The sequence below is a fragment of the Azolla caroliniana genome, unplaced genomic scaffold (genome assembly GCF_043228905.1).
Source record: "Azolla caroliniana isolate FFs.n. ecotype wild unplaced genomic scaffold, voAzoCaro1.0.p SCAF_2, whole genome shotgun sequence".
Taxonomy (NCBI): Eukaryota; Viridiplantae; Streptophyta; class Polypodiopsida; order Salviniales; family Salviniaceae; genus Azolla; species Azolla caroliniana.
Window position 1 is genome coordinate 4,837,706 of NW_028230437.1, and position 72,089 is coordinate 4,909,794.

General features: G+C 41.1%; 4 protein-coding genes across 8 annotated transcripts in view; 2 read left to right on the forward strand and 2 right to left on the reverse strand.

Annotated features, from left to right (window-relative positions):
* Positions 1 to 22,657: 22,657 nt before the first annotated feature.
* Positions 22,658 to 26,440, reverse strand: LOC147867177 (transport inhibitor response 1-like protein Os04g0395600). 3 transcript variants are annotated; one of them, XM_087314962.1, is made up of 3 exons: positions 25,839 to 26,440; positions 24,723 to 25,215; positions 22,658 to 23,719 (listed from the first exon to the last, which is right to left on the reverse strand). In XM_087314962.1, exons 1-3 carry the CDS (start codon positions 26,330 to 26,332, stop codon positions 22,982 to 22,984), a joined length of 1,725 nt encoding a protein of 574 aa, XP_087171088.1. In that variant the 5' UTR covers positions 26,333 to 26,440; the 3' UTR covers positions 22,658 to 22,981. The 3 variants fall into 3 exon arrangements, with proteins under 3 accessions (XP_087171088.1, XP_087171090.1, XP_087171089.1); XM_087314964.1 differs by having other exon boundaries at positions 25,871 to 26,017; XM_087314963.1 differs by having other exon boundaries at positions 24,723 to 25,189; positions 25,839 to 26,017.
* Positions 26,441 to 49,053: 22,613 nt separating this feature from the next.
* LOC147867178 (uncharacterized) lies at positions 49,054 to 53,938 on the forward strand. Of its 2 annotated transcripts, XM_087314965.1 has the most exons (5): positions 49,054 to 49,172; positions 49,260 to 49,292; positions 49,421 to 49,500; positions 51,211 to 51,476; positions 52,755 to 53,938. In XM_087314965.1, exons 2-5 carry the CDS (start codon positions 49,275 to 49,277, stop codon positions 53,573 to 53,575), a joined length of 1,185 nt encoding a protein of 394 aa, XP_087171091.1. In that variant the 5' UTR covers positions 49,054 to 49,172; positions 49,260 to 49,274; the 3' UTR covers positions 53,576 to 53,938. The 2 variants fall into 2 exon arrangements, with proteins under 2 accessions (XP_087171091.1, XP_087171092.1); XM_087314966.1 differs by lacking the exon at positions 49,054 to 49,172 and having other exon boundaries at positions 49,250 to 49,292; positions 51,185 to 51,476.
* Positions 53,939 to 62,784: 8,846 nt separating this feature from the next.
* On the forward strand, positions 62,785 to 64,159 carry LOC147867179 (uncharacterized). The gene is made up of 2 exons (XM_087314967.1): positions 62,785 to 63,696; positions 63,727 to 64,159. The coding sequence occupies exons 1-2, from the start codon at positions 62,832 to 62,834 to the stop codon at positions 63,930 to 63,932; spliced, it is 1,071 nt and encodes a 356-aa protein (XP_087171093.1). The 5' UTR covers positions 62,785 to 62,831; the 3' UTR covers positions 63,933 to 64,159.
* Positions 64,160 to 71,707: 7,548 nt separating this feature from the next.
* Positions 71,708 to 72,089, reverse strand: part of LOC147867180 (pentatricopeptide repeat-containing protein At5g16860-like) — a 3,337-nt gene continuing 2,955 nt past the window's right edge. For both annotated transcript variants that reach the window (XM_087314969.1, XM_087314968.1), the window contains 2 exons: positions 71,976 to 72,089; positions 71,708 to 71,892 (listed from right to left, as the gene is read on the reverse strand). The exon at positions 71,976 to 72,089 is cut by the window's right edge. The gene's annotated coding sequence lies outside the window, so the exon portion shown is untranslated. The remainder of the gene's footprint in view (positions 71,893 to 71,975) is intronic.

The window sequence follows — 72,089 nt, forward strand, 5'->3', positions numbered from 1 at the left end:
AGTAGATGAAGAACGGTTCTCACTAGCAGGCGATTAGTGGTGAAGTGAAAATCAGGCGATTAGAGTACATGGTAGTCCTATATTCAAAAATCTATTCTAGGCAGGGTTATTCAAACTAGAAAATATATCTCGTAATAAGTAAACAGGGTTATATATTCTTTTAAAGAGGAGGTATGACTTATATTGATTCCAGACCTATATTGAGGAGAATTTGCTATCATAAAGGTAATTTGTGGGTTATTTTCTACTCTTTTAAGCTATAGTAGGTCATAAAACACCTATAATTAGGGCATGTTTTTTTAAAAAAGTAAGGCAAGTCAACATAAAAAAGACTTATTTTGACAGACAATTTGATATCTTTTCCACACAATAATTAATTGTTGCCCTAAAAACACAATTTTTCTCTTTCAGGGCCTTCTTTTATACAGGAACTCGATACGGCACTTTAAACGGGAACTCGATACACTGTATCGAGTTCCTGTGTTTTCTTTGCTTTTTAAACAGGAACTCAATACGCCGTACAGAGTTCCTGTTTAAAACCTAAACTTTAAACAAGAACTTGATACTATTGAGTTCCTGTGTTTTCTTTGCCTTTTAAACAGGAACTCGATACACCATATTGAGTTCCTGTGTTTTCTTTGCTTTTTAAACAAGAACTCGATACGCCGTATCGAGTTCCTGTGTTTTCTTTGCTTTTTAAACAGGAACTCGATACGCCGTATCCAGTTCCTGTATAAAACCTACACTTTAAACAGGAACTCGATACGTCGTATCGAGTTCCTGTTTAAAAAGCAAAAAAAAAAATAGGAACTCGATACGCCGTATCGAGTTCTTGAGCGACAAAACATATTTACAAAAATGTCCACAATGTCAGAGGCCTACCTGGAGTCCTCGCGCTCGATTCTCTTTGAAGACATGGTTGATTGTGTGGCAGTGGAGGCGGAGATCGCGCTTTTGTGCTTCGTGCTCTGTGTGCTCTGTACGCTCTGTGTGCTCTGTACGCTCTGTGTGCTCTATGTGCTCTGTACATTCTGTACGCTCTTGTGTGCTCTTGTGAGTGAAATATGACGAGGTCTTCCTATTTATAGGGATTGACCACATTGGTTAAAGTAACCATAGTCACCTTAACCAAGGTTGGTAAGTTTGAGGATAGTTAGTTGGTAACCACAGTCACATTAACTAGAGTAACTTATGATTGCATTAATGATTACAAAGTCAAACTAACATATTGATCAATCTTTTATAGTCATAACAACATGCAATAACTTCAAAGGTCATGAAGGAGACAATGATAGAGGTTCATGAATGTACCAATGATTGATTACTAAAAGCAACAATTTTTATGACTCTCAAATGTTGTGTATTAAAGATGTGGGCATGAATTAACCAATGATTGATAAGTCTAATATTTAAAATGGTGAGCATTAAAGAACCAATGAGTGAGAGGTTCTATATCAAATATGGGTGTCATTAATTAGCCAATGATTTTAACATTAATCCAACATATTTATGGCTTGGTAATGATTAGATTTATATTATACTTGATTTAACTTCATATAGATGTAGTTTAAATAATAATTGATATTTTAAATACAATTATTATATTAAAAATATTTTTTTTATGTATTGTATTAATATAATATTACATAATATAGACATTCTATTGATTTGGCTTTTGTTTAGAGAGAAGTTTATGTTTAGAGAGGAGCTTATTAGTTTTTTTCCTTACCCTAAGCACAAACTTACAAAGCCCTATCTAGACCTTAAGCCATGAGTGAAGATTCATCGTTCTCGATTGAAGAATATTGTTTGTCATCAGACTCATCGTTTTCTACTGAAGAGTATTGTTTGTCGACAAACTCACCATAATCTATTGAAGAATATTGTCTGTCGACAGACTCACCATATTCTATCAAAGAATATTGTCTCAGCTCATCTACAGGGAATGTAAATAATCACACATGTGAAGCGTTCTCTTTTGAAGAATATGATATTAATAAAGATACAGAGAATGAAGGTAATGCCAAGGAAACATTGAATAACATTGGCGATGGTCACAACAAAGAATTAGATTGTAACAAGGTTACACCAACCTCTATGCAGGAAGAGAAATCTGGGAGCCCTATGCATATTAGAAGAATCCCACGAAGAATTCATCTGGCTAGATTTAGCTTGGTGACATCAGATAAACAGATTGGATTTGATGTCAAAAAAATATGTTGTGCCCGTGGTTGTATGTCTATGATTGGAAAATCAAAGTTGCGAGAATTAAGGCGATACTATTTTTCGATGACCGGTGATGAGCAAGACACTTACCTCGGGTCACATATGCAACTAGTATCTAACAAATGTACGGAGATCAAACTATCATTCGAGTATTATAACTTCCATGCGCAACAGATATGTAGAGTTGCATTCAAAATTGCGTTATGTGTTAGTAACATGCGGCTACATAGAGTACAACAACGTCTACTTAGCAGGGATCAGATGCTCAATTGTAAAGAGGCTCCAAGTATGAAAGGTGCATTTGGAAGACATGCTATTGGTTGGATGAAAACTTACTTTCAGTTAAATTGTGAAGTAATGCCCACTACAGGTAGGATGCACCTTTCTGATAATTATACACGTTGGGAAGTTTATGATGTCTATCAATCTGATATGTTGGGCTCACGTAATAAGTCTATCACCTATAGCCAATTCACAAGATTATGGAGAGCTCGGTTTTCAAATGTTATCATTCCTCGTAAAGTACGTATGGGGTATGGCTCCATTTGTGCAAATCTTAAAAGTTTGGCTAAAGGTGCAAAGACATCAATGGAAAAGGATATAAGTAAGAAGTTACTACAAGAGCATCGTGAGGCACAATCATTAGAATGAAAGAAGGCGATGCATCATAGAGAGAAGTGTTTGAAGAGGCCCGAACAATACATGTGCTTAATGATAGATGGCATGTTCAAATGCACTTGTTCAAATGCACTTGGTGGGATGCTTGGCTTATAATAGGTTTGTTGGACCTCACGTCTTCATTACATACCCCAATGTTCACAATGACCCTAACCTAACAGTTACAGTCATTCACCGAGTTTTGATGTCTTGGGGCCAACCTTTCCCCCCTGTTCTATACATTCAATTGGACAATACTGCTAGAGAGAACAAAAATTCAACTGTGTTTGGCTATCTAAGTATGTTGGTCAACCAAGAATTGTTTAGGAAAGTGAAAGTTAATTTTCTTTTGGTTGGCCACACACATGACCATATAGATTAGATGTTTAGCACATTCTCCAGACAGTTGTCTCGGCATGATGCTTTCACTTTACCTAAACTATTTGATGTCATTTGTGATGCATATACACCACGCCCAAAAGTGTTACACTTGAAGGAGGTATATGACTTTAAGAGATATATATCAAATGGGGGTGGTGGGAATGTTAAAGTGCTTGCTCAGTTAAACAATATAAGTTTCAATCACATTTTTATGATAAAGAAAAATGGAATAAGTGGTTCTACACTTTTGTATGCTAAACAATATTCATCTTCTACAACATGGGAACCTGAAGGTGGTTGCTAGTTATTACTTTGTATGTCGAGTACAATTGTCCATGGAGCTAAGCAAATGCCAATTGAGAAGAAAGGACAGTTGCAGAGCAACTTGGTATCAGAACAAAAACGGTCATGGCTCCAAGCCTTAGAAGAAAAAAGAAAGCATATTGAGGCCGCCAAGAAATATATGCCGCACAACAAGACACATCATGGTGGGATGTATTTTATAGTGATCAAAAAGGAATTATAGACAATTGTGTATCTGGTGATAATTGGAATTTGGAAACGCCATTCACATGGTCGTTGCAACATGATCGCGTAAATAGAACTCTAGAGCAACTAGCAGATGCGATTAATGACAGCTTAGTCCATCCACAACAAAGAGACATTTATGTGGGACCAAGGATGACCAAAGCAGTTGAAGCTAGATGGCAAGGCAATTTGCAAGAGCTCACCGCGGGGATGTTGATTGCAACGCCGGCTGATGAGAACTCACATGGCCACCAATTTTGGGTTGGTAAAATTCTAGAAGTGCTCATGCATGAAATAGAAAACACGATCAAGTCTATAAATGTTCATTGGTACAACACTAGAAGTGCAAATGCTTTTACAGGTAAGTATACATTGGAGATGATTGCAACAAGAAGGGGAGGTAGGAAGAGGAAGCGAAACATTCGTAAAACCTCGACCCTTGATATCTCTGATGTGGATATCATCGTGTATGACTTCACACTTACAAAAGCCGGACAATTAAGGAAGTCAGCAAATAGATATAATAAAAGAAAAATTACCAGGTCTACAAGGTGGCTCGAGTCAACAGCAAACAAGATCTGCTACATATAATCTAGAGTCAAACCATTTGGTTTATGACGAAGATAATGCACTGATTGGTACATCCGAGGATGACAAGGAGGAATCGTCATTGTATATTAGTTATAGTAGTGATTCTCTGTAAAGGAGTGATCATGAATGTATATATGGCTATTAAGTGTAACTACATTCCGCTTGTAACAAATCGAGTAATATAAAAGCATGTGTTTTGAATTCTTATGATTTCTAAAAAATCGTTTCTTATAAAATAACATTGGTTGTAAAGTTTGTGATATAAATTGAGAATGTAACTTTTTGAAATTCGTCTTTTTTTAGTTACTTCTAAATCACGAAAATAGTGGATTTTTAACCTTTTTCATAGTATGTTTGAACATGTATGATACTGGTATCAATGTGTTTTGTAAAATCATTGAAAAAGCCCTAAAATCAACCAAAATTTCCCTTATCCTTCCATTTATGCGCGATCCTTCCATTTGTGAACACGAACGTGTTTTTGGTAGATCCTCTAATGCAATGTAAGGCACTATTGGCAAAATTTATATTGTGAGGATTATTGCCAAGAAATGAGTCATGGAAGATGATTCTTCAGTCAGGAATGAAAGAGGTCTCTACAATGGTGGTTTATTACTAATTTCTATACGCATAAGATAGTGTTCCAGAATGATAGGTTCTTTGTCATGATAAAGCAAGCTTGGTGGTTCGTAAAGGCTAATTTACAACAAGCCCAACCCATTTTGATGGATGAATGGCTATATCAACCCTTGTTTTGGAATCCTTTATTTCTAGATGATGAAATATCTATGTTGGGGAGGAGAGTCATCTCTTCTTGGCAACGTTTTGCTCACAATCCTACTCATATTATTCAATAGGAGTATAGAGGAATAAGAGGCAAGATAATAGTTGATGACTGAAGGAAGTTGCAATTACCCTTGCAGGATAATATACCTTCTGATTGTCAAGAAAGGGGAATTGACCTTTCAAAGTTCAAACCTCCCTTCCGTCATGAAGGTGCTTTGGCATAGTGATCTCCCTTCCTTCCCTCCAATAAATCCATTTATAAATAGAAAAATGTGGAATTTTATAGTCTAATAATAAGAATAAGTGTTCAGTAGGATAAAAACCACGAGCAAAAAGAAAGCGCACAAAAGCCGAATTTCTATATTCTACTTGGAGTGCATGGCCATAGAGATAATTATGCTTTCTTAAGTTATGATGTTCTACAAGATGGACATCTAGGGAGGATCCCCTTGGAAGATGAATGTATGGTTGAGGCTACATTAAAACCTATTTGAATTCTAGCTAAGGTAGATAAGATTTGGATCCTAGATCCTAATCCTAATGTTGTTCATCCATGGAGGGATCTATGGGTAGTGGGAAAAAAACCATTATGTGAATTGGAATGGGATCTAGGGGAATGGATGTGGTGACCTGTACATCATATTCTAGGGTGTATGTTCACCCGATTCCATTTTTTCAATATTTGGTTCAATTGGGCATGGAGATGATAAGGCATAAGGTACCCCACTAGCCGAAAATAGCTAAGACATGGTTGAGTTATAAGGTTAATCCTACTTGCATGACAACATTTTGGAAATGCTATGGGCCATGCCAAAGAAGATTATTTTATTTAGTAGGTTCAATGTTCATTATGCGGTTCATGTTAGGGTTTTGATGTATTATAAGGATGTGGATAAGATGTGTGATTTCCATGAAGATGGAGTCTCTTCATCACCTATTCTGGTCATGTACGGCTACTAAATTGGTTTGGAAAAGTTTGCGTCTCTTGCATGAGGTATATGGGTCTAGAGTATATATAAATGGGGCTAATATTACGGGTGAGCTACAAGGTTATGAAAAAGAAAATGTTAACTTTGCATTGTATACAAGAGGTCATGTATCACCATGTATATGTTGAGGAAGTATCGTCATGTATGCCTATTAATTCAATACAGAATGGGGTAGTTTGGGAGACGATTAGTTCAATAGTCTTATGGGTTTTGTGGACTAGTAGATGTCGAAGGATATTTCACGAACTTCAATGGAATATTGTGGATGTAGCCAATGAGATTTGGCTTACTTTGGTGCATACACTAAAAGGAGAGTATGATGTTATCAAGGGTGATTTAGATGTAGTCTTTCGAAAGCAAGAGGTTTTTAAGAAGAGATGGGAAGGATGAATGTCTTCTACATGGTTAATGGTTGTATACGTTGGAGGTATCAGCCACCTCTTTGGGTATTTCCTTCACCGACATGAGGCATGTGGCCATGTACAATTGTTCGTGGTAATGCTTTGGGATATTTGTATGTCTATGGCATCCTATGAGTAGTTGAAAAGGTAAAAATGTGTGTTGAAGTATCATGTAAATCACATGTGTATGAGCAGATGTGGCTTCATGCATATTCTTGTATGTGTGCGTTTATGTATACACTTTTTTTTAATGTGTTGTCGTGTTTGGATGTGTGTAGGTATAGTGTCTAAAGAACAATGTGTGTGCATTCATTTTACATGTGTTTTGATGTTGTAACATTATGAAAGTTTTACTCCAATCGATTTTCTACTATTCAAGTCATTCAAAACAATGATGGATGCACACAATCACAGATTCATAATCATTGACACGTGAGCTCATCTTCCCATTCCCTCTTGCCGAAATTAAATTATCACTAATCAATTCAGTACATATTTAGGAATTCATGTTTGAGCCATTTCCTCATATTTTGCCTTTTGATTGTTGTAAAAGTTAATATGTGGAAGCTTATATAAACCAACTCAGCCGGATAACAACAATAAAATAGAAATGAAGGTTTAATGGAAGCTTAAGAATACATAGTACACGGGAGAGACAGAGAGAGAGTAAAATAGCATAAACTCAATTCAAAATAACAACACTCTATACATACAAATGTCCTACAGAACACTTTTTATACAAGTCCTTAAAAGGACTGACAGAAGTACTTCAATGCTCATACGAGTGACTGATACTAACTCCAAGGAATATGCCTACGGACTAGGATTGGACCGTAGGATCCAAGGCCTACCGGTTCTCACTATTCCGGAGTACAATTCGGTTCTCCATCCGGCTCTAGGTTCCGGATACCGATATATCCAAACACCGCTCCGGTTCTCTAATCTGGATACTGATCCGGCTATGGCTTATTCAACTGATCCGAATCCGGCTGAGCTTGCCCGCTCAACACTCCCCCTCAAGCTCAACTTGAGGTCGGATCGCTATGTGTGTCCACCGGTCCTTTCCTCCGGCTCCTCCTGGCGTCTTCCCACCTTCTCAATCGGCTTGTCTGCTCATAAGGCCCTTCTCAGCTCCTTTGTTGTTGTGACTTCGGCGTTTCTCGACTCGTCAGTCCCTCCGTGTCTATGTCGACTTCCGCTACCTCCTCATTTGTTTGGCCTTCTATTGATTTGGCTCCTTCGAATCGAACTCCTTTTCAGAATCAGTTGCCTCCAATTCGTTCCAGCTCTTCTCCGAATTGACTGTCTCCAATTCTTCTTCAACCTTTAGACCCTTCACCATGTCGGACCACGTCCGGGTCTTGGCCTTCTCCTTCTGGTCGGCTCTGTCCTTCTTGATTGCAGTTGTCGCTGCTTGTTCCGAGTTTATCCGATGTGCTGACTTCTTCAGTTGACTTCCTTTTTCTTCTTGTTTCCCCTTGCTTTGGTTGTTTCCTTCTCTCCGGCTGCTTGTCCAGTGCCATTACCTACCTTTCCAGTTTCAGTTCCGATTCTCCCCGTACCAGTACCGGTTCTCCCCTCAAGTGTGGCATGTCGAGATACTGAAGACCAAGCATATTTGAGAAATGTTGCAACTTGTCGGTCCCGATGGCCTTCATCGGAAACTTGTTGATCCGTCCAAACATACCAGAGTTCTACTTCACCGTTGAGGACCCGCTCATGCATAAAGTGATAATGCACTTCTATGTGCTTCATCCGAGCATGGAACATAGGGTTCTTGGCTAGCTGCATGTTGCTCATGTTGTCATAGTACATCGGGATCAGAGTCGGTACTTCGATCCGGAGGTCTTGGAGCAGCCGTCGAAGCCAAGTGGCTTCACAATTGGCAATGGCAGCACCCCGATATTCAGCCTCAGCGCTCAAAAGAGCCACTGTTGGCTGCTTTTTGTTATTCCACGCAACAATTGCGCTACCCAGAGAAAACGCAAATCCGGAAGTTGACCGTCGATTTGACACATAACCGGCCCAATCGGCATCTATATATCTAACTAGCTGCTTGGTTATACCATGTCAGTATAATAGTCCTCGGTCCTTAGTGCCACTAACATACCTCAATATTCGGTGCGTGCACTGAAGGTGCTCCAGGTTGGCTTCTGCATGAATTGATTGATCGCTCCGACCGGATAGCTAATGTCGGGTTGGGTTATCGTTAAATAAATAAGGCTTCCGACAATTTGTCGGAACCATCTCTCGTTGCAGGCCGGTCCGGAGTCGGGACAAAGCTTCAAGTTTCAGTCCAGGGGTGTGGAGATTGGTCGGCAATCCGTCATGTTGAACTTGTACAGCATATTCAGTACATAATGTCGTTGTGAGAGCAATATGCCGTCGGGGGTATGGATCACTTCGATCCCAAGAAAGTAATGAAGGTCCCCCAAGTCCTTCATTTTGAATGCATCTGACAGTTGGGACTTCACTCGGCCAATTTCAGCGAGTCCAGGTCCGGTGATGACTAGATCATCCACGTATAACAAGATACATACCTGACCTTTCGTACCTTTCCGGATGAACAACGAAGAGTCCAATTTTGAGGCCGCAAACCCCATCTTACAAAACCAGTGCGTTATCTTCAAATTCTAAGCACGGGGGGCTTGCTTCAGGCTGTAAAGGGACTTTTTGAGTCGGCACACTGCCGATTTGTTCATCTCCGACTAAAATATGGGGTGCTAGATCATGTAGACATGTTCTTCAAGATCACCTTGAAGAAACGCATTCTTCACGTCCATATGGTGAAGTTGCCATCCCCTTTCCACAGCAACCGCCAGCACCACACGAACCGTCGTCATCTTCGCTACCGGAGCGAAGGTTTCGTCATAGTCGATTCTGTGGGTCTATGCATATCCTTTGGCCATTAACCGGGCTTTGTACTAGTTGACCGAACCGTCAATGTTATACTTTGCCTTGTACACCCACCTGCAACCGATCGGTTTGCAATGTCAGGGAGGGTCAACCAAGTCCCATGTGTCGTTGGCATCAAGTGCCCGCATCTCTTCCTCCATAGTTGTACGTCATTGTGCGTCTTTTGCCGCTTCTGCGTAGTTCTCCGGCTCACGCACTTCTACCACCTTCGTCATGTACACATAGTGATGCGTCATGTACTCGTTATACCCATACCATTTGACGGGGTTCTTCTGGCGGATCGATCGGCGTAACTTCTCGTTAGTCGATTTCAAGGCCCTCTTGGCTGGCTCAAACTTCATCTCTGAAAGTCCGTCTTCATTCTATCCGAAGTCGGATTCGCTCCGATCTGACTCGTCTATGCCAGTGTCGTACTTTGGCATCTTCTTTTTTCCCTTCTCTTTGCGCATGAACCGTCTCTTCGGTTCCTTCCGTGGGGATAGCACGGTTGAGTCTCCATTACTCATCGGTTCTTCATCTAACTTGTCGTTCCGATTCAGTCGCTCGTTCAGCCCGCTCAGCCGAAATGAAATTGGACTCTTATCAAGAGTACCAAAGTCTTCTTCTTCTTCAGCCCGAATTGTTTCCGGCTCACTGGCCTCATCTTCCGGAATCAAGTTGGAGTCAATAGAGAGTACCATGATGTCGACTCATCAAATTCGACATCTTAGCTCAACTAAGGCGGTCCGATGACCATCTACATCCAAAACCGGATCGGGGATAAGGTGTCAGCACTCAAGCTACAGACGGAAGCCGAATTTGAGACACCTTAGGATATTCAGTAGCATTGCATATGTGCATGTGCCGGATGAGAAGCGGAAAAAGCTAGACCCGAAGTCGAAGAAGTGTATCCTTGTCGGCTACTCACATGAGCAAAAGGGTTATAAGTGCTATAACCCCCGAACAAAACAAGTTCGAGTGAGTAGAACTTGGGCATGCTCTTCTCTTCCAACATTGTCTGTGCTGCCTCCACAATAGACCGGTTCTTCCTTTCGGCCACACCATTGAATTCTCTCCGAATACCCTTTTGTTGAAGGTAACTGTTGAATTGGCCGGAAAAGTATTCTTTTCCGCCATCTGACCGCAGGCACTTGATCTTTCTCTCTTTTTCCCATTCAACAAGACTTTGTAGGTTTCGGAAACAGTTGAAGACTTTGCTTTTCTTCTCGATGAGATAGATTCACGTGTGCCGGTTGTAGTCATCAATGAAGGAGACGAAATATCAGCTCTCGTAAAGACTAATGTTCTGTGTTGGTCCCCATACATCCGAATGTATCAAGTCAAGCTTGTTACGGCTCTGGTTTCTTTCGGTGGGGAATGGAAGCTAGTGTTGCTTCCCGAGTTGGCAGGCTTCATGATTTGTCTAGTTATAATTGCCTAGGCGGTTAAGAAACCTACTTTCCTTAGTTCTAAAGTCATGATTTGTCTTTGTGTTAATAAAGTAGCATTTTGCATAGCTTTGTCATACTTACATCTTTTTTTTCAAATCCAAATGCAAGATTTGTAGAAGATGTGACACAATTGAGGTTGAATATGTGAGATGGTATTGCATTTGACAACTTCATTTGGAGTAGCAATGGGCCTGGTTCGGTTTGGTTCGGTTCGTTTTTTGGCCTTGAAACCAAACCAAACCATTTATTAAGAAAAAAAACCCAACCAAACCGTTTGAACATTTTGAAGCCATTTAAACCAAACCATTTTGAACCAAACTGTTTACACCAAACCATTTAAGAAGTATGAGAAACCAAACCAAAGCATTTACAAAAAAATCAGAACCAAACCAAACCATTTACGAAAAAACCAAAACCAAACCAAACCAAACCACTTTAAGAAAATGTAACAAAAGACATTGCAACATCTAAACCAGAACCAGAGATTCGTTAAACATAATAAACATAAGTAGAGGTTAAATAAAACCAAAGACAAATAATAATAAACAAAGCGAATTAGAGAAAGAAAAACATAAATTGATTCGTTTTTTGGAATGAAATCCTAGAGCTTATGACCAACAATCGATCATATAGAGTTCACGTCAACATTTAAGTTTGTATCCACCATTTACAACAAAGTCAAAAATATAAGAAAAATGTGAAAAACCTCTACATAAACTAATGCTCCTCGTTTAGTTTCCAATGTTTACTTTCAGCTTGAATTACGGATTCCTGGAAGTATAAAATATGTAAAAGAAGTAATTAGTAATAAAATAATAACAAATTCGTAAAAGTATGCACTAAGAAAGTACAATGTCTTTGAGGATCTCCAATTGCAACTTGCATTTCATGGACTTGTGAAAAAGTACCATGATTCATGTACCATGTACATATAAAAAACATCAAATAAGTAAAAAACTAGTAATGAAAAATAAACTTAAAGAATGAATTAAAAGGTATGCACACCTTATCTCCCATGATTATCACGTAACATGTAATCTATTACCTCGTCTTCACCAACAAGATCATCTAGATTAAATTTTAGTTCTTCATAAGCCATGTGAAAGTTATCTGTTATTTGAACATCTGATTCTTGCAAAACTTGCATCCATGATCAAATACACATTTCGGTCTTGAATGTGCATGAATGTAGTTTGATCCTAACATCAAAGGTCAATTTTGTTGCTGAATTTTCCTCTTCAGCAGGCATTGATGATGCTGGTATAGCAAGGTAATCACATGCCATCCTATACAGTTGTGGCATTGCAAATTTATTATCATGCCACCATTGTAAAGGATCCTTGTCTGTGCTAGCTAAAGGAAGTCTTATGAACTGCTCAATTTTTTATCGTGAATCAGAAACAAGACTTTTATTGTGTACACCCATTAACCTCCAAATTTTAGAGTTATTATCAATAGGTTGTGTTGTGGTTGAAGGTGGCTCAACACCACTCGAGAATGAGTGGTAATGGGACTCAATCATGCCTTCAACCAGCTTAATATCCAACTCTCTTTCAATATGGTCATTTGGAATAGGAAATCTAAAGGAATGAAAAATATTATTAAACTCAAATAAAATATCAGAAAGCATGAAGACAATTGTAAAACTTAACAGAAAGTATTACCTGGGATCAAGAAACATTGCAATGCGCGATGGAATAGACTTTAACGATTCTTCATACTTAATTAAATATTGTAAGCAGTTCTCAAACGCTTTTTGAAGCACCTCTTGTGTGAATCTAGATGATCCCGGAAGTGAAGAATCTAAAAACTGATTAAAATGATTAAGTAAACAATTATAAGCTAGTGATGCTAGTGATGTTAGTGATAATGTAGGATATCTTGATCCTCCTAGAAAGGTAGAAACCTCTGCAGGTGTTTCTAACCATTCCTCCATAGCATGTATGTGACTCCAATCTTCTACGATCAAGACATAACCATTGAAATCACTTGAAATTGTTAGATCTGAATTGTAAAATTCAACATATCTCTATCCTTGATAGCTTGCCTAAACATCTCCAAAGTAGAATTCCATCTTGTAACAACATCAAGCCTTGGAGGTTCCTTTTCACGATGTTCAACCATCATAGCATACTTCCTATGAACTTCCCTTCGAACCTTGCTAGATCTAATAGTTTGGAGCATTGTTCTCAACTTTTTCGTTGAGGGTGAGATAATCTCTAATGTTGACTTGATGCCCAATTGAAAAGTGTGCACCATACACCTTAACATGTGTGAGGGAGCTAAAATTTCCTTACCATGTTCATTTTGTAACAACATGCTCAATTCCTTTACAGCCATTTGTGCATCACTAGCTCCATCAAAAATTGTAGCTAATAATCGACTTGAAATATTAAAAGATCCAAGTTGACAAAAGAGGGCATGTGCACAACGTTTCCCTGATCCAACACCTGGAAATACATGCAGAAAATCCAATAGCATGGACCTTGATTTTGTTGTCTCGTGACATGCCCAATGAAGTGTCACTGAGTAGAAGCCCTTTAGACTACTATTTGACCAACCATCAAAAGTAATAGAAAATCTTGATTGACTTTTTTATAACAAATCTATCACTTGATGGCGCAACACCACATACATTTCTAAGATGGAACGTTTAATCATGCGCCTTGTCTTCATCTGATATCCAGGTACAAGATGGTGTACGAACTCTTTAAATGCATCTGATTCCACATGTGCATGAGGCAAAGTTCCCTTGACAATATACTTCATGACGAAACAATCAATTTTCTTCTCTAAAACACGAGATACTTTAGTAAACTCTATAGAAGATTGAATAATCTTCGAAATACCTGAATTTTGATTTGGTTCGTCTGATAGATGATGCTTTTCCATTAAATGCTTAGCTATAGTACCTGTGGATGTTGTTGAAGACCAACAAACATGACAATGATGGCATCGTCGTCGAGGTGTGCCATTATCCATATAAGATATGATGTGAGCATTTGTCCATGATGTACGTTGCCTTTTTCTTGACATGCTTGTTTGCCCATGGCTAACATTAATTTATGATGAGTCCATCACTGCATGAGTTTGAGAAGATGATTCCATTTAATGTTGTCCCTATAAAACATAAAAAAAGAAAGCATGTTATGTATATAATACACATATTTTGTCCATAAGATAGTAACTACCATGACTATGACTCATATTATATATATGCATGATTGCATCCTCTTATTAATTAAAATGGTCATATTGCATACACACATCTACCACATATTCTTTATCACACCCTATAAGCCATGTGCATGCATGTTCATATCAAATTGGGAAGTAGGAATAACTAATTGCCTCTTGATGAATTTGTTTAGTGCTGAAAATTGGCAACATAACATAATAGGAATACATGGTTCAAATAATCAAAATAGACAATCTCCTTTTGCATAGGCAACCAGGACCATACTAACATAAGGTTATGTTATTAATAGCAATAGTAAACAACATTGTATGTACTGAGCAAAGACAATGCAAACAAGTTAAAAAGCTCACAAAAACTACTAGATTCGAATGATCTCAAGCAAGAGAAAAGATGCACAAGTAGAGGCAACACCAATATATACAATCAAACTAGGGAATTATATACTGTATAAGCCATTTTTAAAACATTCCTAAAGAATCCATGATAAGCTTTCGGTTCTTTCAATCTTTGATTTTTGAGAAGTGAAATACCACTAAAGAATATATTCCAAAAGGGCATGATAGAGTAATTCTCTTTGCTAAAGTTTTTGCGAACTATTTAATTTCAAATGTTGTATCCATCGCATGCAACTCTTCGTTGGCTTCAGCCCGTATGAGCATTGAAGTACTTGTCAGTACTTCTGTCAGTCCTTTTTAAGGACTTGTATTAAAAGTGTTCTGTAGGACATTTGTATGTACATAGTGTTATTATTTTTTAATTGAGTTTATGCTATTCTGCTCTCTCTGTCTCTCCTATGTACTGTGTATTCTTAAGCTTCCATTAAACCTTCATTTCTATTTTATTGTTGTTATCCGGCTGAGTCACAATATCTATCGATCCGTCTGAAATTCTCCAACCCTATATTGTGACTCATAGAGCGCAATTCGTCTCGTGTAGAACCTCATTTATCACTCGAAGACGAAGCACATAGAGGTGAGGTATCACCACATTTAGGAGCTTGTCACTAACCAGAAGCTTGAAATCTGAAAATTCGATACCAATGTGAACATCGTCGATAGCCTGACAAAGCCGCTCCTAGATCATCGCTTCAGAGCACTAAGGAGACAAATGGAACTACAACAAGCTGAGGAGAACAAGAAAGCCGAATCAAAGGAAGAGTCGACCGACAAAAAGGTTGAATGGTCCAAAGGAGTCGAGAAGGCCGAAAGGGTTGAATGAGCCATAGAGCCGAAAGGCCGAAAATGCCATAAAACCCGAAAGAGCCAAAAAGCCTAAAGATGATCGAAGAGCCAAAGAGCTTAAATCCGATCGCAAGACCGAAAGGGCCGAAAGGGGGAAAGAGGACCGGAAGCCAACTCAATCGACCAAGCCAAAGAGCTGAATAGTCGACCAAGCCAAAGGCTGAATGACTGAAGTGCTGACCCAACCAGACTCGACCACTCCCGATTCGAGAATTAGTCTTTTAGCCTTGTAAATTCTAATTGCAATTCAAATTTAAATTATATTTAAGTTTATGGGGGAGATCACCCCTATATTGTTGTAACAACTACAGTAGTCCTTTTACGGGGGAGTTTGCTGGACCAAAAGTCCTACTCCACCCATTTGTATCTTCTTAGTGTGAACACTCCCTAAGGGAGTTAGGACTTAGTTACCCTAAGTATAAATATGGGGAACGAAGACTTGTAAACAAGTTCAAGAGTGTCGCGGAAATCCGCACGTGTGTGTCGACTTAGGCGGGACAACCGCGGCCATTTAGGCTGGACCCGGGCACAACTAGAAGAAAACTTAACCAGATAGGAAGAAGAAGAAGAAGAAGAACTAAACCCTAATCAAGAGAAAGGAAAATGATATAGAGGGGAACCTAGAACCAAAACCCTAAAACGAAATGGGGATAAGAATAACTAAAACCCTAACTGTCTACCTCAAAAAGACAAAATGGCGACCCCCTTTATGGTGCCTCCTCACCCCATTTTATAGTGAAAATGGGTGAGACTTATTACTAAAGGAGAGGCCAAATATTCTACTCTTTTCAAGGAAGAATATTTGCCTTGATTTTAGGAGGAGAGATTGATGGGGCCTTAACTCCCTCTCCTCTCATTTTCACACACACACTACCATGCCCTCTATTTATTGCACCCTTACTTCCATGCACTCCCCTTAGTCTACATGTACACCTAAGTGCACATCACATTTATACTTTGCGAACTTTGTAGTGTACTTTTAGCACCTTACATTTCTCCTTTCCTTATACATTTGTTTTTCTTATTCCTATTTACAATTTACTCAATGTATGTGCAGTTGCACATCCCTGTTTTATTCGTCCCACTCGACAACGAGATTTGAAGAGTAACAATCTCTTTCTCACTATAACTGAAAATCCTCACGACAACGGGATTTGAAGAGTAACAATCTCTTTCTTATGCTCTAACGATCTAACTGACTTTCTCCATCTTTCTTGTATATCTTTGTTGAGATTAAACAATGCACCTCATATTCTACATGTCTGCATGCTTGGCCTATTCCCATTAACAAGATCCATTCTTTTTTTTTTAGTAACACTTTTATTACTAGTGGAAACCTCAAAATGAGGTGAAAACCCACAAAGAATAAAGAAAAATATACAAGTGTCGATTAGACACTAAAGAGCTTAAAAGCACTCAAAGTAAAGATTGTAAATTTGCAGTGTGATGTCTCTAAGTTGCAGACAATCAAATAGAGATTGCCTGAGGGATTGCTTAAAGAAGCTACTTCATGCAGTTGGTTTCAATCAAAGGCCTTATTATTGCGGGTTGTCCAAATGGTCCAAAGTGCGCATCGTGTCCATTGGAGAAAATATGCATTGAACAAGATCCATTCACATTCCGCACAAGTTGACCAATCACACATCAGTCGACCTAAGCACATATTGTGCCATCAACAATGGTACAACTTACCACGAGATAAATTATGGTCATGCCCGTAACAATACTCACCAAGGGACAATAGCATTGATGTGCACATGTAGAAAAATGCTCATGACATTGCCAGTAAACTTTGTTATCTAATAAACATCAACAATCAATGTTGGTTGTTTAGGTGGGGACATAGAAAACGACAATGTTTGGGAAGTCTTACTCCTAAACTCTTGTGCAATTTTCCTTGACTTAATCGTAATAGATAGCACGATAATATGTTATGCCACAATGGCAAATTCAAATTCCTAGGGTAAACATCCAATAAGCTAGTTAGTTGTTGTTTATGTTGTATTCTTCAAGTTGTGCACTTATTAAAAAACAACCTCATACGCGTCGTCATGGTGAATTGGTACATTGAAACCAACCTTGCCACCACAACTACCAAACAAGGCTATGACATTATGGAAATATGATTCTATTCTTAACGTTATAAAATGTGACGTTTTTGTGTCATGATAAATAACAAATTTAATTATCCATTCTTGTGACATTTAAAGCCACATATACAATGTAACATGATGGTAAATGCCTCCATAAAATAAATAATTGAAAGAAAGCTCTCCTCATAAACTCTCTTTTTTCTCTAATGCTCTCCCTGTCTCTTCCATATTTGAACTTGAAGACGATCATAAAATCTATCTCTCTTCAGCTCTCCCAATCACACTCCACCTCTCATGCTTGTTTACTTTCTCTCCCTCTCATGCTTGTTTACTTTCTCTCTCTCTCATGCTATTTTCCTCTCACTCAATCTATATATCTAAATCAAATTATGTTCAATAAATAAACTCTTTTGATTAAATCATGTTTATGAAATTGTAAAAAAATTAAAATGCATATAAGTCAATTAATTAATCATCATAAGTTTGAGATTATAATGTATGGAGTTGTGTCCTTCAAAAGCTAAATTATATAGATGACATATATAGGCATGTATGAGAAAGATACAAGGGACAAAAGACGAGATGATATAAGAAATGAGATTGTATAATGATTCTAAATGTTCTATTATTTTCGACCCTAAAATCAGATGACCACTTACGTTAAATGACACATTTATATAGTGTCTCTTCCCCCCAATAGAAAACCTTACTAGATTCATACTTTATATATATGGAAAACCATGGACTTAACTTCTGATTTTATGGAAACCATGGTTTCAAATATATGGGTTTACAAAAACTATGTCCTTAACCTATGATTTTGTAGACACTATAGTTTTGTGTAGGATCTGTGTGTCCCACGGAAGCACCTCAGTAGTTGTCAAGTACCTCCAAGCCGCTAACTCACTTAAAAATGTGTGATTAACACTAATATCTCTCTCACACTCTCTCCCTTACTCTCTTAGATAAGTGAAGATAAAGAATATGCTTTATTACACCCTCTTATTATTAAGAGGTCTAGCACCAACAAAGAGGAGAGATTAGCGTGTATTAACTAAAAAGTATCACTAATCTCTCTTAAGCTTATGATTACTAGAAGGAGAGGACTCCGAAGCTTAGAATAAGTTTATCACATAAGGGATTCTCAAGAATGCAGAAGCACAAAAAAGTCCCCACAAGGTGTCTTTTATAGCTTTTACATTACAAGTGTGGTCATTTTACACCAAACCGTGTCCTTAACCCATGATTTTGCAGACACTATAGTCTTGTGTAGGATCTATGTGTCTCACGGAAGCACCTCTATAAATCCATGAAGTTATGCCTTCTGTCAATGTAGTTTGCTTGGGTATTGGACAAGTGTATACCCTATTGGTGGCAAACCGGGCAAAGGTAGTTGTCAAGTACCTTTGAGCCGCTAACTCACTTAACAATGTGTATTGACACGAATATCTCTCTCACTGTCTTGTTTACTCTCTTAGAAATGAAAATAAAGAATATTGTTTATTACACCCTCTTACTAAGAGGTCTAGCACCAACAAACATGAGAGATTAGTGTTTATCAACTACATATTGTCACTAATCTCTCTTGAGCTTATGATTACAAGAAGGAGAGGAAGCTTAGAATACTAATCACTTACAGGATTCTAAGGAATGTAGAAGCACTAAAAAGTCACCACGAGGTGGCTTTTATAGCTTTTACATTATAAGCGTGGTCATTTCACACTTGGCTGTCGATTGGCTTGCCTTTCCCCGTATTGACTACTTCTACTCCCCTTTTGTATGTTGCTCAGTATTCTTTGTTGATGAGCTCTTCTTCATGGCCATTGTTTGTTGCATTCCATACACTTAACAAGTCTAGAAGTTTTCTGCACTTTAATGTTATAATAACATCTTATTGATTAGTATTTTACTAATACTACCTAGTGGTAGTCATATATGTTGTAGTAGAATTTGGAGGTTCTAAACCCCCCTCATACATATTTCTATATACATATATCATGGAGTAGTATTTGATAGGTGAGAATCCATGTTTTCACACTGTTATCATGAAGTTAATTGTGCATGTGTGAAATATGATCGGGACCATCAAGGACCTAATCCAAGAAAGATGGGTTTGGCTCGAGTTGATGACTTTGAGACCCTCGTAATTGTTGATTGTAATGGTTGTAAGTGTTCTTTGGATGCCCTTGATAGACTTTGATCATGTAACTATGTGATGGGGATTCAAAAGCATACAAGTTTACGAAAATTTGATACTTCAAATTTTGGACAAACTACTCAACAACTTACACGAGTCTCTTGAAAGGCTTAAGATCAGGATACAATTCAATTTATCAGCGATCAATCCAAATACAATCATTTATAAATGGCATGATTCCAAGTTACAATTGAATTTTCAATAAAAAGAGAGTAACCCCGATATATTTTTCCAATTGATAATGGAAAGGACAGATATTACAATAATTAACTTAATGGTAAACCCTCGACCCTTGTGTCAAGAGGTTACGAGTTTAAATCATGACACTAGTGAGGGTCTAAGCTTTTGTATGCATGCACATTCAAAGTTAATCATTTTAATTATATATATACATACATATATATTTGAGTATTCGTTGTGTGTGCCAATGCATGTGTACTCGAGCTCAATTGTAAGTATATAATTCTATATGAACTTGTGAATGCTTGCTCGTATATATGCAAGTGAAATATAAGTGGAAGCTTAGGTATTTGGATGTATATAAATAAGAAGAAAGATGAACATGTAACATTCTTACAAGGAATTGTTGCTATGGCCTGGTTTCGGCTTGAACCGAATTGAACTGTTAAGCCATGGCTTAAAGGTTTATAAGTTCTAAAATAATTAAATGGTTTGGTTTGGTTTTAGTTATTAATAAACGGTTTGGATTGGTTTTGAAACTGGGGTTTATCAGTTTAAGTGGTTTGGTTTAAAGGTTTATAGGTTATTGGGCTAACTCTTTTTATCCTTTAAATGTTTATGTAATTTAATGGTTTAATTAATGTTTTTTATTGATTTAATTCACTTAACTTAAATATTTATTTAATCTAATGGCTTAATTAATGCTTGTTTATTTATTTAAACATAAATGTTTATTTAATTTAGTGTATTTTTATTTATTTAATTTTTTAATAAGTTTGGTTTAAATGTGGTTAGGTTTTAACTTTTTATTAAATGGCTCAGTTTGGTTTTAACTTTTCCCTAAAAGGTTTTGACATAAATAGTTTGGTTTACCTTTTCTTAAATGGTTTGGTTTAATGGCTTGAAAGTTCATAAACGGTTTGGCTTGGTTTTTGTTTTATATAAATAGTTTGGTTTGGTTCGGTTTGGTTTGGTTTCAAGGCAAAGAAACCGAACCGAACTGGGCCCATTGCTAAGGGATCGCATTAAGAAATGATTTCATATATGAAAACAATGAAATGCAAGAAGAAAGATGAATACGAGAATATGAACATGCTACTACATGAGAAAGATGAACATGAGAATATGAACATGCTACTACATGAGAAAGGTGAACATGAGAATCTAAACATGCTACATGAGAAAGATGAACACTAGAATATGAGAACATGAGGAAGAAGCTCCCTTAACTATGAACTGCTTACTATTCATTGAAGAAGCTTCAAATTTGAGTTAGGCAAACAATTAATGGAATGAGCTCCAGCAATGCCATTTGGAGAGCTACTCATAAAAGAAACTCAAATTCTAAGTTAGGAGAAGGCTTTGTTGGAAGAAGAACGATGAGGAAGAAGACACTTTAAAATTGGAAAAAGGCGAAGACTTTAATGTGAGGGGGAAATAGCCCCCAAAATGGTAAGATCCCCCCGCTATCCCCCCATTTTTTGTCTTTATTGCACTTGGTACTACCCCGCCCCACTTCTTAAAACGAATTTTTTTGTCGAAATTGTTTTTTTATTAATTTTTAGTACTAATAATATGAACAAATGCCTCCTTCAAAATAAACAAGTTGTTACATTTGATTTTGTTGAAGGTTGAGATTGGGTGTGTCAATGACTAATTTTTTAAGCCAAGAAAAATATTTAAATGTCCTTCTACGAGGTCCCATTTGCATTTATCAACCCATGTCATACTTAATTTTGTTGGTCTTGTCCAAACGACTGAATCATCATCAATTCGTTTTCTTAGTTTGCCCCAATCATCTCTAAATTATTGTTTGGTCTTGTTTGTGAACTAGTAGTTTCATGAAATTTCTTACTACCTTCAAAGGATGACTAATAAATTAAAGATGTGATGATGAAGGATAATGTGACATCCTCTGGTTCTAGGAAATCTTGATATATAGGACAAAGCAATGAAGATGGAGTCTCAAGGGCAATCTTGTTGGGAAAGAACCTTTGAGGGGATGTGAGGTTAACAAGAGTTGTGGCATTTCTAAGGACAATTCTTATCTTACGAAAGAGACATTTTTTACAAGGTTACTTCATATGTTGTCCCCAGTCATTTCATGTACAAGCTTGCTTTACAACAATTGCATTTGTCAAGACCTAGGAAATCTCCAAAAAAGAACTAAACTCCAAGAACCAAAACCAAAATTAGTCTTTCGATTGGGAACCTATGTCTAGAAAGAACACAAACTTTGACTGCCACATTTTAGATTCCATCAACTAAAGATGACGTCTTACATTATCAATCATTTGAAGCGTTGATAGTTCTCATGTGATGTTTCTTGATTGTGGAAGCTACTTTGGATAAGCGATGCGCCCTTTTCCAAAGCCTAATGGAACAAAGGCTAGTTTTGATCTATAGAAAGGTTAATTTCTTCTAAGGTTCAATGGTTTCAACTAATTGTTAAGCCATAGATCACTATTCTCTCTACATTTACAAGGGTAACAAGGATATGAACCCTTTCTATCACAAGTTTTTCATGTGTTCATATATTTTGAGAGCAATTTTGAGAATCATGTATTAGTGTGAGATAAGGTGGTTTTCCACCCAATAATATGTCATGCATAGGAAAGAGCTCTCCATTATACAATAATCAATCGATCATGAAGCTAAAACCCCAAAAAAATACATGAAACCCCTCCCTACACTATTGGATCACTATTCTCTCTACATTCAACCTAAAACCCTAAAAAATACATGAAATGCCATAGCTGCAAAAATATTTATGACTGATATTTAAACAAGAATCAACACTACTCAATCAAGATTGAGGCATCCATACAAGCAAGGCCTTAGATGCTAATGAATTTCACTTAATTTGCATTTCAACATTGTACACTTAAGTATAATGTCCAATAAAGTTGCCCATGGCATAAATTAGATAACATGATTTCCACTTCATCTAGGTTTTCTCACAATAGCTATATACATTATTTGTATCACTACATCCACTAGAAACCACACTTTTGAGGTTTAATGTATGGAGCATTGAGCAATGAATAAAATGAGCACTTCAACTTGACTTATTTGTGTCACATTTATGTCAATTACTCTCAAAAACAAAAGGATTAAGTAGCACTTTATGGTAACCCGATAAAGGACTTTGAATTTCGACAATATATCAAAGTATCATTACAGAAGGAGGCACATCATTTCGGTGCCCCGAGACTGACCGATATACATATACACTTTCAACTAGGTCTTCGGTTCCGTTGACCTTCATCACTTCCACAGCCAATCGATCACGTTTTTGTATTGCTAAAGTCGTGCATCCCTGCATTGTTACCCGACAATTTGACATCCACAAGGACCTCATAGACTCATAGCGATTGGTACCCACTAAAAGAGCATCATCTCCAAATGGACTATCTCTAATCTCGAGCTTAAATAGGTTTATACATCCTCTTAGCACATATTGCAGACCTATGTCACTTCCGCCAGCAAACGCGATAGATAACCTTTGTAGAGTCTTCCCAAAATTTCCGATATACTCAAAGACTCGATCGGTGAGTAGACCTGATAAGGCAAGCCGACGAAGACATTTGCAATTCCTCACAATGGCTCCAAACCCTTCGTCAAGTGGTTCATTCGTTGTTGGGTCGGGCATCGATGCATCCAACGTGGCAAGGCGAAAGCTCTCAAGAAGAGGACAATTTTCCGCCATGGTCATGATTGCATTGTTAGTCATCCTCCCACAAAAGTAGAGGATTGAGATAAGATTCGGGCAACCCTCAGAAATTGAGATTAGACCCTCTTCCGAGACACCTTCTTGTCCCCGTGGATATACTCGAAGATGCTTTAAATCTTGGCATGATGATGCAATGGCCTTTAACCCTCTGTCCTCAACTGTATCCATAATCTACAAGGGAAAAAAAAAATACAATATTTTAGCACACTGTTTAGGGAGAATTATGCATTCATTATAGACAATATCCACCTAGCGTTAGCAATATGATATTCAAAGTATTACTAAAACAAGACACTGTGTTTAAAAGTACAATGTGAAAAGCATACCCATTACAAAATATTTTCAAATTCACTATCTACAAACTGTTACCCAAGTGTTGACAACGATGAAACGGAACACCAATTAGAACCCGCATTAATATTTTTAGGATGATGGCGGTTATTGGTATTATATCAATGCATTCACAATGTTCACTATTCAAAGACAAAATGTACCAAAATTGAGGCTGGATCGGCATTGTTGACAGTGAATCCATCCATCCATGAAGGATAGCACTAATCCTTTAAATACCATAATCCTAAGTTCTACCTAGGCCAGAACTATCAGGACTAACTTTAGCTGTAATTTGACTTTAATGCATAATTATGCGTACGTACTCTCAACAATGGGTGTTGGTTGTAACTCACATAAAAACATGACATGATCCTCAAATGCAAATTCTTCATGGTGGAATTACTGTTTCAAATGTACACCAAATTCATCATTTGCAAATAGAGCATTTCTTCTGAATTCTCTCACAAAATAATTTGAGCGAAGTAGCAGTGCGTCATAATCAATGCAATGCACCCACAACTTTCCCTCGAACTTTCAGAGGTTGTTATTACACTTGGGCAATTTGTATATATGCATATAACATATTCAGACCTTCAAATTGTATCATAAACTATAAGTAAGCCAATCCATACTCAAAAGCAACTAAAACATTGAAATATACATGCAAAGGCAATAAATATATCACAAAAAACACGGGCTAATATAGTAATGTACCATATGCAAGGAACCCAAAATCTTCCCTCAAACGTCCAAATTGGCACAACTTCGCCATTCATGAAAAGGCAAGACTATCCTATTTTTATAGAAATTATTTTGTTGAAGAGTGCAGCAGTTAACATACCCACAAGCGTTGAAGTTTGCAACAATGGCCCACAATCTCACCCAGGTCCCTGTCATCAACCGGTGTATAGCTCAAATTCAAAGAGGTCAAATTCTTGCAAACCGGGTACACACAACAAAGCGAACCAGGTCTCACTTCCCAGAACCCCGATAAGGAAGTGAGATTTGTGCAATTGGTTATACAACTTTGTAGCCTTAAGAGACCTTCTGGTGTGATATCTTGAGAGAAGGATCCTGTTCCAAGGTCGATTAGATTTGGTGTTCTCTGAAGCAACATTTGCATGTCAGTGAGTGTCACCGAGCTATTTAATTTGAGCGACTTCAGATTAGAGCACCGTCCAATGAGCGCAGCCAAAGATTCAGTGTTGACTTCACCTTGTATGTTTTCAAGATTGAGTGACACTAGGGATGTGCATGTTGTCGGAAAATCGAGAATCCACGATCCATTTAGATTCTCAACCTTGTTCTCTATCAAATCAAGAGATTCCAAAACCCTGATCAGGACAAATGGAGAAGAAGCAAGTTATATTTTCTACAAAACGAGGCAGAAATAAGCCACAAATTCACAAGTATTCTTGGAGATTGTCCCACTGTAGTTCTCACATTGCGGATTTTTCCCACATGGGATTAGAATTTAGGATAAGACATCCTGGTGTTTCCTATGACTTTAGGCTTGAGGGAAGCAGGGTTTAGATTTCGCCCATCTCGCACGGAAGTTTCTCTGTCATCTCTTGCATTCTTCAATTAGAACATAAAATAACATTAAAAAAAACCTTACTTGCATTCCTTAACATGGGATTTAAGGATCTTAGAGGTCCAATTGCTAATCCTAGACTGGGGAACATGAGTCTCCCACATATACAAAATGTCTACCCAAAAAATCTAATGCCTAAAACTCAAAATCACATAAAAGCATATACTAAAGCCCCAGACAAGCACAATTGGAAGCCACGATAGGTAAGGGAGACATCCACGAGGTAATTCTTCGAATTTAGAAATCCCTAAACCCTTTATTAATACCATATAGAAACAAGAGGCTCTTTCCCACCCACATAGAGAAAATGTTTAATTCCTTGTGTCATGAAAGAATGCAAGAGTTAATAGCACGGAAGATTACTTGCAATGCCGAGCAATGAAGGAGAGACCCACCGAGCCAAACCCATCGCAAGTGATGAGTGTTAAGCTTTTGAAGTGTGGAAAACTCGTGGCGATCCTTTGCAGACTAGCATCACATACTGTCATTCTCTTAAGCTTAAGTTCTTCTAACAAATGGTAAGACTCGCAAAACGCGTCGATCCAGGGGTGAGCTCGAGCTCCCCAATTCATTGGTAACAGGTCAAAATCGGCAAACCGAGGTTTTCCCTTTATCGTAACAGAGAATAGGTTAGGGAACCGACTAATGAGCCTCGATGGGGTGATCGAGTAGCAATTCCCAATGAAGACCCGACGCCGGCTTTGTGCTTCAGCTTTATACCAAGATTTGCAGACTAAAGAGATATTGTTTCTGTCCTGGTCCGAGGTCAATAGATTGAATACTTGGTCAAGCAAATCATCTGGCAAGATGTTGGAGTCAATTTGAGCTTGAAGCTCACCTTCTTCTCTTCCTCTCATTACAATGTCTACTCAAATGCAGAAAAACAGAAATATGTGTTATATGATGAGGAAATCCGAAATACCCCCCCTTGTTCTAATGGTATCCGAAAACAAATGTAAGAAAGTTAAGGTTATTGGGGTGTATTAGTTTTAGGGTTTAACTCATCTGCGAGGCAGAAATGAATATGAGGGCTATTCTCAATAGGGGGCTGCTCTTATGCCTTTTGAGGGTTTGGAAAAAAAGCACGAGAAGGATTTGAGATCAAAAAGGCAAAGATGGTTATTTAATGGGCCACTGAAGCTTTTAGGGTTTGTGAAAGCAACAGAGAAGGGAGAGCCAAAAGGCAAAATAAGGGCTATTTAATGGGCCTCTGATCCTATCCTTTCAGATTTGAAAAAAAAAGGCTACAGAAAGCCGAGACCCCCAAAAAAGCAAAATATAGATTTTTACCTGACTGATGCATTTAGGATTTGGCCAAAACTACAGAAAAATGAGACCCCCCCCCCCCAAAAAAAATGCAAATCAGGCGATCAAAAAGATCTCTGATGGATTGATGATATGATGGTTCGGAAAAGTGAATCAAATCGCCATAGCTAGCCAAAAGCAAAGCTCGATGGCTGCTGTTTAATGGGAGATTTGTCTCAGTGTATATATGAGAAAGGCCCGGAGGAGTGAGTGAGACCCAGAAAGCAAAATCCTTCACCTAAAAGCTTTTAGGGTTTGAGAGGAAACCACATCAGAGTGATGATTCAACAGCAGAGACCCCCCAAAGCCCAATCAATCAGACTGACTGCATTAATTAGAGCGTGATAAAACAGAACGCAGAAAACTGAGCAAGCAAAAATACATATAAAGGCTAATGATTGCATTCTTTTTGTAGGGTTTGGAAAACAAAACAAAAAAGCAAGAAAAGGAAAAGTGAGATCATTCTTTTTAGGGTTTGAAAAAAAAAAAGAAAAAAGCAAGAGAAAGGAAAAGTGAGATCCCAAAAAAGCAGATATGGAGAGTACTTTTAGGTTATGGAGGCTTGCTTTTTTAGGCTACGGAAAAGTGTCTGTTTTTTATTACTTGCGACGTAAGGTTATGCTTTACCTTGGCAAAAAAACAGAGATGGATTATCGCTGAGAGGTAAACATATGAAATGGGTTAGTCTAATGTTCTTCTTCACGCACACAGACGAGGTAAAATCTCAGAATCTTTTCTCTGTAACTTTCTACAGTCGAACCCTAAACCCTAAACCATGGCATAACCTCATACGAAGCTACGTAATTAGTACTCGTTTGGAAAATATCCAAAGGCTGTATCTTACTTACTTGGAGCGTACTTAGGGTTTTGATGTGCGAAAAAGCTGGAAACGAAGAATTAGGGTTTTGTGAGGTAACTTTAGGGTTCTGAAATGCACGCAAATCTAGAAGAAAGAAGTAAGATTCTAGAGATGGGGGTTCTCATTTTAGGGCTTTTGATTGATATCACGAAGAGGGATTGGCGATTTTGTGAGGTAATTAGGATTTTCAAGGAAAGTAAACAGAGATTATTAGGGTTTTGTAGGGTTTTGATCTGAACTTCTTTGCAGGGTTCATGAAATCTGCACTAGAGAGATTAGTGTTTTGTGAGCTTCCTTTTAAGGTTTCTGAAAATTAAAAAGACGGGTCAGGGTTTTCCAAAGTTCTTTCGAGGAGTTCTCATAAGTTGAAAAAGGAAACTAGGGTTTGGTGGTGGGTGTGGGCGAAATTGTTCTTTTAGGCATATAAAAAACGAGGATTAGGGTTTCGGAGCTGCTGCTGTCAACAGAAAACCTAACCCTAACCCTAACACTAGGACCCAGAAACAGTATTCATCCAAGACATTTGCACCAAGACGAAAGCCACACGCTAACAATAACCCTAACCCTAACCCTAACCCTAACCCTAATACTAGCACCTAGAAACAGTATTCATCCATAACCCCTGGCTGGACCTATAATCCAACACAAGCAAATCTAACACAAACACCATATCACAGAATTGTGGTGGCCCATCCCAGACACAAGCATTTCGACCGATTTCGACCGACCCCGACCGTAACACCTCCAACCCTAACCCTAGACAACAGATGCGATCTAACCCTAAACCCTAAAACGACACTCGTACCATTAACCCTAACCTCGCATTATCCTCGAGAACACCGAGCCAACAGGCACAACAAAATGAATTGAATTGAAAAGTTTCAAAGGAACGGCCCATGGAAGCGCTTGATTGTTTTATGTCTGTACCCTTCGCCGGTACCTAACATTTTGTAGCTTATTCTCTCTATGTTATTTTAGCCCTAAGATATACATATACCTACCTAGTCTCTTTATATCCGGGGTATCTAAGAGTTTGGAGAGGGTCAAAGAGGATCCTGGTATGTCTTGGTATTTCGCCCTTATCTCGGCAGCGTAAGCTGGACACTTGCATGTAAAGTGATGCTCATCCTCTATCTCCATGTGACATAATCTACATATCCTTTCCTCTCTACAAACTCCATTAATACGGTCATTCTCAATCTCAAGTTGGTGAGATGATATCCTAAGTTGTCCCATGGACACCCTTAGTGCATTTGATAAGAATGTATCTAGATGTTTCGGTCATATAATAAAACCTAAGTTGGTGAGATGATATCCCAAGTTGTCCAATGGCAACCCTTAGTGCATTTTATAATAATGTATCTAGATATTTAGAGAAGTGCATGAAGTGTTCCTTATGTTGAGAATCGATCTGGCCACAACCAGTTTTGTCGTATGACAATGTGGGTGCAAAGAACGTGAAAGATAGTATACAGAAAATAGAAAGTACAGAGACAAGTATTTTTAACATGGAGTCCACAAACTCCAAAGAAAATCACTGTCAAGGGGGGAGTACAACAAGAGGATTCAAGGCAACGGCCTTGAACTCTTCTTCGTCGACTGACGGCTACAGAGTTACACACACTCGCACACTCTCTCTCTTATCTAATTACATAGGCAACTACCTTCTTCAACTATACAAATGATTGCCCTAGGAGTATTTATACCAATACAACTTTCTGCGCTATTTACAGAAATAGCCCACAAGGGGCACATTAAGACTATTTACAAATGTAGTCTCCCGAATCGGCTATTAAATTGATTATTCAATTTGACAATTGACAATTATTCGATTTTCGGCCTCGGCTAAATTTCCCATCAACTCCATCCGATTCGATTGTTGCTCTTCCCATCGGACATGTTCCCAACACCTTATAGTACAACATTTTAGATGGGGCTCTCGTGGGGTATTCCATTTATATCTAGTGTAAATTTGCCATATTTCTTGGTGTATTACTTTATTACAGTTCTCATGAGAGATTAAATTTTTATCAGTCCCATGGTTGTACTTATGGGGAGGTCAATTATTAATGTCCATGCCATTTGCAAGTAACCAACTCACTACAATGTTATACCAAGAGCTAGTATCTCCGGATGCATATAGGGATCGGGATGCCCCACAAGCTCGACGAGATATCCTATCAAAGACCAAACCAAAAGAAAAAAAAAATTTAGAAAATCATAAACCTAAACCTAACATGAGATTGAGAACTGTAAACGTGAGTGTTTGCGGAAGCGTAAAACAGAGAACAACAGAGAGAGAGAGACAGACAGACAGAGACAGAGACAGAGAGACAGAGGGAGCAGAACGTAATTTCAAAATTATATCAAGACTCTGTGTACACACTGTGCTAAGTAGCACTATTTATACAAGTCCTCTTGGGACTGACAGAAGTACCATGTACTTCAATGCTCACACGAGCATCTGACACTTACTATGAGACTATAGATACCTAGTAGTCTATCCTATTCTAGGCTTCCAATTGGACTGCCGGTTACGGATTGCACCCGGCCTCCACTGCTTGCCGGTTCGATTGCTCACCGTCATACCGATCCGTTTCGCCCGATCCGTCTCGCTTACCGGCTCCGGCTTATTCAGCCGATCCGGCTCCGGTTGAGCTTGCCGCTCAACACTCCCCCTCAAGCTCAACCTGAGGTGGGGTCGTAGTGTCGACCTCTGTGGCAGTCGGTTCTTTCAACCGACTCCTCCTGGCGTCACTCCGCCTTGCTCGCGCTCCTCGTCCGGTCCGGTCCCGTTTGCCGCGACCCCTTTGGTTCTGCGTGCCTCGACCCTCTCGGTCGGCATGTCTGCTCAATAGGCCCATCTCAGCACTCACGTTGTTGTGACTCCGGCGCTTGCCGATCCGTCGATTCTCCCACGATGGCATCGACTTCCGTTGTGTCCGTGTCCCCTTGGTCTTCAGTCGATCCGACTCATCCGGATCCATCTGTTGATCCGAGTCAGCTGTCTCCGATTCGTTCCAGCTCTTGTCCGAATCGGTACACTCCGATTCGACTTCCGACTTCAGGCCTCTCACCACATCGGACCACTTTCGTGTCTTGGCCTTCTCCATGCTTCCCTCGACTTCTTCAGCCGGTGAACCGAAATCGAATTCTTCATTCGACTCCGCATCATGGTCAGTACCGTCGTGATGACCTCCGCACAGCTTGCACTTCTCTTCCTGAGTGCACAACTCTTCTTCACAGCCGCTTGCTCCGACCTTTTCGGATGTGTCGACTTCCTTCGCCGACTCGGCTTCCTTTATCTTCTTGTCTCCTCTTCTTCCGGCTCTCCTCTTACCGACGGGTTCAACAGTTTGTTGGCCTTTGCCCGTTTCGATAGAGACTTTGTCCTTGCTTCTCCCCCTCAACTGCGGCACGTCGAGATGCTGAACACCAAGCATGTCGGTAAAGTGCTACAACTTGTCCGATCCGAGCGGCTTGGTGAAGATGTCGGCAACTTGCCGATCCGTATGAACATACCGTAGGTCAACTTCACCGCTCAGGACCCGCTCACGCACGAAGTGGTAGTGCACCTCGATGTGCTTTGTGCGAGCATGGAACACAGGGTTCCTGGCGAGCTACAGGCTGCTCATGTTATCGCAGTAAATCGGGATCGGGGTCAGCACCTCGATCCGCAAGTCTCGCAGCAGTCGCCGAAGCCAGATGGCTTCACAAGTGGCAACGGTAGCGGCCCGGTACTCAGCCTCAGTGCTTGACAAAGCCACTGTGGGCTGCTTCTTGTTGCTCCATGCAACGGCCGCGCTACCTATGGAGAACATGTATCCGGAAGTGGAGCGGCGATCAGACGCATCGCCGGCCCAATCAGCATCTGTGTAACCGGCAAGCTCTTCGGGTATACCTCGCCGGTATAGCAGTCCCTGGTCCTTAGTGCCGCTGACATACCGTAATATTCTTTGCGCGCACTGAAGGTGCTCCACGGTCGGCTTCTGCATGAACTGACTCACCATGTCGACCAGATAGCTGATGTCGGGTCGGGTGATGGTTAAGTAGATTTGGCTTCCGACAACCTGTCAGAACCGTTTCTCATTGCAGGCTGGTCCGGAGTTGGGACGGAGCTTCTGGTTCCGATCCAGGGGTGTGGAGATAGGGCGACAATCCGACATGCCGAACTTATACAGCATATTCAACACGTAATGTCGTTGTGAGAGCAATATGCCGTCGGGGGTCTGGATCACTTCGATCCCAAGAAAATAATGGAGGTCCCCCAGGTCCTTCATTTCGAATGCGTCCGACAACTGGGACTTGACGCGGTTGATTTCCGGAAGACCCGGTCCGGTGATGACTAAATCATCCACATACAAGAGTATACATACCGGACCGTTAGAGCCTTGCCGGATGAACAACGAAGAGTCCGACTTAGAGACAACAAACCCCAGCTTACGCAACCGGTGCGTGATCTTCGCGTTCCAAGCTCGGGGGGCTTGCTTCAAGCCGTAAAGCGACTTCTTCAGTCGGCATACCGCCGATTTGTTCATCTCCGATTGAAATCTGGGGGGTTGAGTCATAAAGACTTCTTCTTCAAGCTCTCCTTGAAGGAAGGCGTTCTTCACATCCATATGGTGAAGATGCCACCCCCTTGCCATAGCAACTGCCAGTACCACACGAACCGTCGTCATCTTCGCCACAAGAGCGAAGGTCTCGTCGTAGTCGATTCCGTGGGTCTGCGCGTATCCCTTCGCCACTAACCGGGCTTTGTACCGATTAACAGAACCGTCGGCGTTGTACTTGACCTTGTACACCCACTTGCATCCAATCGGTTTACAGTGACGGGGAGGATCAACTAGGTCCCAAGTTTCTTTGGCATCGAGTGCCCGCATTTCTTCGTCCATAGCGGCACGCCAATTTGCATCCTTTGATGCTTCTGCGTAGCTCTCCGGCTCGCGCACTTCTGTCACCTTAGTCATGTACGCATAATGATGCGCCATGTATTCATTGTACCCGTACCGCACGACGGGTTCCTTCTGACGGGTTGATCGGCGCAACGCACCGTCACCTGATTTGAGGCCCTTCTTGGCCAATTCGGTCTTCGTTGCTGAAGATCTGCCTTTCTCCTTTCCGAAGTCGGATACGCACCGATCCGACTCATCGTTGCCGGTTTCGAATTCCGGCATCTTCCTCTTCCCCTTCTCTTTGCGCGTGAACCGTTTCCTTGGTTCCTTGCGCGGGGAGAGCACGACAGAGTCTCCACCACTTGTCGTCCTTCATCTAACTGGTCCAACCGACTCAGTCGCTCGTTCGGTCCACTCAACCGCAACGATTCCGGACTCTCATCTTGAGTCCCGGCTTCATCATCCTCTTCCAAGGCTGATTCAGGCTCATTGGCCTGATCTTCCAGCATTCGGTCGGGATCGGAAGTCGGAGTCGGTACGGAGTACCAAGATGCCGATTCATCGAACTCGACATCCCGGCTAACTCGGGCTTCCTTCGTCCGGGGGTTATAGCACTTATACCCCTTTTGCTCTTGAGCATAGCCGACTAGGATGCATTTTTCCGATTTTGCATCCAGCTTCCTCCGCTTCTGATCTGGCACATGCACATACGCTAGGCTGCCGAATATCCGAAGGTGTCTTAAGTTCGGCTTGCGCCCGAAATACTGCTCATGAGCTGACACCCTGTCACCAATGCGGTTTTGTATGTAGACGGCTGTCTCGACCGCCTCCGCCCAGTAGAACCGGGGTATGCTCTTCTCCTCCAGCATTGTCCTTGCCGCTTCGACGAGTGTCCGGTTCTTTCTTTCGGCCACACCGTTTTGCTCCGGTGTGTATCTGCAGCTGAACTCTCGCCGAATTCCCTTCTGTTGCAGATAACTAGTGAATTGGCCGGAAAAATATTCCTTTCCGCCATCCGACCGAAGGCATTTGATCTTCCTCTCCGGTTCCCATTCCACCATCTTCTGGAGGCTCCGGAAACAGTCGAAGACTTCGCTCTTCCGCTCAATGAGGTAGATCCAAGTATGTCGAGTATAGTCGTCGATGAAGGAGACGAAGTACCGGCTCCCGCCAAGGCTTACACTTTGTGCCGGTCCCCACACATCCGAATGGATGAGATCGAGCTTGTTACGGCTCCGGTTCCGTTCGGTGGGGAATGGAAGCCGGTGTTGCTTCCCAAGTTGGCAGGCTTCACAAATTTCGGCTCTCCCGTCGCTGAACTTTGGCAAACCGAAAACGACTTGTTTCGTTTGCAGGTCTTGAAGCCTCCGGTAGTTGACGTGGCTTATCCGCTTGTGCCATAGGTCGATGTCCGACTCGACCTTCTGTCGTTTCGCGAACAGAGCGGTGCCAATGTCATTGGTGTTGAGGATAAACATCCTCCCGTCTCTGCGCCCTTGCGCAATGACTTCGCCCTCATCTTCAATGAAGCACCCGAGGTGCGTAAACCGCACCTACATCCCTTGGTCGACAATCTGACCGACGGACACCAGGTTCTTCGTGATCGTCGGAACGTGTAATACGTTCATCAGCTTCCCTTTCTGTCCGACGTGGCTTAGAGGGACTTCTCCGACGTGCACGATTGGGTGTGGTGTGTCGTCTCCGGTTTCGACTACTCCTGGTTGATCCGGTTTCTCCAGAAAGGAAAACCACTCTTTGTGGCTCGTCATGTGGTTCGACGCGCCGGAATCAACATACCACACTTCCTCCGTTTTGGAAGTGGTCTTCTTCATTGAGTTTGCCTTGTGATTCATCACCAAGGCTGGCCCCTTACCGGCCTTCCCGGTTCCGGATCCTCCTGATCCGTTTGTGTAGTGCGAGTTTTGCCGGCCATCCTTACCGGTCTTGCCGGATCCGGATTTGTCCATATCGGCACGCTTTCTCCAACACTCGCTTTCCCTGTGGCCTTTTTTGCCATAGTACCAGCATTCCGTAGCGGATTTGTCTTGCCGGCCTCCGGCACCGCCTTGACTCCCCCTACTTGTGGAAGTCCTGGAACTGCTGTCGGCACACTCATAGTGCCTCCGTTCCTGCTCTTACCTGCCGCCTCCATTGCGTGCCGACCCACCTCTTCCACCACGCCCATAGTGCCGATCCGTTCCCGTGTACAGCATCCGGTTGTCCGGGGATGCACTGGTAGATGCACCGGCGTGGTTCTCCTCTACAAGGAGCATCGACTGTAAGTTGAAGAATGAGGGGGTATTCTCCCTTGTACACACCGCAGTCCGGAACGCTCTGAACTTGGACGCCAGGCCTCCGAGACATACCTGCACCATCTCGTCTTCCTCTACGGTAACATTGATAGAGGCGAGCGAGTCGTAGATCTCCTTTATCCGGCCCGTGTAGTCTGCCACAGACATGTTCTTCTGTCGAACATTGCTCAACTCATGTCTGAGTTGCAGCTTCCGGGCAGTGGTGCTTGCGGCGAAAACCTTTTTCAGGTTCCCCCAAGCATCCTTTGGTGTCTTGGCGTCACGGATGTGGCTGAGCAGCTGATCGCCGACACTGGACGCGAATCAGTACATCACCCTGCTTGTTGCCTGTTCCCATACCGGGAAGTCCTTGTGTGCCGAGTCGGGTGCCGCATCATTCGCTCCTTCGACATAACTCCAGTATCTGTGTCCAAGCAGGTACTGGTGCATCTTGTAAGACCAGGATGCGTCTCGCTTACCGGCTCCGGCTTATTCAGCCGATCCGGCTCCGGTTGAGCTTGCCGCTCCACGACATCCGCCCCCACCTAACCGCGCATCCACCGGTATGTGCCAAATAGACTCTTGTCGGAGAAGACCAGCCCGCGCTTACCCTTCGTCCTCAGGATCGCCATTCGCTCCAACCGGTTGTCCTCACTATCCAAGTCGTTCGGGTCCGGTTCATCCTCGTGATGCTTTTTGAACGCTTTGATCCTTTTCCCGGCCACCGGTACTGCCATCCTCGTCCCATCAAGCTCCGTGAGATGGTAGGTTCCATTGTCGTTGGCGCTTGTCACCACGTAAGGCCCGAACCACCTCCTTGCGAACTTCCGCATCGCCTTGTGTTGGTTGTCGAGGTTGTTGTCATATACCAGAACCAAGTCGCCTTCCTCGATTTTCTTTGGCCTTAGTCGGTGAGTCCGATCGAATCGTCCCTTGTTCTTTACCCTCGCAACCGGCAACTTTTCCAATCCAAGTCGTCCGGGTCCGGTTCATCCTCGTGCCGCTTTTTGAACGCTTTGATCCTTTTCCCGGCCACCGGTACTGCCATCCTCGTCCCGTCAAGTCCGCGAGATGGTAGGTCTCGTTGTCGTTGGCACTTGTCACCACGTAAGGCCCGAACCACCTCCTTGCGAACTTCTGCATCGCCTTGTGCTGGTTGTCGAGGCTGTTGTCATATACCAGAACCTAGTCGCCTTCCTCGATTTTCTTCGGCCTTAGTCGGTGAGTCCGATCAAATCGTCCCTTGTTCTTTACCCTCGCGGCCCGCAACTTTTCCGTGGCTCGTTCCACATCCTCCGGTCTTCGCTCGAGCTGTCGGATCCGCGCCGCTAACAGCTCCTCCCGGCTCATCTCGTCTCTCCAGTCCACTGTGGCCCATGAGGAGATCGTTCCCTCCATTGGCATGACTGGCTTCTGCCCGTACATCAACTCCACCGGCATGAACCCTGTTACCGAACTATACGTAGTTCGGTCGGCCCACAACGCATAGGGTAAGAGTCGTGGCCAGTTTCCGACTTGGCCTCCACATGCCCGCACTAACGCTTTGACGATCGGCCCGTGTCCGCGTTCCACCTTCCCGTTCGCCTCCGGATTGTACGTCGTGGTGAGCGAGAGTTTAACCCCTAGCTGGTCAATAGCTCTTCAGCCTCTTGTGCGTCCAGTTCCCCGCGGTCGGCTACGATCTTTCCTACGCACCCGTACCGGCATACCACTTCTTTGATAAAAAATCGGCAGACGGCCACGGTCGTTTTGTTCGGCAACGCTCGGCCTTCCACCTGGTTCGTCAGGTCCTCTCAAGCCAACACCAAATATCGCATTTGCCCTACCCCCATCGGCATCGTCACCAGATCCACCATCCACTTGAAGTGGACGGTCGAAGGGTAGGTCGGGTGGAGCTCGTCCCGATGTCGAACTATGGAGTGCATCTGACAACTTTCACAAGCCGTCACGAACCGATGCACGTCCCGGTATAGTCCCGGCCACTAGTACTTCCCCTTCAGCTTCCCGAATGTGGCCCACGTCCCGCGGTGTTTAGCCTAGGAACTCTCGTGGTACGCCGTCAGCAGTCCCACCTATTTCTCTTCCTTCGCCACAACCTGGAGCGGGATGTCGTTTCTCTTCTTCCGGTGCTTCCATATGCACCCATCCCGTAGGAAGAATCAGTACGCTTTCTTTCGAATCCGGTTGGTCTCTTCCTTCGTCCATGCCACGTCCAGTGTCATTGTCTTCAGGAACCCGCCGATCTGGAGCCACTACCCGTCGTACTTGCTCTCGTCGAACTTGTTAAGCGCCGGAGTGCTCCCCTTCCTTGTTGCTACGTAAGCCGTCTCGAAGAAGTCCACGCCAACTTCTTCGTCCTCCGAAACCATGTCGTCCTCATCATTGAATCTCACCCTCGAAAGCATGTCGGCCATGGCGTTGTCCTTTCCGGAAATGTGTCGTATTTCCGGATTCAGGGACTTAATGTACGCTATCCACCTGAGCATTGCCATGTCCGGCATCGCGCATCCGGAAACCATACCGAGAATCCCTTAGCACGTTGTTCATTGCATTCACCATGTGGGCTACCGAGTTCGTCCCTCCTTGCGGAAGGGTACACATCCGTACTAGGCCGAGAGGAGTCTGCATCGTCGTAATGTCCCTGCTCTCCATGGCTAGCTAGAATTGATCGTATCCCGAGTACAGATCGTCGACCGAGTAAATTGACCTTCCGGCGAAGGCCTTCACGAACTCGTCTATGGTCAGTCCGATTCCTACTTTCCGAATGGTCACCTTGTCGACCGGTTGCAGGTCCTGAATGAAGTGCAGCGTGCCGTTCTTCTTGGGCACGGTAAACCACCGATTAGAATACGAGGCACTTGACGGTTCGAGGATGCCCATATCCATCTTCTGTTTCAGCAGTTCCATCAGCTTTGGGATGTGAGTTCTTGGTACTGGAATCGGTTTGAGATTCCACAGTACATGCGGTTCCGTGAAGATCACCATTGGTTCCATAATCGTCGGGTCTACACACCCGATCTCCTCCGGCGAGAATGTGAAGGCCTTCCCGTGCCTCCCGAGCATTCTCCAAAACCGGTCCTCCTCCGCCAGCAGTAGAAAGCCACCCCCACCGATCTTGAGCTCTCGTAGCATTATGTCGGTGAATCAGTGTCCTATGCCAGCTGGATCTCGTAAGCTTGGGTCTGACCCGACAGTTGGGGACAAGGCCGTCAATGTGGAAGTGCCAGCAACATCCGTGATGAAGGAATCTGTGTATGCATGAGCAAGATAGACACAGAGAGAGAGAGAGAGAGAGAGAGAGGCACAAAGGAAACGTTATATTCCAATAGCAACCGTTACAAATGTCAACCAACCTTCACTAAAGGTTACAAAGTCACTTTATATAGTGACTATCCTAGGGCAACTGCCCTTTATGCTATTTACAGAAATAGCCCGAACTTGGGTTGTCCAAAGGAACAGTGTGAATACGGCCATTATACACTCGTATTCGATGCTCCCCCGTAATGGGCGTATACATGGGTTATCTTAATGAATTACAGGTATATATACAAGATTTATCGGACAGATTGGTTTTGTCAAAGTTGGTAAGATCCGAAGACAGAAGACCAAATCGGTCGGGTCGGAAGAGCTAAAGCCAATCCTCAAAGAACCGATGTCGGTGGTCCGAAACCATCCTTTTATTTAACCAAACCGATTTTTCGTTACGCCCATTTGGTGCCGAAGGGACCGGAAACGATCCATCGAAAGACAATTGGTCATTCCATCTGCGACATTATCGGTTGTGGATATCTTCTCAAGACCGATTTTCCCTGAAATGACACAGTCCCGAACGAAGTGATATCGAATGTCAATATGCTTAGAGGCGTTGTGGTGAACCGAATTTTTTTGACAAAGCAACAACACCCTGACTGTTGTTGTAGACAACTGGAGCCGAGTCGGAGTTGACCTGTCGAAACGTGTGCGCCAGCCGACCGAGTCATAAAGCTTCTTTTGCCGCGTCGAACACAGCTACATATTCTGCTTCGATTGTTGAGGTGGTTGTGCACTCCTGAAGTTTTGACTTCCACGAGATTGCTCCATTGCCGAATTTGAAACAGTATCTGGTTGTTGATTTCCAACTGTCCACATAGCCGGTGAAGTCCGAGTCGGTGTAACCGACTACGCCTGAGGTTGAGTTCGGGCCGAAAAGAATGTCGTGGTCTTTTGTGCCAGCTAGATATCTGAACACATGCTTGACTGCGTTCCAGTGTGATCGGCCGGGGTTGTGCATGAATCTGCTGACGACTCCTACGGCGTGAGAAATATCAGGCCGTGTCGCAACCATCGCGTACATGAGGGAGCCGACTGCCGGTGCATACGGTACTGACTTCATATCTTCCCCCTCCGAACCAGATGTCAGACAGTCTCGCAGAGACAACCGAAGGTTAATGGGGAGCGGGGTCGAACCAGACTTGGTTGATTGCATGTTGAAGCATTCTAAGACACATCCGATGTAGTTGGTTTGAGACAAGAAAAGTTGTTGTGTATCGCGATACCGACTAATCTTCATACCAAGTATGTGTCTTGCCGGACCGAGGTCCTTCATGGCAAACTTCAACCGCAGTTGCCGAACGAGTTCGGTGAGCTCTCCGGCATGCCGATCGGAGAGTAGCATGTCGTCCACGTAGATGATGAGGAAGACGGGAGACCCTTCTTGAGCTGTTTTGGTGAAGAGACATTGGTCCTCATCGCTCTTTGAGAAGCCGACCGATTGGATGAAGTCGTCGAACTTCTTGTACCACTGTCGGGGTGCCGGTTTCAAGCCGTAGAGACTCTTCTTGAGTCGATAGACTAGATGTTCCTGGCCGGATGCCACAAAGCCTTTCGGCTGCTCCATATAGATTTCCTCCTATAGGTCACCGTGGAGGAATGTTGTTTCTACATCTAGCTGAATCAGCTCCAAGTTGTCGGCGGCCACGACGCCGAGCATGAAACGAAGGGTCGTCATTTTCACCATTGGTGAAAAGATTTCCTCGAAGTCGACGCCATATTCTTGTCGAAATCCCTTCGCAACTAATCTGGCCTTATACTTTGGGGTGGTCGAGTCGGACGTCTCTTTTAGTCGATAGACCCACTTACACGGAAGAGCACGTCGATTCTTTGGTAATTCGACCAAGTCCCAAGTCTTGTTTGCCCGAATGGAGTGCATTTCCGACTCCATCGCCAGATGCCATGTGGCTGAATTGGCAGATGTCGTTGCTTCTTCGTAAGACGTCGGTTCGCCGACGTCGGTAAAGAAAATTTCGGGAGAGTACCTCTCCGGAGGTTGCGACAGTCTCTCGGATCTGCGAGGTATGAGTAGACTAGTCGCACCGGGTGTCAATGTCGGATGGTCGGGAACCGAGCCATTCGGCTGTGCCGAATCGGTGGATTCGGTGCGAGAGTTGTCGGTTACCCGACCCGTGAAACCGATCTCGTGTTGTGGGTTGGGCTGTCATGAAGGGTTGGCACTTCGGAAAATATTACCCTTCGGACTTCAATAGGCCTTTCGGCCATTTTATGCATAGCCGACTCGTTGAACACGACGTCCAAACTTCGGACGATTTGTCAGTGCTCGGGGTCCCAAAGTCGGTATCCGATCTCGCCATCGGGTCCATATCCAAGAAAAACACATTTCCTTGACCTTGGTTCAAGTTTCCGACGGTCGTCTTTCGATATGAGAGCATACGCCTCGCAACCGAAGATCCTCAGTTTGTCATAATTCGGCTTACTGTCGGTCCATATTTCCAGAGGTATTTGAAGTCCTAGAGGTCTACTTGGGGACATATTTATTATGTGTACTGTCGTAAGTAGAGCCTCCGCCCAGAAGCCATCCGATAGTCCGGAGTGTTGGAGCATGGATACTACGCATTCTTGAATAGTCCAATTCATGTGTTCAGCAATTCCGTTCTGCTCCGGACTATAGGGTGTCGTATATTCATGTCGAATGTCGTGTTCCCGACAGAATTTGACGAATTCTTTAGACTTGAATTCTCCTCCATTGTCGGTTCAAAGACATTTCAGTTTCAGACTGGTCTGATTTTCGACCATTGCAAGCCATTTGGAGAAGATCGAGAACACCTAATCTTTGGTTCTGATGGGGTAAGCCCACACCTTCCAAGTCGAGTCGTCAATAAAACTGACAAAGTACGAAGCACCGCCGAGAGACTGATGTGGCATTGGGCCACAAACGTCCGAGTGGACCAAATCAAGGGGACTCGATTCTCTTGGTGCTGATGTCAGGTGTGATGTGGCTACCTGTTTGCCGTATTGGCAATGCTCGCAGAATTGGTGATCCGAGAAAGAGAGTTTGGGGACGTAACCGGCTCTAGATAGGTGCATTATGCCGGCCTTGCTGAGGTGTCCAAGTCGTCCGTGCCATAACGATGACATGGGGATATCAACAAAAAATAAGTCACCCTTTCTGAGTGTGACATATAAAGGATACAAGGAATGTACCTTTGGTCCTCAAGCAAGCAGGAGGTTCCCTTTGTGGAGTGTCCACCCTCCTTATGAGAATCCAGCACGGATGCCGGCTTCGTCAAGTTGTCCGACTGAGATCAAGGGTCTTGAAAGCTCAGGAACGTGTCAGACGTTATGTAGTAGGAGTGTAGAGCCTCCCAGAAGATTGAGCTCTACGGTGCCGATTCCGATTATAGCACAATGTTGCGAGTTTCCGACTCAAACTGAGTCGGAGTGCCGGTCCGAGTATTGCTGAAACTGAGATTGGTGAGGTGTCACATGATACAATGCGCCCGAGTCTAGGAGCCATGTGCTCAATTCCTCAATCGTAAGCAGAACTTCTGATTCGACTGGGTTCTCTATGGACAGTATGTTCGGGTCGATCGTCAAAATTTCGGCTGAAGAGCCGACGTAGTTGACCTCCTCATGCCAGCTACTCTTCTGATCCGCTCTCTGAGCTTTGTCGGTTTTTGCTTTGAGTGCTCGGTAGTCGGCTTTGATGTGTCCCGGTTTCTTGCAGTAGTTGCAGATTCGATTGTCTCGGGACTTGCTCCGGCTTCGTTGATTGTTCGGCGGTCGGGAAGAACTTCTTCCCCGGTTGTTCGATCGGTCGGTCGAACCTTGTACTACGTAAGCTTCATCTGCCGAGTCTTTGGCGAAAGACTTTCTCCGAGTTGCTTCAGTCAGGATTGCGCTCGTGACTTCAGAGTACTTAACTGCAGCTGTTGAAGCATTGCACACGGTTGTAACGAAAGTTTCCCATGAAGAGGGGAGACTACTCATGAGTATCATTGCTCTAAGTTCATCCTCGATTGTTGTCCCCTGAGATGAGATTTGGGAGCTTATGCTTTCGTACTCGTTAAGGTGTGCCCGAACCGAATTTGATTCTTTCATCCGCAAGTTGTAGAGACACCTGATTAGATACATCTTCGTTGCAGCAACCTTCTTTTCATAAGTTTCTGACAGTTTTCCAAAGTTCAAACGTTGTCGTGCATGATTGCATTGTGAAGTACACTGACTCTGACAAGTGCATCCGAATCGTGGCACGGACGATTCTGTCCAGCTTTAGCCAGTCGTTTGCCTTGTATGCCTCTGGAGGATTTTCATTCTCAATCGAGTCTATCTAACCCTTGACTATGAGATAGTCCTGCATTTGTTCCTTCTAGAAGTTGAAGTTCGAACCATCAAACCTCCTTAGACTCATCTCCGATGAGCCGGATGTTGATGCCATCTGCTTCGGTTTCGGTTGGTAAGACTCGGTTTAGAGTTGACTACGACCCTTAGTGGGGTGCAGCCGGTCGGCTCACCTGATATCGTTCTAGTCGGTTTTGAACCCGAGTCGGTTTGGTTTCAAATACTTGTTGCTGAACTTGCTCGGAGTGACTTCGGTAACTTGAGGGACAGAACCGGCCGGTCTTCCCGAATGTTGTCGAGTCGGAGTGAGCCCGGTTAGCTTCCGATTGTATGCCGAATACCGATTACATGAAACCGATTGTTTGGGCCGATTCTGCTTCGGATGACTACAACGATGAGAGGGACGGATCCAACTGATCCTCCCAAATGTCGATCAGCCGAGTGAAGCATGAAGTGGTTGGTTGTTGCTCAAGGAGCTCCCCTCAAGCGGTTACAATCACAGGAATAGAGTACAACCGACTGGCTTACTCCAATTTGTGATTTAACACAGTGAGATGCGAGCTTTTTGTTTTTCTTCTCCCTTCTCTGTTCTTCAAAGAAAACGAAAACAGAATGTTGTGGTGTGATGACGGCCAACAGCGGGTTGAAGAACCTTCAACGCTCTGATACCAAATGTTGGGGACAAGGTCGTCAATGCGGAAGTGCCAACAACATTCATGATGAAGGAATCTGTGTATGCATGAGCAAGATAGACAGAGAGAGAGAGAGAGAGAGGCACAAAGGAAACGTTATATTCCAATAGCAACCATTACAAATGTCAACCAACCTTCACTAAAGGTTACAAAGTCACTTTATATAGTGACTATCCTACGGCAACTGCCCTTTATGCTATTTACAGAAATAGCCCGAACTTGGGTTGTCCAAAGGGACAATGTGGATACGGCCATTATACACTCGTATTCGACAACGACCCCCTTCATCCGTAACTCACTGCCCTTCGGCAAGGGTGCTGCGACTGGCCTCACCTTCCGGTCCACAGTCTTGTACTTCATATCCACTCAGGCCGTCCGATCCGACTCGAGTCCTCTACCGAAGTCGGCGATGACTTCGTACATATTTTCCGAACATACTAGAATTGTTTGGTCTTCACTAAGGCCCTCTTCGAATATCTTCCGTAACTTCCCCAAGGTGTCGTCAAGAGAGACCGCCTCCACGACTCCGTTGATTTCCTCTTCAGGGGCAAGGACTCTGCATGCCCTGAGGCGCTCTTCTACCCGCTTCCTCTCCCGGCCAACGACGTCGGCTATTGTACAACCTCCGCTGTCGGAGAACCAAAACTTCCTACCTATGTTACAGGTTCTTCTGCCTACTGTACATGTGTGGGGTTTTTCCGAAGTGTCCGGACTATTGTGTCCCCACGCCTTGATAGCCCTCTCTAAAAATCCCCTCAGCTTTCATCGTCGAGGGTCTCGCGGTTACGCTTGTGGTTCGGTCGTACCATCAGTAACTGAATGGAGTGACGCCCATCCTGGCTTTTGACTCGGGCATACGCCGAACCGTTGTCCATCACCTTCGTCTCCATGCGCGCCGTCGTGATGTACGGTTCTCCGAGTATCACTAGATGCGAGGACGTCTCTTGCACGAAGAAGTGTTGATCGATCTTGACATCGCCGATTTTCACTTGTACATTCGGGCAGGCTCCGTGTAGCTCCTCCGTGGCGCGCGTTGCTGCCCGTATCTTCCACCCGTGCTTGGTGTTGATCAACCACTTTCCCTTCTTGTAGAAGTCCATGAACATCAAGTTGATCTCCGAACCGTGGTCTACCAACGCCACCACCGGCTCTTGGACGTCCCCGATCCGAACAGGGGTCTCTGTAGTGGCCCTAGCCCAATGTAGCCTCAAGTAGTGGCTTTCCGCTAACTCGTCCTCTAGGGCCATGCCTTCTAGGTGCATCGTTCGCACCTCCACCGGCCTTTCCGGCTGCGGCTCCATCGAAAGCCTTTTCCTCTTCACCAAGTCTATGATGGAGTCGTGGAACTCCTTCTTGGCGATACCAAGCACTTCCCTCAGCGACAACTCCACTTTGTTGTCGAGGATCCGTTCCTCCAGGACCTTTCGCAGGTCCGTGGTCCTTTCGATCTCTGTGCTCAACCGGTAACCAACCTTCTTGGCCTTGTCCGGTGTGCCAGATGCACCAACATCATTTTGCTTCGGCCCGAACCGGGTCTCATACCATTGTCGTGCCTTTCGGCGCCAGATCGTTTGCGTGAGTCGGGTGGGAACCACTGGGGTTTTGGACTAGGAGGAGGAATAATTTGAGACAAGTTTATAGTTATGGATAGATTATTAGAAAGATGGTAAGTTATGAACCTCGTGAATCCCACGAGTTTAGTATATTTAATCAATATTTAGATAGTAAGAGACAATTTTGATCACAAATTCGTGAATCCCACGAATATATTATATTAATTGGTGGTGTTTTAGGAAATATATCCAATTTCCCAAATATTTTTCACCCCCCTATTACATTGTGCTCCTCATCCTTATATAGTGATGAGAGAGTCTTCACAATCCCTGCTTTTTCTCTAACTATAGACTATATGCTTTATCTAACATGCTTTTTCTAACTTTAGTTTTCATGCACACTACATGTGCATGATTAGCTTTCTATCCCATCTTTTCTTTTAACTCGAGCGTGTATGCATGAGTAACTTTTTGTACCATGCATATCTAGAACATTTACATGGAATAAAGTTTAGTATAACTTTAAAAGTCATAATATGCTAGTATAGTGATAAGGTTGGGGTTTGTCTATGTGGAGGTACAGGGTTCAAACCTTGCCCTATGCATGTAATATATATTTGTATACTTTCTTCTATTTACAAATATGTCTCTTCATCTGGTGAGAGGCTCTCGCCGGTTTTCTTTATCCGGTTCTTACCGGTCCTCTTCGTCTGTTTCTCACCGACTCTCACCGACCTTCTTCATCTGGCTCTTTGCCGGGTCTCCTTACCGGTTTCGGTCCTTACCAGTTCCTCCTTCCGGTTCTCACCAGGTACTCCATGTCCTATCCGGAGAGACCAAAAATGTAAATTTTCACGTAGTGTGCGAATTACACTACGACACCATTGTGAGGGTCCAGCCCCCCAGTCTTTCCCGCGCGCTTGTCTTCCACCAGAACCTCATAGTTCTGGCATGCGGCTTCCACGAAGCCCGTCTTCTCTTAGACCGTTTCTCACCGACTCTCACCGACTCTTACCGGTCCTCTTCGTCCATTTCTCACCGACTCTCACCGGCCTTCTTCATCCTGCTCTTTGTCGGGTCTCCTTACCGGTTCTCATCGGCTACTCCATGTCCTATCCGGAGAGACAAAAAATGTAATTTTTCACGTAGTGTGCGAATTACACTACGACACCGTTGTGAGGGTCCAACCCCCCCAGTCTTTCCCGCGCGCTTGTCTTCCACCAGAACCTCGTAGTTCTGGCACGCGTTTTCCATGAAGCCTGTCTTCTCTTCGACTGGGTCACTCCACCCGGTTACCTCCCGTACCCGTCTTTCCGCGCGGTCTGCTTCCTCTTTCCTTAGCCGTACGCCGGCTAGGCCTTCCAGCATCAACAGCCAGAACCCGGAGTCCTTCGTTTTCCGGACTTCATCACTCCCGACCCGGATTCTCGTCGACGCTGAGTAGTGGATGGTCTCTGCGTGGCAAGCCGCTGCTTCCTCCATCGGCCGTTTCATCTCCCCTCGTCTGACGTTCAAATCCAGGGCCCTTCGGGTTTCGCTAGCATGTACCCGCCCGTTCCACAAGTACACCACGTTGGCCCTTATCGCTTCGGCGAAGTCCCCGCAGTCCTTTCGGGCGTGGCCGACCGCGTCGCACCACAAGCACCGATGCCCAACCGGAGGCCTTCGGTCACGGGCTTGTTCGCCACCGTCCCTCCGTGCCTGTGCAATCTAGAGATCCCTCACCATCAGAGTCAGCTCCTCCAGACACGCCTTTGACCATGCTAGTCGAAGTCGAGCCGGTCTCGAGCTAGTCTCGAGTCTCCTCCCTTCGCGTCGGTGGGGGTACCTCGAGCTTCCTTGCCACAACAGAGCCCGCCCCCGACGAACCTTTATCGACCCACTCACACCGTTTGTCGAAACGGCTACAGACTCTCCCATTAGCCCGTCATCGGTCTCCAGCAGGAGGCCCACTTGCTCCCGGTCCCTCACGTCCACCAATTTAACAAATAATAGGACACGACTTGTGTCCAGTACGGTCCAATCTAGCGCCGAAAGGCACGCAAAGCATTCTTCAAACTCCCAGAGGAGCACTAACGCGTTTCTCCCCTTTTCAGGGGTCTCCACCCATTCCATGAAGTTCTGCTTCGATAGCCAAAGCGAGTCATCAAGCCTGTATTTCTCAAGAAGCCGACCTTCAAACTCTTCCCAGGTCCGGCTCTCAGCCTGTACCTCAAGCACCTCCGCGTGGATGCCCGACATCGCCACCCGAGGGAATCCGGCCAATCGCCTGTCTTCCGGAATGTCCCTTATCACCATTTCGACTCGGTAGGCCTCCAAGTAGCTCGTGGCGTCCTTTCCACTAAACCGGCCTATCGTGCCGATGATTGCTTCAATAGCCCTATCGAGGGCGCCTGTGCCTTCACGCACACTCACTAATTGATCTACAGCTGAAGCCATGGCTTCTGCAAGCTCCGTTCCCCTCATCTTTTCTATTCCTCCACCGCTTGTTCACATCGGGTTCACTAAATATGTCGCATTGTTACGCACGTGCGTATAGAACGAGGCGGGACCACGGGGGACTTGGACTGAGGAATAACTGATGAAGAGTAGGAGCAAGAAAGACAACAGTCATGCTTCCACACACACACACACACACACACACACACACACACACGGTACACAGAAACCGCAACCGAATGAAACAACGGAAACAAGACGAATGCGTATACGTATATAAATATTCTGATGAAAAAGGGGTTACAACCGGTAGGTCGGTGAGCGACAAATCTCCTACGCCTACGCCTACGCACACAGAAGAGCGAGATTGAGACTCTGACGGAAGCACTCGGGCGTTCCGCGGAGCAGAGTCAGCCTTCCCGAAAACCTGCATAGAGCAAATACAGAGAAAGACGGAGGAGAAGAGCTCGGTCCCAATCCGACAACACTTCGTCCTCGACTCCAGTGATCCCTTTTACGATTCCTCTGCCTCTCTTTTATAGCCCAAGGAGGGAGGCCGTTACAACTTGTTACATCATCTTTATTCTCTGTCCTTTCGAACAGAGATATGCCTCGATTTCCTACCTATCAAATCCGTGCGACCTAGGATATTCACATCAGCTGACTTGTACCTAAATATGTATATATTACAACAAAACTTGTGCCCGCATGTAAGGGCCGGTTCGCGCACATCATTCTCCGATTCTGCCTAGGGATGGTTTTCTCCACGACAACGTGCTTACCTCCCCATCGTATGAATTGCCAACTCAGAGAGACCATCGAATATTCGAGACTAAATCCTCAAAAAGGATTTTTTTATTCAATTAATCACAGGGCATAACACCTAAATCCCTTTTTCATCAGGCATCGAAGTGAAATTTCGGTTTGTTTTGTTTACTACAAGAGGTTTCGATCTGGGTCATCTTATCCTTAAACGAGAAAGAAAAGGATGAAATGAGTGGCAACAAGCAGATTGGAACCACGCATCGCCCCTTCAAATGTTTTTGGCACAACATGTAATTGATGCCCTTCCTCGAACCGCAGCCAGCCCAAGCCCCATAAAACTTCTTACAGTCATAACTATATATCTACAAGCATGGTTATGGTTTAAGTAGCCTTGGCCCCCATCCATAATGGTTGATTTGGATCGCCACCTTCCAAGTGCAGAATGTGCGTGATATAGCTAACATCCTTCAAACACGGGCCTATCCTTATATAAATATGACCGGTAACTTCTCGCAGAAGTCGCCATGTATATATATATATATATACACACACACGAATGTAAACAAACTTATACAAATTGAGACACGTCTCTCATGTTGATGGCATGGGCGACTTCTGCGAGAAGTTAGTGATCAGATCCATTGCCTTATGTCCCAAGGGTCCCGACCCTCGGGCGACTCTCGTGCTGCTGCTGCTGCACGTATTTCATCATGGATGGGGAAGTCCGTCAGTGCTCACCCACCCACATAAGGCTCTGTACACACGCACACACGCACACACACACACACACACACACACACGTGCTGAAGGTCCTTCCTTCCTTCCTTCGGGGGGTGTTGGCCTATGAAACCCATATGACGGGCGGGCGACCGACCAAATGTGTTGCCAAGAAAAATAAGGGGTCTCTCGAGGGCGCACGAGCAGCAGCACAGTCCACCCCGGAAAATTCGCTCTCTCTTTTGACACAGAAACCTCCACACGCCTCTCTCTCCATGAGTAAAAAAAATAAATCTCACCTTTAGGTTTAAAACACAAACTCTATTTTTTTTTTATGTACATTCATATATGGTTCTAGGGTTAAATCCATTAAACCTAATCTTCATACAGAGAGAGAGAAAGAGAGAGAGAGAGAGAGAGTTAAACCCAGTAAGCTAATCTTCACACAGAAAGAAAGAGAGGGTTAAACCCAGTAATCTGATCTTCCCTCACGCAGAGAGAGAGAGAGAGAGAGAGAGATTTAGGGTTAGGGTTAAACTCAGTAACCTAATCTTCTCAGAGATAGAGAGAGTTAGGGTTAAACTCAGTTACCTAATCTTCTCAGTGACAGAGAGAGTTAGGGTTAACCTCAGTAACCTAATCTTCTCAGAGACAGAGAGAACTGGAGCCGCCATGGCGTTCTTGAAGAAGGTAAAAAGCTCTCCTCCCTTTTCCTCCTCGTTCCCATGCCACACCTTGCACATCGATGCATCGTCTCCTCTGAACCTGCGCTGCTTTCTTTTTTCTTTTCTGTGCCGCCCCTGTGTCGGAACCCGCAGATTCGAGAAGCTTTCCGTGGAGTGGATCGGCGCACATTGCAGTATGAGATCGACATGCATCGCCTTTTCTTGTTAACGAGGTAAGGAATCTTTCGCTAAGGCTCTCCTGATTCTTCGTATAGTCCTTGCATTAAGCTAGTAAAATGCTTCACCGTTTCTCTTGTCTGACGAGACGGCAACACTTTAGTTCCAATGTCTAGTTCTCGTTTTCTCGTAGCAAGATAAAAATGATCTATAGCACAAATTCTCGTTTGCTTGTGAACAAGTTTGAAACTATAGATTCAATCTCCTTTTTTCTTTATGTAATCCTTTTATTTTCTTGGAGTGAAATGCATCGCTTACCCCCCTTGTTAAGAACAAGGTAACAAGCCCTTAGCTCAAACTCTCAGTTTCTTGATAACAAGGAAGTTAAAAAAATAAATATATATTCACCTCAAATTCTCTTTACCTTATATAGAACGTAGAAGTGGTAGTTTAAACTCTCTGATTTTTCACTTGATACTTGCATTTTCACTGAAATGCATTACTTTTCTTTCTTGTTTAACAAGGTTACAATTATTTAGCTCTAATCTTTGTTTTCTCATAAGTAAGATCAAAAGATCTTTAGCCCAATCCTCATTTTCTTGTTACAAAAGGTAGTAACTCGCTTAATTCCTTTGCTTCTTCAATCCTTACATTTTCTTGTGGAATGCATCAGTTTTTTGCTTGTTATAGATGAGTTAAGAAATAAGAAATCAGTAGTTCCAATTCTGATTTTCTTTTACAAAGTAAAGAAATCAGTAGCTCAAATTCACGTTTTTCTAGACAACCCTAAAAAAAAGCTTTTGTCTTAAATTCCAATTTTTCTTGTAAACAAGGTAAATTCTTTTAATCTCAAATTCTCATTTCAAATTCCAAATTTTTATCTCAAGCTCTCTTTTTCTTGTTAATAAGATGAATCTTTAGATTTAATCTTCCAGCTCTCTCATGTAATCACGACTTTATTACTCTATGCATTGCATTTGCTTGTAAGTTAAGTAAAATCTTTGTCCTAGTGGTATACATTTCCTTTTCTTGTTTAAGAACTGTCTTAGATCCTATGGTTCTTGTTAAAAAGGTAAAACTACGTGCCTGGTAATTTGGATTTATTCTTTCATATAGTTTACCTTTTCTATGGATATGCATTGTGTTTTCTTTCTTTAGTAAAGCAAAACTCTGACTTGCATTTTCTGCTTCTCATATTTGATCTTAAATGCCAAGATAGCATCCTGGATTTTCCAGCAATATGCATCATCACATTTTTCTTCTGTTAACGTGGGAAGACATTGGATGCAATCTTATGGTCTTACATGTAATTTTGCTTTTCTAAGCTATTCATTACATTCACTTCTTTAACAATCAAAGACGCTGGTTTGCATCTTCTGGTTCTTCCACGTAATCATTCTTTTTGACCTTATAAACTTTAGCTTAAATGTTCTGGTTATTTCATGTAATCTAAATGTCATGATACAGTCCTTGTTTTTATTTGATTTTTTCTTGCTAAGAGGGTATGTTTTAGTTAAAGTTTCCGGTCCCATCATAGCTCAAAATCTCTGCTTCTTTCATCTGATTTCTTAAATACTAGTGATATGTGTTGTATTTTCTTGTTAACAAGGCATAGTTTTTTTAAAAATATGATCTAAACTCCTGATTCATATTCGTTGCTTTTCTAATGATACATATTGACTTTCCTTGTTAATTAGGTAATCTTTAGCTTATGTATCTTTTGTGCTATTTTGATTCCAGAGGAGCTAAATATGTATTAATTTCAGCTACCATAAACAAGGAGATGGAAGTGTGGATGAAGTCTCAGAGAAAAGCTCTAAATTGTCAATTGAAGATCTGGAAAAAGCAGTACATGGTAACGTACATGAACAGATAGCTCGAATCACTGAAGCTATGGATCACATTCTGTTACTGAATCCTCGCAGAAAGGTGCCTATCAGTGGCACTGAGAACGAAGTGAAAAAGCGTCCCAGTGGTCTCAGCTTTGCTGTTGGTCGGGAAGCACCGAAACCTGAGGATCCTGAAACTCTGAGTGAGTTAGAGGCTTTCTTCCTTGTCTTATTTACAGGAAAATGTGGTTGATGTATGGGTTTGTACTGTCTCTTTACTGATTACTCACTTATTTTGGTGATATTTCAACATTTTTCTGTTGGTTGAATTGTGTGTACTTATCCATCTTTGTACTTGCTGATATGAAAATTTTCGTCTACACTTGTGCTTTTTGTCAGAACACTTTTATGCATGAATCTGGTTTGCATGTATCTCTTTCTTATATTCATGTTACACTTACATATTATTGATGTATGCATTATGTAATTGATTTGTCGCTTATTTCTGCGGCCACTCATTTTGATATACCACTTTATGTGTGATTTAAGAGTTCACTTATTTCTGCTTCCTTTGTCTACTATATTTAGGTATGCTTGATATATAGATTGTGTACAGTTTCTATTGATTAATCCCTGATTCCTGTGTTCTTTCAATTCAATAAACCACTTTTATGTGTGCATTGACAGTGCACTACTTTCTTCTTTGTAATTGCTATTTGACAATTTTGCCCATGCTCTTATGTTATTCAAGTAACCATAATTATGAGCTCTTTAATTATATACTTTTCTTCTCTTTTATTTCTGCTTTGTATTTTACATTTTAATATAAGTAGTTTTCCATATTATGTATCATTTTTCCTGATTGATCATTTATTACAATTGTCTTCTACACTTTTGTAGTGGTTAATTTGAGTGCATTGTCTGTTTCTTCTGTCTTGGTGGTTTTGAAACTTTGCCTTTACATTTATACCACAACAGACAACACTCAAGCGTGCACTTTACCTCCTTTATATTTATGATTGATTTATCATGTTTATTTTCTGTTTTCTGGTTAATCACTTATTCCAGAGATCTTTGTATTTAGCATCATTTGTCACTGATTTTTTCATTGAAACCATATATTAATGCAAACAATGTAAGAATGTTTATTTTAGGGAAACTATGCAGTATCCTGAATCTTTCTTTCTTTTCACAAGTGCTCCTATTTTTTGTTATTTCCCAAAAAACTCCTGCTCTGTTTCATTTACTCGAACAGCCTTGGTCAATCCCAAAGAAAGAAAATTGGGATGAGTTGACCATATGCTTGCTCAAATAGCGCATATAATTGCAATTTGGGGTTTGACAATGGACGTTTGTGGGGAATAATGAAAAGTTAGGGTCATTTGGGGAAGTAAAGAAGAAGCGGGGGACATTTTAGGGTTTTCCTTTGAATATATTTATTTGATTCTGATCTTCATATGCTTGCATTATTTGCAGAACAGTTCCTCTTGAGACACGCCCACTGAGCATTGCTGAGCTCTCTTCTAGCCTAAAAGAGTCAATTGGTTACACTTTGGCTCTCAAGCCTTCACAGATCGATCACAAGGATGCAGGTCGAGGAGTTTATCTGTCAGGCAAAGTAGGGCCAGGTACTGTAGTATCCTTTTACCCGGGTATTGTGTACTCCCCATCACAATATCGCTATATGCGTGGCTATCCGAGGATGGATATTGTGAACTCTTACTTGGTATCAAGGTATGATGGTTTAATCATTGATGGGCAGTTCTGGGGTCAGGGGGATGAACTTCGACTTTTATGGGATGGTAGGCCAAGAGAAGTTTTATCTGAGACACTGAAAATTGCATCGATACCTGATAGGAAGAAGCGAATGGACCTCATTGGCTCGTTATTTGGAGCCAAAGATACTCATATTGCTCGTAAGGGATCAATTATAGAACGACGAAATCCTTTGGCTTTAGCTCATTTTGTAAATCACCCAACGAAAGGGAAAAAGCCAAATGTGATGTTGTGCCCTTTTGATTTTGTTTTCGGAGATCCATACATGAGGCCCTACATTCCTAATGTTCATTTCGATCACAACAATGACCAAGAGATGAGAAGACAGGGTTTGGTCTGGACAAACAACAAGAAAGAGGACAAGTGCAGTGATGATTCAGTCACTATCCGTACTCTTGTCTTATTATCCACGACTGAAATCTGTGATGAGGAATTATTCCTGAACTACAGGTTGAGTAATCACAATAAATGGCCAGCATGGTATCATCCTGTGGATTCGGAAGAAGACAAGCGACGATGGTATTAAAAGGCTTAAGGTTTCTCATTTTCAATTTTGTTTTGATGAGTTTTCTCTGTCCATCCAAGTTTGCAGAACTGCAGAAATGGATGTGTCTCATGCTTCTTTTAAGACGAGCATCTCTATGACTCCTGCCCCCTCTCTGTGATCAGATTCAAACATTGTGCTATTTCAAAATCACATGTTGATTTATTTGATCTTTCTTGCACTCCAAATAGGAGGATGCACATAGTAGATGTATTATAGTTTTTAGAAGCGGTTCAAAAGTAAAAGTGCAGAACAGAGGAGTCGAGAAGAAATGGATGATGACATCTTTTTTAGAGTATTGAATTTTATGAGTTTCCCATATGCAATAAATTTCATTTCATGCTATCTTGTGCGAATGATTTATTCAGGACTCAAGTGTTTAGTATCGCATCTCAATTTGATTCCCAAGTCCCTTTAAGTTCTGCATTTAGCATGCTTGCCCATGTTCTTTTTCCTGGTTTTGCTTGCATTCTGCTTTTGAAACTCCCTGCAAGTATTTTCCTCTAGCTTTTACAACTGATATTAACAACACTCTGAAAATTCACACTTTCATTTAAGGGTGATGTTATTCATAATGATTGTTTGTTTGACATGGCCAAAACTAGCATGTATGTATATTGTGGTAATTAATGATGGAAAGCATGAATATTTATGGTGTATTGGCATTATTATGCTTTCACTGTTGCATGAAAAATTCAAAATACTGAATGCTACTTCATGCATTTGACGCAACGATTGAATGCTAAAGGCTAAAGCATGGATATTGTTTCAATTTTGTTGGTACACCATATCCTTTATACATAATTTTGAAGAATTTCAAGTGAAATAATACATTGTGCACCATTGATCTTGCTATCTTGAATTTTATAATATGTTTGTCTTGTCATAAAGCATACAGATGATGGCCTTTGAAAATCTTAGATTTTGTGATAAGTTAGTCTTGGCAAAACATATATAGAGGAAAATTTGTTCTGAAAATAAAACCATTAGTGCAGGATATAATCAACATGTCAAACTACATCACTTATGTTAGTATAGAAAAGAAATCCATGTTCACACCCCATGCAAGTTAATCCATGTTGCGAAAGTATTTTATAAGTACCAATCTAGACATGTTGGGTTCATCTATAAGGACCAATCTAGGCATGCTCATTGCATGACCTCAAGTCTCAACGACATTATATTATTCATATATTTAAAAAGGTGAATTAATAGTTAATAAGTCTATTTCTTTTTTAAACCGAAGGTAATAACTAATATTTTCAAACCAACCTAGAATATAGGTGATATTAGGCCATGTGCAAGGATATCATGAGTGTAGCAAATGATTATATGTTGGTTGTCATCACAACACGTGAGCTTGCTTGAATTCATGCATTAAAAGGGGCTAGTTACTTTCGAAACCATTACAAAAAATTGTGGCTCTCAATGTAAATGATAATATATAGGATTCGCTACTTGTAAAATGTAGAATATCAATGAACAGGGAATCATGTATGATGAGAAACTATGAAGACGAGCATTGATCACATATTAAAACTGTACACAAAAAGTCAAGTGCAAAGCTCATGGGTGATGCGACTTTTGGGTAAAGATTATGGATGCTAATAACCCGAGGTAAGCTATAGATGACAAGAGAAAAAAGTGAGAATGTATAATAGGTTGGGTTTTCATAAGTAGCAGCTAAGCTATAAATGTAGTAGACATGACTAGAGAGAGAGAGAGAGAGAGAGAGGTTCATGTCCAAAGGACATCATAAGGTCATGGGTTCAACCCCTACATTCCACAGCGACATAACTTAAGAGGATATATATGGAGAACAAGGTATGAGAAAATTGGGTCTTGATCCCAAAACCCAAGGCTAGTAGGCTAACAACTAACAAGTTAACTAGGAAAAGCTAATTTACAAAGGGAACTTGCAATGGATGTCAAGAAAATTTTGACGACAAATATTAAATGAGAAATACACCATTCTTGTTTCTAAGAACAAATTAAGTAATGCAAAACTTATTCTACTCTTCCTTACCTTCGTATTCTCAACCTTACGAGAAGTCCCTAATACTAAAAAAAGAGACGAAAAATCCCTCCATTCCTACACTTCACGAAAACATTTTGAACATTATAATAGTGTTGCAATAGATGACATTTTTGGTGATTGCCTCCTATGTGTCCTAGCGAGACACTTTTAATAAAATGCTAATGTATCTTACAACACAATCTTCAGACAAAAAATCGAATGGCCTTGTTTTTCACACAACCAGTTTCCGATTGTTGGGATAGGCAAGACTCATTTCCATTCTTGTACTACTCCCATCTATAGTTTCACAAAAACAATCACGCTATTTTGTGTATCTTGTCATAAGATCAACATGTGTCTATTATCAAATTAAGGTAATCATATTGTAAATTGTGTGTCCTCATTAATGAATTAGTGTGATGTGTTGTGCACATTATGCATTATGTCATTGTGGACCAAGGTATAGTGTTTATGCTCACGCGTTGAACATTTAAGGTGGTTACAAATAAATTAAGGCAATCATTCAGCAAACCACATTTCCTCATAAAAGTTTCGTGATGAGATGTCAAGTTCCTCATGCATTATATCATTGCATGCCAACACTTACCGACAAAACATTTAAGGTGGTGATCGCACGTGTCCTGTTACAAGAAAATGACCTAAGTGTTTGCATGAAAATCATATGAAAAGAATCTTCATAAATGTAGAACCTCATTATAGATCAACATGAAATACTCTTCAATTTCCATTTTACAAGGAAAGGCCATCATTTTCACCCCTTGGGTTGTGGAAGCAGAGTTTTTTGGCGATTTGAACCAAAATCGCGAGATCTTAAACAAAAGATTTGCAAAGAATTTCTATACTGATTGCCATAAAAGTAATGCAATAAGATGTGACTAATTTAAGAAATTAATCATTCAACTAACAAAACAAGTTGCCCACTACTAATGTTGCACGCTAATCATGTAAAAAAGGGACATCATCTTCCAGGATAGCTATTTAGATACGTTTCTAGCTGATTGGCAATGCTTTTTTGTTAGCCTTCATAAAAATTTATGATGAACAACATCAAGAAGGTCCCCTCAACGCCTTCTCCACACATGCCTCAACTCTACGAGAAATCTAGGTTTTACTCGTTGCTCACAACTTCTTAAATCACCGAACATGTTGCATCTTTCCCAACTACCGAGTACTATCATATCCCACCTCTCTACGTCACTTCAATATACAACTCTTTGTTTCTCTTTAAATTAATGTTTTCGATACACAATGCTTGCATACAATGTTTGTATTGTTTGTTTGTGGTTGACCCATTGTCTCACAACACGCCTTGAGACATCCCTAGTTCCAAAATGTTTGTTTTTGTTAGTAGAAGATCACTAATTCTCTTTAAATTGTTAAGCATTATACGCAACATGACTTCGTTTATAGGGTCATTGGAGAGTCTTTGTTATAATTGTTGTTTTGTTTTAATCGATAAGGATGACAATTTTAGGTTTCCATATTTGCCCAAACATTATGGTACAAATTTATAAGAATTTCAATGTTGATGTCAATGGATCATGGGTCATTCATTCAAATTTTTTGGCATGGGAACTCGGGAATTTATGGGTTGGGGTGCTTGAACAAATAGGTTTGTTAATAATAATGTGACAAATGTTTGATGTTTTGCAGCAACATGTTTGGAAATATTTATATATAAGATTTACTACTACTAGCAATATTAAAGCTTAGGAGTCGTGGGATGGGTGGATGGATCATGGACTAATTCATCTTAAAAAAGCAAAATTTCCAAAGCCTACCATTGTTTTTGAATGAGTTCGTGGAATTGAATGAGAAGTTGAACCCCCCTCAACTTGTTTACCGAAAGAAAGTCCCCCATGATGGATGTTCATTTCATAGTCATGTCTTGGTACTGTGTTGGTGCCGAAAAAAGGCAACATCATGCATGTCCATCTACATACACATGTCAACAAATTAGGTTTCCCTTCAAAGTCAGTACCAAGTTCAATGTCATCATTGAATACATTAATCGAAACCCATGATGGCCATAGAGTAATGGGAATTAACTAACACTAACCTATTTGCCCATCAATGTTTGCGGGTCAAACATGAGATAGGTATGGATTATTGGAGTAAAATGCTTCTCTTAAAGGGGAATTTCTTGCAACACGCAAGTTTTGTATGTTACCGATCAACCAACTCATTAAGAAAACATTAACTACTTTGTGCTAATAAATAATTTCGATGGAAAACTTAACATATATCCACGTCTTGGTTATGTACAAACAATGTGACAAAAATGCGTTACATTTATGGGGATTCCAACTCTCTTATTATTCAAATGAATATTGAGATTGGATATTTTATTTAGACCTAGGCTCCTGATTTGGTTCAATACTTTAGCTAGTCAAAATACGTTACAAGTTTGCGTGGGAGAGGGGGGGGGGGGGTGACACATTATGAATTCCTTTATTTTTCGATGGAAGATTATGGTTAGATACTTTGGTTACACATAGATCATAGAGTCTAGCAACTTAGAGGTCCTTGTTCTCATTGTTAGAGAACTTCGAATGCGTAAGTTGGATGTTTCGTCTCTATTAACACCAATTAAATAAGAGAAATTGGCTTCACCTCGTTTCGTGTATCCCCTCATTCAATCCCCAAAAAAATTATAACATTGTAGGTTCCACGCCTAAACAAATCGACAATCCATAAATGAACATGCAACTATACATGTGAGATATTGTAATTATATGACCATTACATGTGGTCATGTGCTCATTGTCCGCATGCATGCACATCAAGATTTCCCCTCCTAAAAACCACAATTCCGATAAAAGTGACTATGTGCGCGATGTCACAAACCTCAAATCGAGATTTCAAATCCATATATAAGAAATTAACAATATTATTATTTATAATAATAAACTACATCACCTCCATATTTGAGTCATTCATTTCAATTTGTGAAGAGATTGATATTGAACACATGTTGGATGATCGATATAAATCTTGTTCATGTAGTTACTTACACATAACCTTAGATATATTGAATATAGTGCGAATGCTTTAAGTGAGTACATGACACCTTATTCTCGATCAACCTCATAAATCACAATCCACCGTAACTGCCTATGTAATATGTACAATATAAAATAACTAATGTTAAGGTATTCTGCAATCATTTATATAGTTTAATTAAAGAGACAATACAAAGAATATGGGATTCGTGTGAAAAAAAACATCTATGATTTCAATGTGATTGTGCTTGTAAACCCCCTATATTAAACACACACACACATATGCATTTATTTGCACATGCAAAGTACCAACTTTGCTAGTGTTGTGGTAGGCATATGGCTCCATGCATTTGCAACAGGTAAGGCGAAAATATTGTTGAAGGTGTTTTGTATTACAATGTCATGGACCAAGTTGGATTAATGTCATGAACCAATATCATCGAGTTTGATGCCCATGAATTAACTTGAAGCTCCTATGCCGTAGGTTAAATAAACCTAGGTATTGGTGGATGCATCCAAATCTTGAAAGTGAAGAGTCAAAGGGCTATACAATGAATACACATTAGAAAGAAGTGCAAAAGTATATTAACTAAATGTATTAAACCAATAAACCCTAGATCTATATAGGTCTTTCGCAAATTAATAGTTGGCTTAATTGAATATTTTCATTTTGGTTACTTATATACATACTATCATAACGACTCTCCGATATGGAATGCATAGTGGGATGATAAAGTTATGGATAGAGAGACTAGGGAGAAATAAAGGTGAAAACTCTTAAGAGCTATATCACACCTTCACCTAACCTTGTTGATACAACAAGGAATAGATCATCGATGTCGAACAAAGGTGTACAACCAAACAAAATGCTACTATTTGAAACTAGTTCACAACTACAATATAGATGAAAAAATTAACAATTGTGTGTTTAAACTTTAGAAGCTTTTAAATATCTATACGAATCTTGCCTAGGGTTTTAAATAGGCATAGTGAACCCCTCATGTTGCATCATAGGACACCTTTCTTATGGTGGTTTGTCCTAGCTATGACATGTATCTGACAATCTTACTATGTGAGTCTGTGACTATGTATAGCGAAAAGAAATCTATGACATGTATCTAACTATGTGAGTCATGCCTAATAAACATTAATAACTAATCAAAAGACTTGAAGGCTAGTATCTTAATCTCTCTATAAGCCTAGGAATGTCTCGCTCGTACCTCTAAGATGTTCACAATGGTAGCTAGCCTGATACGTAACAAAAAGCCTTAGGTCTATGTCAAACCATTGTTACTAGAACTATGGTTGGCTACCCCATGGTTGTTCAATAACTTTTGTGTCTACTCTAGAGTCATTGGGCCTAGTATAGGGGTGATAAATCTCTAATGAATGTTGTTATGTACATCTTCATAACATACTTTTCGAAGATGATAAAATTGCCACATGCCAATTATAATTTCAACGTGTTGACAAAGAAGTCAATCAACCAGTGAAATCAAAATAATCGGTGCCATATCAATTGGCTAACCTTGAGATCAAATGGTATGATAAGGTGTTCTTTCACAATCATAAGCATTGCCTTGGAAGAAGTTTCTATAAGGACACTCACACTGACACCACCAATGAATGCCCAATGTCACAATCAATTGGTAATTTCCCATCATTTCTCAAAGGTTCATAATTTGACAATGCATCTATCATTTTCTGCTTGGTTTGTTGCAAGTTGGACGAAAGAAAGAAAGCCGAAACTTAGTTGTGAGATGATGTTTCACACAAAAATATTTCTACTAGTTAAAGCTAAATAAAGAAAGGCATCTCCCATACGAATCCAAGAGCATACCCTTGAGGACTAGAACATCTATCCATTTTAGGGCTTGTAGAAACGAGCTGATGCCCATGATCTAAAATCTATTGGTGAATTTCATATCAATGCACAAAGTACTTCACTCCAAATTTGAACTCATTCATACATGTCAAGCATTGAAAACTCTCTCTTTTCTCCACCATACTTTGTTGATGTTATATATTTTTGGAATGGTAAAATTGCATCAATAGTTTGCATGTATGGCCTTACTTGTTACAATTATAATTGAAGAGTGATCAATACTCTCAAATTATTGAGAATACTTCTAATGGTTGCTTTTCATCTTGTAAGGGTGATAAGGAAATGTAAGAAAGAATCTAGTTGAAAAGTTCCTCGTGAGGTGCCGAATTAACGAGAAAGACAACAGTTGGATGCTTCGGTCATGAATAAAGAAATATATATACACACCTTTTTAGGATGGAGAGGACACATAGGAAACAAAAGGGAAGGTGAGAAACAAGGAAAAAAGATTGAAAAAGATGATGGGGAGGAGAGAGAGAGAGAGAGAGAGAGAGAAAAGAAAGAAAAGAAAGATATATTAACGTCTTCTAAGGCCAAAATTGGCCCATGAGACAATTGGTTTACAACAAAATGAGTATTTATCCAATCATCATAACTAAAATAAAATAAAATAAAAATAGAGAGAGAGAGAGGACGAACGAGAGTGAAAAGGACACATTATCCATCCCAACCAATAGAGGCATTGCCGACAAGTAAGTTCCTCCCCATAATGTGTATGCGTATAGCAACATTTTGGAATCGAACTTAGGACATTACATGCCAACCACAATGATACAAGCAATAACAACAATAATAGATGGTTTTCTCGCTTGCATGGGGACAATAGTGCAAGCAAACAAAGAGGATGAGACAACAAGGGAGTTGTTTTTCTTTTTTTACTTATCATTAGGACCGCCCATTAAACCACAACTCCGATGCAAAAAGACGACAATCACAGATGGCGAAGCGAAAAGAAGAAAACGGAAAAGATGGAAAGACAAAGAGAGGTGATGATGGCGACATGACAAGGAAATGAACCGACAAGAAACCGCAATGCGATGATAAAGGTAGGCAGGCAAGCCAAGCAGGTGGGTGTGGCACAAAGGAGTTGGTCTTCTTCTTCTTCTTCTTTTGCTCTTTCGTCGAAAGACGCCATTGGAATTTGTTGGGTGTGTTGTTACTCGGAGGTAGTTAGGTTGGTCCAAGAGAGAGAGAGAGAGAGAGAGAGAGAGAGAGAGAGAGAGAGAGAGAGAGAGAGAGAGTGTGTGTGTGTGTGTGTGTGTGTGTGTGTGTGTGTGTGTTGGGATGTCACACTTTGATGTGTATGAGAAAACGTGTGGGGCATATCACTCCTCCCCAACATATTTTTAAAAAAATTCTAGGATTAATTTGAGTAGATAAATATAAAATTGAGTAAAAATAAATAAAAGGGATTTATTTTTTTTAATTTTAATTTTTTGTTTTTATTAAATCTCTTTTCCTTTATTTTGTTGGATTTTTAACCCGGTCAATCCCTCAGATTTGGGCCTCTCTTGACTCTTTGACTCTTGACTCGTTCAAGGCAGAAGAAAGCAAGAGAGAGAGAAGAAGAAGAAGAAGAAGAAGAAGAAGGAAAATTCATTCATACTTTGTTTTCTTCACATTCACGCCTCTCTCTCTCTCTCTCTCTCTCTCTCTCTCTCTCTCTCTCTCTCCTCCCCTGTTTCTCTTCTCTGAAATGCAAATGGAAATGGAAATGAAGCATTGACATGGGGACAGGGACTTTGATGAAATTCATTAAAGCATGAATGAGAGAGAGACAGAGAGAAGAGAGAGATAATACAATCAATCAAAAGGAGATTAGAGGCACAGAGAGAGAGAGAGACAGAGACAGAGAGAAGAGAGAGATAATACAATCAATCAAAAGGAGATTAGAGGCACAGAGAGAGAGAGAGAGAGAGAGCTTGTGTGTGTGTGTGTGTGTGTGTGTGTGAAACATGTGTCCCCCTCCCTCCCCCTTCCCTGCCTTTTTTTCTGCTTTCCATTGATTGTGTCCTTATAAATCCTTCCCAACTCCTGCTTTTGCCCTGTTCCTCCTCCCTTCTCACTCCACACAATCAACCAGAGAAACAGAGAAGTATATGCACAACCCATGATCACCTGAAGAGAGGGATTCAAACACTATATATATATATATATATATGTATGTATGTATGTATGTATACATGTAGAGAGAGAGAGAGAGAGAGAGATCAATTCACTCATTCACTCTCTTCCATCTATTTATATATCTATTAAATCCCCCCCTCCCCCCTCCCCTCTCTCATCTTTTTCTTTTTCTCTGTGCAGCTGAATATGGCCATGCCTAATGGTGCTAGTGTTGATGATGACCTTTTTCTTCTTAATAATCAGTATGAGAAAGAGAGCCCATTCTCAAGCAACAATTCAGCCTCTCCTCTCTCACTTTCCAAAGAGAATTACCAAGATCAAAGCTCCCTTACCCATAACAACAACAATCCAGTAGACTATACTAACAATAATGCTCATGTTTCATCCACAACACCAAACAATGATATCTCTGATTCAAGAGCAAATCTCTATTCAACCAAACCAATCAAAGGAACACTCGGAAGCGGAAAAATTACTAAACGACGCTCTCGAGCCGCAAATAAGAAAGCTCCCATTGCTATGCATTCAACCGATGCATCTAATTTCAGAGATATGGTTCAAAAACTTACAGGAATACCTTTGTCTAACACTTCTGTCCAGCATTACAATGGCTCCATGCCGTTCTTTAAACCTAACCCTAATAGGATCTCAATGACTAGTAATGGAGGAAATAATCTACACCAACTTCCTACCCTTGATACTTCAGTTTCATTTTTGGGTTCTATAAATGGTCCTCAAAGCAATAATCATTTCCAGAGTCTGTCTCTTCTCCAAAGAGCTTCTCAAAAGCCATCTTTATATGCTTCTAGTCCTTCATTTTTAGGACCCAACGGAGAGGTCTCAGAGTTGGGTTTAGAGAGAAGATCTACAACCAACTTCTCTTCGACTAGAAATCCACCATTTGATATCAAACCATTGCCAGATCATCAACATATGATACCCCCCATGGGTAGTTACAATCAATCATCATCATCAAGTTCAACAATATCACCATCATCCTTGCCACATCTATGGAATACATTAGAGAATGAGAGGGCTAAAGTAAACTATCCTACATATCGGGAGGATCTAATGAGCAAACAAAGATATCTAGGTCAAGGTATAATAACAGAATCTGCTGAGGAATTGATTTCTTCTAGGCAAGCCTCAACTTTACCATTGGATAACTTCAAAATGCTTGAGGAGATGCAAGGGAAATCATCGTATAATCCCGACGATATGTGGTTTGCTTATGATGGATCCATCGTTAACCATTCTCCAACGGTAGGATTGACAAGAACCTCTTAAGATAATTTACCAATACGAAAGGGTAAATTTTAAATCCCTTATGACATGTACGTATATGATGAAGAGTTAGAAGAAAAAAACCTTGGACATAGCTCCATTTTGTAGTTGTAAATGCATAAAAATCTACTTTAGGTCAATTATATACAGAAGACTGATATAATCATTATATACCCAGAATATGTAAAAAAATTACATCTCTTATCTATATCTTGATATAATTTCTTTGCCATGATCGTGTTTGAATATGTTGTTTCACAGATATAAACCATCATTGTGAATGGTGAATCAATATAAGCATAAATGTGATTATAACCCAAATGCTAAATTAATACATTTCAACACACTGAAATGTTTTTTTGTTCTTTCATAATAAAATTTTGCCATTATGAATCAGAATCAAAATGAGTCAAATTCTCAAAACAATCAGGCTAGTTAGAAACTATATAATATGTTGTGATAAGGTCACTGATATTTCATTGCCACGCATGTCTTTCTTATTTGAATCCATTCTGAAGCATGTCTTCTGTGGCAGCTGATGTAAGATGATTTTGATCGGCTATTATTACTTTTGTGTGATGGTGGAAATCTTGTTTATCTAATAAATGATTCCCTCAATTGAGAGGATAATATCCAAAGAATCGCAAATCCTATCCGATTCCCAAAAAACTATAACCAGGAATGGTTGCAAGGCACATATTATAGAGATCCAAATCCTAGACACATATCATTAACTTATTCCATTGACTAATTTAGATTCTGACTCATAAACTATAAAATCATAAATCATGGCATTGCATTGATTCTCTGTGGGGCATGGCCAAGTGGGAAAGGCAGCGGGTTTTCATCCCATCCATCATTTGAAGGCTCAAAAGCCTTCCATGACACATGTATCAATTGCCAAGATCATCATATCATAGAACATAAGTGAAGAGTCCTGTGTTTACTTTGATCAATTATTCAAGAACTACAAATCATGATGAGGCATCACATCACCTCAACAATATGTATGAATGAAGACTGAAATAATCACATCATTTATGTAGATAAAGTTAGCTGCACTGCTTATTGCTTATTTCTTCTACTCTTTAACTCTCCATAACTTCTCTTAAGTTCTCATCTTCCCTCTCTTTGTATGGTATACCTTCGGCCACATTGGGTTTCAAGGCCTGATGAGACCTCTATTTGGGTCACTCAGTTTGGGGATACCACCGGGATGAATGAATCTAGAGACAATGTTAATTTACAATAAAATATATAGACATGTCTGTCTTTCAATCCGAGCTTGAAAAAAGAGTAATAATCGCCAACAGCCAAGTGGCAACATAATCTACCTCTACACGCAACAGAAAGATGATCAAGATGATAGAGACGATGGAAAGGGACTGTGCCCAACTAGATAATCAAAAAGGTGTTACGTAGATAAGATCAAATGGAAGGATAGGAGGATACTTTGTTGAACTTCAAAAAAGTTAAAATACATCATGCAGAATCTCACTCAAATGCGTGTCAAGAGGAGAGACTTGGCAAATGAATACCCTGAAAATCCAGAAAGCAAGAATGATATATAATGTCTTTTAAGAGGCCACGATAGCTCATGAGACCGAAAGAGAGATTATGACCCAAAAATGTTAGAAACAAAAAATAAATATGACTAAACTAGAAAAACTGCCTAAAGCGCCAGATAAATCTTATCTTTGAGCTTGGATGGACTAAAAAACTGCTGCCTTCAAAAGATATTCCTAAATGGGGTGATTCATGATGGAGACGCCTCTGAAGCTAAAAGCGCCAGATAATCTTATCTTTGAGCTTGCATGGATTAAAACTGCTGCCTTCAAAAGATACCTAATTGGGGTGATTCAAGATGGAGAGGCATCTGAAGCTAGGGAATGACCACAGGTTTCGGATGATGGTCTTGATTTGTCTATAAGAAGAGTGGCAGTCCAATGTCCAGATGGACATGGCCTATGTGCATGAAAAAATTACTACTGCCCAGTCTAACGTAACCACTTTCGAATGTCGTGGTTGAATCCCCACTAGTTACCCTGGATTGATTTGTAACACGACGAATGATGACGCAAAAGAAAGTTTTTGTGGTCGTGTTGTTATCTTTCAATTACTCTTTGTCTCTTGATTTCTGGCAAGAACAGTCCCAAACATCTATGATCTTCGTATTCCATTACCTTACGGATAGGGCCAAAGCCATCTTGACAGAGGCACTAGTGTCTCTCGCGTACTTCATCAAAAGTAATACAGTGACAAGCATTGTGCTCCTCTGATTCCACATTTGCTGGAACAATTGGCAGATCTATTCTTCCATAGGTTTGTGTGCATGTCTGCCTGTCTCAATGTCAACAGATGTGAAGAGTTCCTGAGCAACCCCTATCACCCTATGGGAAAAAATGAGATAGATGTGCTTCCATATAAGAGGGTTTGATGATAAATTTATATATGACTTTATGTGTAAAAGGAGGGCCTTATTAATACCAGTTCGAATCACTTTATTTTCTCTACTTTGGTGGACATCCAAGCTATATCGAAATGGGGTGATGCATTTATATTAATGCAATTCTGTAGAGACGAGCTGGTGTTACAAGTGTATCAAAAAACCACAATTTTGTTTGTGGCTCTTGAAAGACAATTTGTATATCCACAAAGAAGAATATAGTGAGAACTGAGGACATGTGAATGTTACTCTTAGGTAAGTGTACGATCTTGTGTGTGCCATCTTTCCTCTCCCAAGAAGAATTCCAGTTATGATTAACCACGCTTGAATGGTATAAAACAACATAACTCTAGTTCGATCAAGGTTTACCTCTCAATGTGATAAGATGCCTTGTCTATATAAAGACCGTTCAGAGTAATTGATCTTGTTATGCTCCAATCATACTAGCCACAACCTCTAGCAACCCTTAGGAGCATGCAACTTTCCTAACATTGATTTACATAGTGCAAAGATTTTCCATTGCGTATCCACCACGTATCTAGTCATTGCAGGAGTGAAACACATGGTACAGAGTCGAAACCTCTCCAGATATCCAAAAAGCAACAAAAGATTCTCCTTTTATTGGTTTTTCCTTCTCAACAAGGGGCTTCATGGGCCAATATTTGACCCGAAGTGGTGAACCCTTTGCAGAAACCTGCTTGTCCAACTGAATGGCAGTCATTTCTATTGGCCCACACACTCAATATTGACTGTGGATCATGCTGTGTTTGGCCAGGAAATGGTCAATCTTGATTGTCCTATAGCTACTACATGTCATGGCCCATGGGATTTCCCTTCTTCAAGATGGGTACAATGATATATGCACCGCTAACAAGAAAGAAAGATATATTAATGTCTTCTAAGAGGCCACAATGGCCTAAAGGACCAAACAAGAGATTACATCTTAAGTGTTCTCTCGTCTTTGAGAACCACAAATCAAAATAAAGCAAATATTACTAAGTAAATAAGATAAAAAGAGACTAAAGAATCTGGTTTTCACACATGTAAGATTCTCAAGTTAGATATATTACAACTTTTGTCTTCGAAAGATCTCCACAATAGGTTGATCCAGAATGGAGAGTTCTCTGACATGAGGGAAACACCTGCGATGGCGGGAGATAATGGCCTTTTTGTCAATGACAAGGGTGTTGAGGTCGTGCTCTGCGGTCCGCGGTACTAGGCCTACATGCACAATGAATTGCTATTGCCCAAACTATTGTAACCCCTTTGTTATGTCCTGATCAGGAGCCCATTTGTGTAGCCCTTGATTGACTTGAGCATTAGTAGGAGTGATGGGGCTAAAGAAAGTTGTGATTGTTCTTTGTGAATGAGCTTGTGTGGCTATGCTATTGTCCTTAAACAACTTTTCCCGATGTCTCTTGAGTTCTAGAAGAAAAGTCCTAGACACTGTTGGTCCTCATATTCTATCACCTTGCGTAGTGGGCCAAAGCCTTGTTTGAAGAGGCAATGGTATCTCCCTCTTATTTCATAAAAGACAATACAGTGACAAACATAGTGTTCTTTGGATCCCATTCCTTGATGACACAATTGGCAAATTCTTTCTTCTAGAGGTATTCGTGTATATCTACGTACCTCAATCTCTAACTGATGTGATGAAGTTCGCAACTGCCCTATCAAACTGTGCAGTGTAGATGTATGTCCATAGAAGGTGGCCTAATAATGAATCCATCCTCCGATGTGTGTAAAAAGTGATTTGTAGTGAGGCACGAAGGCACTACTCAGGAATGTCATAGAATGCCTTTGTGTATTCATGCAAAGAGTACTCATAGAAACCTATTTTGTTCATGTGAAACTAATGCTAGCAACATATAAGTTCCTATACCAGTGTGTATAGACTAATGAATCCAGCATCAAAACAAATATATGTAGAAAGAAAGGCATATTAGCATATTTTAAGAGACCAAAATAGCTATGGGACTTAACGAGAGATCACATATTAAAATGTTGTCTATTTAGACACTTGAGCTTATGATTTCTAAGGTTCCAAATAATCTCATTAGCTAAGCACTTAACATTCTAAATTTAAATAGACTAAAATTTCTGCCTTCAAAAGATCTCCAACATGAGCTGATATACAAGATATAGAGGTCTCCAAAATGAGTAGTAGATAAGTGAATGCATCTTTATACAAACACCTTTCCAAGATGTTGGGAAACATATCAAAGAATGCAAAAACAAAGAAAGTATGAACTATTAACGTCTATAAAGGGCTAATGAGATCTGAAAAGATTATAATTGTGTATGTTTAACTCATCAATGCAAGTAACAAAAGAAAAAATATCTTTCTATGTAGAAAAAAGAAGGATATATTAATGCCTTTTGAGAGGCCAGAATGACCTATAGGACCTAATGAGAGATTACATCTTAAAATATGTGTCTCATCTTTAAGAACAATAAAGCAAAACAAGAAATGTAACAAAGGATCTCATTCACTAAGAACTTAATATTCTGAACTTCGAAAACTGAAACTTCTTCAAAGGATTTCGAACATGGGTTAATTCAAGATGGAGAGGTCTCTGAGTTGAAGGAAGCACCTTTGATACTGGGTCATAACGGCCTTTACTTGTCGATGACAAGGGTGATGAAGCCATGGTCTACATGACCATGGCCTACTTGCATTATTTTTCTTTTCAATGACAATTTTCTTTTTCTCGATTTATTGTAAACCTCTTTCGAGTGTCTAGTTGAGACCCCATTTGTGTAGCCCTTGATTGAACATGGAGCTAAAGAAATGTTACGATGGTTCTTTGTTGATGAGCTATTGTGGTTGTATTGTTGTCCTTGACAACTTCCCTCTGTGTCTCTTGAATTCTAGAAAGAATAGTCCCAAGCACCTTTGGTCTTTGTATTCCATTACTTTGCATGATGGGCAAAAGCATTGTCTAATGAGGCAATGGTGTATCCATCTACCAGACAACGGCAAACATAGTGTTCCTCCAATTCCAACCCCCAATGGCACAATTGGCAGATCTGTTCTTGCATAGATTTGTGTGCATATGTACCTATCTCAATTGCTAACTGATATGGAGAGGTTCTAAGTTGTCCCATCACACACAAAGGACATGGAATAGATGTCTATTCATATAAGCACTGATCATAAATCTATCCTTTGATTTGTGTAGAAATAGTGACTGATAAGTTGGCCATTTTCCTACCAAGAGATGTTGTGGAGATGACCTACTCTATTTCATTATCCAATTTAATGAATCAATTCAGATCACTCAATTCTTTTCCACTTTGGTCATATTCAGGGTGGACAATCCAAATATATATTAGAATAGGGTTAGTGCATTTATATTTATGCCATGTGACTGGAACCATTCTTGCATTTCAGCTACTAATAATGATTATCTCCATGTTCAGCCAACTGTTTTGATGAGGCTCTCACATCCATTGGATATCAGTATTGATTCAATGAATGTCTCGGCCTAAATTATATCATGGGGCACCGATGCTTTGCTCCGTACCATGAAGGCAATCATTGAGACTAAATTGAACTCCAAATCTGTCCAGTTGTGTGCCCTATGAAAGCCCCCCCCGCCCCCAATTTTCTACTTCAGAGGAGATTCGGCATTACTAGTGTATCGAACAACCACAATTTAGTTCATGATTCTTTCAAGGGCACCATGGGCTGCATATCCACAAGAGAGTTGAGCACAAGCAGCTTTCAGTAGGGAAACCAAGGTCTTGTCAACATTACAACCTAGTATCTGGGCAATTGTGTGTATGCCACCTTTCCTTTCCCAAGCAGAATTTTGATTCTGATCATGTGTATGCCACGTTGCAACGAGGTGGATAACAAGATAATATAAAGATATTCAGTTTTAAGTCAAATTTTAATGCTTTGATTTTGCATCATTCTGAGCAGAATATCAACTCACAGTACCAGAAAGCCTCTGGTCTTTTATAGAAAGAAGTCTTAACTGTTAACATCCCTATATTCGTTTACCCAGCTATTCTTCAACCCCAAATGTCATATCTTTATTCATGCCAATCATGTTTTCTCCTTCCCAAGTTTGTGGCTTTGTTTACTTTTCCATTTGAGGAGTGTGCAAAGATGTGACCATGATATGCAAATATAGGAGGAATAATACGCAAAGTCATCAAAATAAGAACTTATTTTGCAACTATTGCAAAAAGACACCAGAATTTTGGGAAAAATATTGGAAGCTTAATGGCAAACCACCGCCATCCAGTTCAGATTTGGGAAATAAGCAGAAAGCCAATCAATCTGATATACACAGAAAAAAGAAGAACAACCACAACAAAAACAAGAAACACCACAGGAAAAACAAATAGAAGCCTACAGATACAAGAGCATCGATACATTCAAGTGAGTTTCCCATTTCCATTCGATTAAATGTCTCAGATAATAGAAATGCTTGGCTTGTAGACTCGGGAGAGACTGATTCCATAACCCATCAATCATCCTTACTACATATATTTCAATGTGAAATTTGTGAATTTGGAAAGCATATGAGGAGAAATCTTCCTATTAGAAATAGTTGGAGATGTATGGGGCCCATCTACCATTCCTAATATTTCTGGCGCATGTTGGTTCATTTCCTTTATTGATGATTGTACTAGCATGACATGGGTGTTTTTGCTAAGAAACTAACCTGTCGAGCCATACGTTTGTCATACCCCTTTGCCACTAGTCTTGCCTTATATCTCTCACACAATCCATCTTCTTTATATTTTACAGTTAACACCCATTTGCAACCAACTGCTTTCTTTTCCTTTGGTAAGCTTGCAAGTTCCCATCTCTTGTTCTTCACCAAAAGCCTGTATCTCAACATTCATAGTTTGTTTCCAATTATCATTAGATAAGGCCTCAGGCAAAATTTGGTGAGTGCTAATACTATTTAGCCTTGTACGAAAGCATTTTAGGGAATGGTAATACTATTTAATCTTGTAAGAAAGCATATATGGGCTGGAGAAAAATTTCTGAATGAAACATCTTTACAAAGAGAATATAATGGCTTTTTAGTACATTTCTCTTGTCGCGTTCCTAATAGCAATAGGTGGACTTTCTGAATTAGTGGATGGTTCAGCTTCCAATCAACCCTGATCACCACATAAGTTATTCTTAGACAGCACGTGAGTGGTGTACAGCAATATCAATTATCAATTATCAATTATCAATTGTATTTTCTTCAATAGTGCAATTAAAATTCTAAGTATCTGAGTTCACTCTACTGTGTTATTAACAATCAATCCTTATTATCTTTATTCCGTAGAACTACATGTCCTTATAATGTTGCATGCACTGATATCCTTACCTTCATGGTTTCGGCTCATCATCCAAAAACTAAGAGTTACTATCCCAACATTCATGATCTTGACTCATCATCAAATATAGGATTTTTTTCCATCGATGGTTGCTGAGCACGTTCAACAGTGTGCAAGACTGATGTTCTCGTCTATCTAAGTGGACAACAGCAGAGAAATGCAAACCTGCAATAGAAACATACAAAATGTCAAGACAAATGGGAAGCTCAAAGTATCTACACACATGCACAAAGAGGAAAGAGGAATACCTCAAGTTGCATATTACACAAATCACCTCAGACATGGTCTGGCATTGGCATGTCATTCATCAAATGCTTCTCAAAGAAACTTGTTCTTATGCTAGAAGCAATAGGAAACAACCA

Excerpts from the sequence above, each read along its gene's own strand:
- LOC147867177 (XM_087314962.1), bottom strand. The coding sequence starts at position 26,332 with ATGAGAGGAAGAGAAGAAGGTGAGCTTCAAGCTCAAATTGACTCCAAC. Across the intron at positions 25,216-25,838 it reads TTCATTGCTCGGCATTGCAA|GGTTTTGGAATCTCTTGATT; the intron begins GTAATCTTCCGT and ends TGTCCTGATCAG. Across the intron at positions 23,720-24,722 it reads GCAAACTTCAACGCTTGTGG|ATTATGGATACAGTTGAGGA; the intron begins GTATGTTAACTG and ends TTTCCCTTGTAG.
- LOC147867178 (XM_087314965.1), top strand. Across the intron at positions 49,501-51,210 it reads CGCCTTTTCTTGTTAACGAG|CTACCATAAACAAGGAGATG; the intron begins GTAAGGAATCTT and ends TATTAATTTCAG. Across the intron at positions 51,477-52,754 it reads TGAGGATCCTGAAACTCTGA|TTCCTCTTGAGACACGCCCA; the intron begins GTGAGTTAGAGG and ends TTTGCAGAACAG.
- LOC147867179 (XM_087314967.1), top strand. The coding sequence starts at position 62,832 with ATGGCCATGCCTAATGGTGCTAGTGTTGATGATGACCTTTTTCTTCTT. Across the intron at positions 63,697-63,726 it reads GAGGGCTAAAGTAAACTATC|AAAGATATCTAGGTCAAGGT; the intron begins CTACATATCGGG and ends TAATGAGCAAAC.